At 33.9% G+C, this 72,089-nt stretch overlaps 1 protein-coding gene across 1 annotated transcript; it reads right to left on the minus strand.

The window, feature by feature from the left end:
- Positions 1–20,707: 20,707 nt before the first annotated feature.
- On the minus strand, positions 20,708–22,782 carry LOC108466670 (GDSL esterase/lipase At5g33370-like). Its single transcript, XM_017767047.2, has 5 exons — positions 22,434–22,782; positions 22,212–22,339; positions 21,863–22,105; positions 21,520–21,772; positions 20,708–21,097 (listed from the first exon to the last, which is right to left on the minus strand). The coding sequence occupies exons 1-5, from the start codon at positions 22,672–22,674 to the stop codon at positions 20,859–20,861; spliced, it is 1,104 nt and encodes a 367-aa protein (XP_017622536.1). The 5' UTR covers positions 22,675–22,782; the 3' UTR covers positions 20,708–20,858.
- Positions 22,783–72,089: the final 49,307 nt, after the last annotated feature.

Genomic DNA, 72,089 nt, shown 5'->3' on the forward strand with positions numbered 1-72,089 from the left:
GCTTTGAAAAGCTCAAGTCTGCTTTGACTCAGGCTTCTATTCTGATATAGCTTAAATCTGGTAAAGAGTTTGTGGTTTACAATGATGCATCGCACGTTGATTTGAGATGTGTATTAATGCAAGATGGTAGGGTTGTGGCTTATGCGTCCCGTCAGCTTAAGACACATGAAGGAAATTATCCGACGCATGTTCTTGACCTTGCTGCTGTGGTGTTTGTGTTAAAGATCTAGAGGGATTATCTGTATAGTGAGATGTGTATCATCTACACTGATCACAAAAGCCTTAAGTATCTCCTTACTCAAAAGAAGTTGAATCTTAGACAGCGTTTATGGATAGTGCTACTCAAATATTATGATTGTACGATAAAGTATCATCCTGGAAAGGCAAATGTGATGACTGATGCTCAGTCGAAGAGCGATGACTGATTTGAGAGCGATGTTCTCTCGTCTTAGTCTGTTCGATGATGGGAGTCTATTAGCCGAGTTGCAAGTTAAGCTGACTTTGATTGATCAGATTCGAGATAAGTAGTTAGGGGATGAGTCACTGGGTTTGCGGTTCTGCCAAATTGAGAGTGGCAGTACTTTGAATTTTGAGCTGAATAAAGATGAAGTTTTGTGTCTTCGAGGTCAGATCTGTGTGCCGAATGATTTTGATTTGAGGCAGTCGATTTTGAGGGAGGCATATATTAGCCTTACGCTATGTATCCCGGTGGTAATATGATGTAACAGGATCTCCGTGAAATATATTGGTGGCCAGGTTTGAAACATGAGGTTACGAATTTAGTTGCTCGATATCTGATGTACTAGCAAGTTAAGGCTGAACACTAGTTGCCTTCGGGTTTGTTACAACCCATTAAAATTCCTTTAAGAAGTGAAAGCGAGTAACGATGGGCTTCGTTAGTGGGTTGCCCTTGACCAAGTCTGCTCATTTTATTCCGGTTCGAACGAACTACTTTCTATAGAAGCTAGCGAAGCTTTATATATCCGAGATTGTAAGACTACATGGGGCTTCTGTTTTGATTATATCTAATAGAGATCCTTGTTTCACTTCTCGGTTCTAGAAGAAATTGTATGAAGCTCTGGTTTCGAGGTTGGACTTTAGTACTGCATTTCATCCTCAGACCGATGGTCAATCTGAGAGGGTGATTCAGATATTGAAGGATATGCTTCGGAGTTGTGTAATTGAATTTCGAGGTAGTTGGGAGGATTATTAACCGCTAGCTGAGTTTGCCTACAATAATAATTTCTAGTCTGGCATCCAAAAGACACCATACGAGGCTTTTTATGGTCATAAGTGTCGTACTCCACTATGTTGGGCTGAGTTAGGTAAGCATCAAGTTTTGTGTCTTGAGTTGGTTTCTGAGACCGAAGATAAGGTTAGACTAATTCGAGATCGTCTGAAGGTGGCTTCTGATAGAAAGAAGTCTTATGAAGATATGAAGAGGAGAGTTATTGAGTATTTTGTTTTTCTTAAGGCTTCTCCGTGCAAGAAAGTTTTGAGATTCGATCGTAAGGGCAAGTTGAGCCCTAGGTTTATTAGGCCGTATCAGATTCTAAAACATGTGGGACCGATCACTTATCAGTTAGAGTTACCTCTAGAGTTGGACCGTATCCACAATGTGTTTTATGTCTCGATGTTGAGGCGGTATCCATCTAATCCATCTCATGTTGTTTCTATTGAGAAGATTGAGATTAGACCGGATTTGACTTTTGAAGAGGAGTCGGTTCAGATTTTGGATCGTGATGTTAAAGTTTTGAGGAGGAAGTCCATTCCGTTAGTAAAGGTTTTGTAGCGGAATCATGACACCGCGGAAGGCACATGGGAACCTTTGGACTCAATGCATCAGTAGTATCCTCATCTGTTCTGATCAAGTAAATTTCAAGGTCGAAGTTTCTTTTAAGGGGGTAGAGTTTTAACGCCCTAAATAATTTATGTTTGCTTCTAAAAATATTTGACATAAATGTGTATCTGCTTTAGTGATTAAGTGTTCTGGGTATGTGTGTGAGATCTTGGGTTCAAGTCTCACCTTTGCCAAATTTTGTTATTTTTGGATCTAAGCCGCACCCTTGTTTGGTGGGCTTATATAAAACTGTTTGTTAACTCATATCAGAATGAGCCTGCTAGTTCGAGTGGTAAGGAGTTATGTGTTAGAGGTCTTGTGTTCGAGCCCCTGCGGGTGTGTAGTAGATATTTTTGCTTCGGTGGTGGTTAGAAGTTCCTTGGAAGTGGGATTTTGAGTTAGTGGGTGGTTATGGATGTGGATGTAGTGGGATTTGGGTAAAAAATTGTTTCCCCAAAAATCTCTCTCACTTCATGGAAAATTTGACGTTTCCTTTTCTTTATATTCTGGTTTTTTCCCCTTTTCTTTTCAATGAAAATTTTCTCTTTTTCTTCCTCGTTTTATCAAAAATTGTGCTTCATTATTGCGGTATTTCAAATCATTGTGTTTATTCACTTGGTAAGTAAAGGTAGTATGTTTTGCCTAAGTAGGGAGTTTTTTTTTAACCCATTTGGCGTTGTTGAATTTTTCGTTTTTGTTGCATTCGTGTTTTGGTAGCAGTAAATCGAGAAGATTGTAATTGTGACTCTCCTTTTGCGGAATCGTAGTCCAAAATCGTTCGGGGTGTTGTGTAAGTGATGAACGCTTGTTTTGAATTATTATCGGTGTTGTAGTTAGGTTTAATAGTGTATTAAGTCTGATTTGAGTGTTGGTATGTCGATTTTTAGGTTCTGGAGGGTTTGTGTTTGCAGTAGCATCAAAATTGTATCAGGTGTGTACCCGAAACACATAATATTGAACTTCGAGAAAAGCTGAAAAACTGTTTTGTTGACGCCACATGGGTGTGTGGTCACCCATGTGGTTGGCCGTGTGTTAGTCACGACTGTGTGATCGGCGAAGGCATGGCTGTGTGCAAGACATGACTGTGTGGTGGTGTAAGTGTAGCCGTGTGGGTCACACAGGCTATGCTAAGTTGGGCGTGTGGGCCACACAGATGTGTGGGCTCATACGGGCATAACACTGACGTGTGGATTTTGGGCCAAACTGTGTGGGTTACACAGGCAAGGCCAATCTGGGCGTATGGACCACATGGGTGTGTGGGCCCACACGGGCAATCTACACGGGCATGTGTACCCAAACTTCTGAAATTTTCCCTATGGTCGAACGAGTTATTCCAATCAACTATGGGCCTACTGTACAGTCAGTAAGCGCTAACAAAACCTTAGGTTATGTGATTTGATATTCTGATAGTATGTTCTGATTAGGATAGTTTTATGCATGTCTGACTATTCTGATATATGTATTTATGATATTTGTGCACAAGCATGATAAGCATGTTACATCTGTATCTGAATGTGTATTCTGTATCTATTTTTGGGGTGGGGTTGTATATATGGAGGAAGTGTTCTAAAAGGAGACCCTCGCTTATATTTTGGCAGCTTGACTGCATATTATCTGATACATGTCGTAATGACACAATATGGTGTGTAGGGATAGTTGAGTGTTTTTAACCTCATATGGGTGTGTTGGGATGGTCAGAGATGGTGTGTAAAGGATGGGGGTAGGATTCTACATATTTGAATATGTTATTTGTTTCTGTAAAGGACTTAGGTCCGATCTGAATTTGAATGTATATCTGATTTTTGTATAAATTGTACGTCTATTTCTGTTGGGTTACACACTGAGTTTACGAAAACTCACGTCTGTTTGTCTGTTCTATTCAGGTAATCCACAGACTCGGTGCGACGGAGCCTCTTGGTGACCACGTGTTATAATGGTTTATGATTATGATTTTATTTTGATTTTAAGGATTATTTCTGGAGTTTTGTAATAATTGAACTCTTCGGACTGAGAATGAGTTTGAGTTGCAATGGATATCTAAAACCATGGTTTTTACGAAATCAAGGGTTTTCCAAATCTACGAATGAGATTTTCAAAAATAATAACATTTTCTATAACTTTTGCTGTAAATCATGGTTTGACAAATTATATAATTAAATAACATTTTTGACAATTGATATAACCGAAAATGAGATATAAAGCTGAAATGATATATCGTATCAACTTTGTTTTCAAAACCCTTCTTTGTGATGTCTCCAAATTTAATCACAACATCTAGGCCGCATTTGTGGTGTTACATGTGGTCTCACACGACCTAAATGATTGGCCTATGTGGCTCCACACAGCCTGGCACATGTCCATGTGCCTGCCCGTGTGTCTCAACGACCTGACACATGCCCCATATCATCAGTTCGTGTAGTACTATATTGCAAATTGTAAGTCACACGACTTGGACACACGCTTGTGTCTCTGGCTCGTGTGGTCCTTTAGTAAACTGTGAGTCATACGACCTAGACACACGACCGTATCTCTGGCTCGTGTGATCCTTAAGAGCAAATTATAAGTCATATGGCCTGGATATATGTCCGTGTCTCTGGTTCTGTGATCTTTAGAGGAAAATAGTAAGTCACACAGCCTAACACACGATCGTGTGATACACACGGCCTACCACACAGCCTGGTACACGGTTGTGTGGTGCCAACAGTCATGTTTTCTAGAGTCTAAATTTCACAGAAAGTCGGGTTTTCGGTACACATCTGAAGTGGTTTTGAAATAGGATTGGTGTAGAGGACTCCTGAGATCCAAAATAGATATTTAGTAACCAATTAAGCAATAATTCGTAACAAACGCCAAGACTAAAGCGCAACCAATTTCATCAAAGCGTTTCGACACAAACCCAACTCAACACTACAATTACCTCTATACAAAACTGCGATTCACGGATCGAGAATGTCAGGGATATCGTTCTTCTCGAGACCTTTTCTTAAAAATAGTAATCATACATAAAAACAAAGAATTCGAACAATTTAGGCAAGAAACCAACTTTGGCGAAGGTGACGACATTAACGTTTTCAATTATGGAACCACTGAAGTCATGACATTAACAAAAATTAACTTACCCGATAGCAGTAGCAAATACGAAGTACGGATCTAAGCGATAACCAAGCAAAAAAGTAAAAGAAAAGAGAAGCAAATAAAAAGAGTAAAATGAAGAAAACGAAAACAAAAGTAAGAAGAAGAAATAAAAAAATATTGAAAAGGAAGGAAATTGACGTTAAATTCTGATCTACCTACTAATCATAATTCTAACATATAGCAAAAATATTCCTTAACACAAGCACTGAGACTTGAACACAGGACCATAAAGTATACAGAAGCTTAGCCATTGATCCTTCAGGCTCAGCTTAGCCATTGATCCATCAGGCTCATTCTTGGCATAGATTCGCATGGAATTAAACTTAAGTCATTGACTCAAGGGTAGAGGTTAATTGAAATAAAAGAGCAAAACTTCCTAAAAGCACTACTCGAACCCCTCAAACACATATCTAGAGCACATAACCACAGATACAAATACTTAATTACGACGAAACTCAACAGTTTAACATTCAAATTTTTGGGGCATTAGAAATATAGTAGCAATTTTTTTGCTTATACTAGTTCAATTTAGTAGCGAGAGACATGCTTCATCATGTGTTCGGTTTAACAGTAACATAAGGCATGATGACCCTACAATCCGTAATACATTCAGCATGTATATATTATTCTCATGACATGCATATATAATAATAATTAAGACATTCAAATTATAATACCAATACTCATATTATCATGGGTTCAATTGAGAGAAATAAAAATTTAAAAATACTTCAGGGACTATTCAGGGATTAAATTGAACAAAACATAAAATTCTAGGTGAATTTGTAAAGTAGGGTCATATGGTCGTGTGAGAGGCTATAGGCCGCGTGGAAGGGTTACACAACCGTATAGCCAGGCCGTTTAACAGACTATGGCCATGTAACAAATGCAAAAATTAACTTATAGGAGAGGCATGACCGTGTGGCAGGTCGTGTGAAGGGTTCCTAGCCGTGTGAGATTCAAACTAGCTTAGAGTTTTAGAGGTACATGGTTGTGTAAGTGTCACACCCCAAAATTAGGGTTAGAATTATCTAGGTTTAGTGGGTGAGTCAAGTGGATTCAGTTAGATTCTTATGTTTTCTTGTGTGTTTGAGAGACAACGATGAGCCTAGTGGTTCAGTAGTTATGTGTTCAGCTTATCCTTGGTTTTGTGTTCGAGTTCCAGTGTTAGTGAAGAGAAACTTTTGTTTTAATTTTTGATTCCAACTTTAAGGGAAAAAAATTGATTGGTTTAAATCTTCTTGAATTGTATTTTACTTTATTTGTTTTATTTTTTTTATTTTTAAATAAAAGAATCCCTAAAATTCCTCCTACAAATCTTTCATTTCTTTCTTACTCTTTTTGATGTGCAATTTTGTTCTGTTTTCTCTTTCGTTCCTCTTATACAAATTTTTTTTCTTTCCTTTGACAATTGATGCTCTTGAGATCCTACAAATTCTTGTGGCGTTTCATTCTCTTTCTATGTTTTAAGCTTTTATCTTTGCCTATTTTTTAGAGTTTGTCTTCCTTTTGGGTTTACACTCAACAAGGAATTGAATCCGGAGTATGTAAGTATTATGTTTCCTGAGGTTAAGATCAGTTTTAGTTGACTCTTCTGTACCAATTTGGTTAATTACTTATAGGTTGGTGTGTAATTGTAATTGAGTTTTCAGAATTGATGGAGTTGAGACATTTCGATCATTCGTTGGAGCTTGGAATCGCAATTTAAGGTGTGTTTCTTAAAGTTATGTAATTTAGGGATTATTCTGGTGTCAAAATTCATGAATCGTAGTAGATTTTGGGATGGTTTCTGAGCCAACGGGTGTGTGCCGCACACGGGCAGTTCACACGGACGTGTGCCACATAGTGATTAGGTAAATTTACAAGTCACACAGTTTGTGGTGTGTCAACGAGCTGACCACACAGCTGTTTGACCTATTTAGGGAAATATTGTCAATCGCGTATGAGTGTGTCTTTCAATCAGACAACCGTGTGCCACTGTCACATGGGCATATTATTCAGCCATACAACTGTGTCTTTCTTGCTCCTAAATTATGAAATTTTGACACACGGTTTAGAGAGTTAAACGGTTTCCCCACACGACCATGTCCCTCAGTCACTGCAGTGTGTACTCACATCACACGATCTGGACCTCCCACACGGCCCGACCAACAAATGTGTTGTCTTTGGTTTTGCAATTTTTCCATTGTTTTGCTAAGTGATTTGTTCTAGTCCCTCAGCAATCCCTTGTATGTTTAAGCTTTTGTAGGAGTATCTGCAACACTATTTTTCTTTGAATTTATTTATGTATATTAATTTTTTTTATTTAAGCTCTGACGTTCGTATAGATTAGTATGAAATGTGGTTTTATAAATTCGCACTATGAAATGGTTGAATGTGATAATCAAAAAATTCTACACTATTTGTTTTAATATTTTGTGATTGGATTGGAAAATGTCTGATTTGATATTTGATAAACATATATAAGTATCTGATTTGTGAGAATTTTGCATATGCATTGTGGTTGGGATTGAAATTGAAGAGAAGGAAGTTTGATTCGAATTTTTTACTACATTACTATATTTTAGCTGTATAACTGCTATAATAAAAGTGGCATATGACCAAATTAAGGTGTGTTCGATTGGATGGTCCATCATAACCAATTATTGGTGAGTAGAGGTTGGGAAGGGTTCAGTAAACCCTTATTGTTGTGTGTATGGGATTTGTGGGTTTGAGACATACATCGTTGGAATTTGACATTTGCATAACTGTTAGTGAATTACTCTGTTTTATTCTATGATGAATCTAAACATTGTTTGAATCTTGTCTCTATCAGTTTGGGTTAATGTATGTTATTGAACTTACTGTTTTCTACGGCTCTATTTAATTATGTATGATTTAGATTCACATTGAGCTTTTGTAGCTTATACCCTTAGTTTTCTCTTTTTCAGGTAACCTTCATGATTAGGAGTTAGATTTGGAAAATTGGAGGTCTCAGAATGTTTCATATTGGTTTGGTTTAATTAAGTTTTTCATAAGTTTAATAAGGCATTTTCAATCAATCTGTAAAAGTGTTTATATAAATTGTGGCTTGGGTTACGGCTTTTGGGATTTTTTTTGGATTTTAATTTTGATGTCATGCGTGGGTTCTATTTCATCGAAATGTTTTTTTATATTTATAAGCAAATGGTTTTTAGGGTAATAATCTATGGGTTTTCCAACTAAAAGAAAATATCAAATATTCTGCTGCAATTTCGATTTGAACTTTCAGTTTTTCTCACATTAATACTCTGTTTTGATTACAAAAGTAATACATAAAAAGTAACTTGATTTTAAACTGATTTGAAGTGATAAATAAAATTTAACGTTTGAAAAATGTAAACAAAGTTTTCTTTTGATTTCAGTAAAATGCTAAAGAAAATGATTTTTTGGAAAGGAATTTAGAAACTTGATCAGTAATTTGTTTTGGGCAACTTTGGTGGCCAATGTAACCTACGGATTCTGGTCGAAACTTCTAGGCTAGGTTTTAGGGTATTAAGTGAAGGGCCGTGTAGCAGACCATGTGGTCCTAATCCTAGGCACAGTTTGCCCCGATTCGTTTGTAAAAAAACACATACCTTTCACCCAGAGTCTGGTCGGCATTCCTCATGATCAAATATGATCTGATGCACCTAAAACAAGTCATTCAAACGACATTTGTGAACAAGTTAGCAATTGGTTTCAAGATTCATTAAGATTATCGAAAGATTTAGCAAGAACCGAAAAAGATTGAGTAATTGAATTGAAAGATTAACGTTGGATAGAAATTCTATGAAAATTCGGGATTTAAACTAAAAAATGAGATGTACTTACAGATTCTTGGCAAAAATAACGGATGTTTATTGATGACATATCTAAACTCCGTTAGAAAATGATTGAATGGGGGATGATTTGATTCGGGATAGCAAAGTAATCAACAATATTTAGGATGAAAATATGGTGTAAAAAAAAGGGAAGAAAATAAAAAGAGAATAAATAGAAAGATGGAAAGCAAATTTTATTAGGATTTGAAAAGAGGCAATACGAAAACCTAATTAGGGAAAGTAGAGAAAAAGATGGTGGAATTCTAATTCTATTGGAATTTTGGGAAGGAGCAAGTTATGAATTCTAATTAGGAAATAATTGGTTAAATTCCTAGGGTTTGTGTTACTTGCAATTTTCCCAAGATTTGCCGAAATTTTCCTATTGAGCATGTTGCTCAATCTTTGTTTATTTTTTACGCTTAATCATATAGATATGTTTTGGGGCATTTTTAGCAAAATTATGAAATAAAAAGAGAAATAAGGGGATCGAACATGGGTCTGGAGGGGCTCTAACATTTTAACCATGAGCTTACAACTAATTTTTTGCCATATTTGGATAGTTAATTGTAAATATTGCTTTCTTTTTGGAGACTTGCCGAATTTCCCAAATTAAAAGGGAAAGGAAATGTTCAAACATGGGTTCACAAGGAAGGGAAGCTAACTCTTAACCATTAGATCTGAAACCTATTTCTTGCTCAATTTTATTTCTTAAATGTATATATTTATTTCAGGCTCAACTTACATATTCTTTATTAGCTTACACATGTACTGAATTTTTTATTAATTTATTTATTCTTGTCACATTCCACTTTAGTTAATATATATTAATTAATACTCATAGTCAAGTCTCATTATTAAATATTTAGTAAAACCTTTTGTAAAATTGAGAGTAAAATTATGAAATTGTCCATATAAGACTTAATCATGCAAATTTTCAAGTCATTCATAGTATTTAAGGACTCCAATTGCATTGCATAAGAATTAGGACTCCATTGTAAAGATAACCAAACATACTCAACCTATATATGACACATTGACACCTATACATACTATTTCCTGTTTTCATGCCAATTTTCCTATTCTAACATATCGTATATCATACATAGATCATACAAATAATGCTTAGTTACACTAAAACATATTAACACACTTTAACACTCTAATCAGTTAGTTATACTAGCATGTAAATCTAAAGTCACAATTTCATATTACTCAACATGTCAAATTTGTATCTTGTACATTTCTAAGTGCATTATAGGTTCACACCTTACCATTTGGTCATTTTAAGCTTGACTCAATGTTCAGCAAGTCATTCAAGCATCTATAACAATAATTCACTAAGCACATGCATATCATCCATCATGCAACCAAAACTTTAACAATCATGCATATTCAAGCTTAAATTCAATCAATCAATCAACCACAAGCCCAAATCTTCTAACCCAATTTTTGGGATGCGACAAATTCAATAAATTTAACCATTCACATTTTCAAATTTTATCAATTTTTTCCTCATATTTCTTGACGAAAGTTTTTGACTTTTAAAATAGAAACATTCCGCATCTATAAATTTTTACCCTCTAAAAAACCTTCTCCAATAAAAAAAAATGGCTAGGATATAGTGCACCTTACTATTTAATTTAATAATAATTAAAATATTTTTATAACTAATTAATTTTTATTTTAATTGAATATTATTGAATATATAAAAATAAATAGATTAATTATTAAGTAATAAAGGGTAAAATTGTTCTTTTATTTCAAAAGCATTTAATAAATATATCTTAGGGGCTAGTGGAATTTTCATCAAACCTTAGTACAGTGATTGTGTATTTTCAAACTACAAGAGGTAATTGGATTTTTATCAAATGATTTAATAATTTTTCCTATATGTTTATTTGTATTCGATGGTACACTAACAATTTATAAATTTATTTCTATACATTACTATTGAATTAAATGGTGATACATCAACAAAAAATAAAATAAAGTATTGAATCAAATGATGATACATCACCAAAAATAAAACAAACTAATTGTAGATTAATTTATTTTAAAAATATTAAATGATGTATTATCGTATAATTTATTGATAATACATAAATTATACCACAATATAAATTATACCAACAACACATCAAATTTAACCCATATAAATCATGCTTATATTTCTTTAAAGATTAAAAGCGAAGACAAATATAAGTCCACTAAACTCAAAATCGAGAATTGTTGATCCAAAACGTAAGTGTCATATGTCCACACGATACTTGGTTCAATGTAAAACATAAACATATATCACAACTTGTTTTATTGGAGTTTTTTTTTTTGGGGTTTTACAAATTTCTAGACATGGAATGCCTATGTTTTAAAAGTTAAAAGCTTTGGTTAGGAAGTTTGAGATCAAATTGATAAAAATTGTAAATGCGAAAGGTTAAATTTATTGAATAATTTAGAATTGAAATAAAATTGATAGAATATGTTGGTATTGAGGACTGAATATGTTATTATACCAATTAAAAAAAACAGGTATAGTTGGGTGACCAAAACAAAAAAGGCATGTATAGTTGGGTGGCCATTTGTATGATTTACCTTTAAATAAACTTTTAACTTATTGGGATGAAACAAATGTGAGTATTTTGATAATTTTACATCCAAAAATCAAAAAGACAAAAGCTCTATTTTCAACTTTTGAGATTGGATTTAAAAATTAATTTGAAAAGCATTTTTTATTCTTGTTATACGTTAATAATCTAATATTCAAGTCCTAGAAAGGATCCAAGCCTCCAAACCATGACTCGACTATGAGAAGAAAATAATGTGAACTAGCTCGCAAGGCAAGGCTATAGATCCACTTAGCGGGAACCTTGCACGAGCTCACAGGGTAAGGTCGTAGGATTAGCCCATGGATCTAACTCGCAAGGAAAAGTTACAAACCCAACTCACAGGAACCTAGGGAAGATCGTAGTTTCACTTTGTATACACCTAAGAAACTCACTGAAAGGGCCATGTACCCCGTAGGCTATCCAGACATGTGTCTAATAAGTACAGAGCCTGCATAGAGCGTCAGTCCCAAGAGCAGAAAGGACCTGTGCTTCGTAGACACATGCCCAGCAGACCTAGAATTTGTATAGAATGTTAGTATTAGGGGCAGTGGAGTCAAGACAAAATAGTGGGGCCCAATCTTGGGTAGTAATGGTACCTGTAACATGTATAAATACCTATATATTCATATCAAAACGACACAATAGAAATATTGCTCAATAATTGGTGCGGTAAGCGTGAAAGTATTTTCAATCAGTAGATTTTTTTTCAAGTTTGATAAGTTTACTTTCTGAAGAAAATGGCTTACCGAAGTGACAATTTTCCCATTAACTCATCATCAAGACGGGCTGAAATGTCAGCCTCCGGTGCCCAACATGAAAAAGTAGACTTGTTTGCTGGATGGTTCACTGACAGACTGGAAAACTTCGACAATGCGGTTTGTTGGGGAGCCTCTATCCCTCTGGACTTGGACCTTTCCACTGGTTAGGGGTTGCCACTTCCATTCAACCAAGAGTCTCCCCCACAACAGCTCTTGCCCTCTAGGAGCAAATGAAATTCATGAGGGACCAAATGGCTACCTAGGAAGCATGTTTCATGGAACAACAGGCTTTCCAGTATGAGTTGTTAAAGTAGAACGAGGCATTACGAAGGAAGGTGCAGGCTGACAGTTTTAGTTCCCAAGGTAACTTGAACACGTAGGACGAAGCCCCAATAAGAGAATGGCAAAATGAGATGGACGAGCTACGAAGAGACGTGTGGGTATTGCACCTCGAAGACATAAACTGATTATTCTGTTCTAATAACCCACTGGCCCCCGAAATCAAAGAGTAAGCTTACCACGCGACTTCAGGGTGCCAAAAGATATGTTTGAAGGAAGAAGAGACCCTCGAGCTCACCTAATGCAATACAATGACTATATGCACGTGTTGGGGGTATCGTAAAGCTTTTTCCATAACACTTAAAGGGAGTGAAAATGATTGATATCTTTTCATCCCACAAGGGTCTATCCAAAACTTCTCATAGTTAGGATAGATGTTTTTTAGCAGATTCAGGGCTCATAGGGCAATCATGAACATGCCTATGGGCCCGATGTTGGTAAAGAAAAGGGAAGGCGAGTCCCTCTAAGACTACGTAAAAAGATTCCATGTAACGACCTTAATTACAAAAATTTTGGAGGACTAGTTGGCCATAGATGAATTCATCATGGAAGTGCAGAATAATCATGCATAATTTTGATTTATGTATAACAAACCACCACAGTTTAGCTGATTTGTCAGAGCGAGCTCATAAGTTCGCTGAAGTGGAAGAAATTAAAAGGGCATCACGTGCCACACTATAAAGAGAAGATAGACATTTACAGAATAGAGAGGGACCTTACAACCAATAATATTACATTGATCAGTCATTATGGGTAAGAAACGACAAGCCACAAAGAAGTCAAACCCAGGGTGATACCCATAGGGCCCCCTGGAGATCCCAATAAAAGAATACTATACGCCCCTTAGGGAAGGTTTAAGGCTTACACCCTCTTGAATTCTATGCGCACTTACATCCTTAGCTAGGTGAAGAGCCTCAGTAACTTACCCAAGCCACCCTCGATGAGGAACATGGGGAGAAAGGTGAACTCGAGAGATAGATGTGCTTTCTACAATGATATGGGGCATAAGATTGAGGACTGCTTCACATTAAAAGATGCCATAGAGGAAGCAGTCTAAAATAGAGCTCATAGAATATGTGAACCATAGTGGTTCGCAGCAGGGCTAGAGTTCGCACGATGACCCCAAAGGTAAGCAAAAAGATGTCATGTGATTGTAGGAACAAATGATGAATGGGCAGGTTCAAGCATAAAAAGAAGGGCATATAAGAGAATTGTGATGTCAGTTAGTACTTCCAAGAAGTCGTGTTGGTAGGAAAAATGGAGTGTTGAATTTGGTAGGGACAACAAAGAGCTAGTTCGCGACAAAAAGGGAAACGACCGAATTGTAGTCTCAGCAATAGTCTCTAGTTTTAAGGTCAAGAGGTTTCTGATTGACAGTGGAAGTAAAGTGGAGGTGTTATCTTGGGAAACATACCGGAAAATGAGACTAAAGGAAGAAGCATTATCCGAAGCTAGCCCATTGTACGATTTTATGAACTATCTAGTCGAGGTGAAAGACTTAATCACCCTACTAGTCACTTTAGGGGATGGAAGGCACACTGCCACAGAATACGCTCTGTTCTACATTATGGACCACCCAATGGCGTACAACGCCATCTTCAGAAAACCGATAATGAGGATGGCGAGGATAGTGGTTTAGACGTTTTGCATAAAAATCAAATTTCCAATAAATACTGTGGTTGGTTTCCTACGATCTGATCAGCACACTGCAAGGCACTGTCACATATTATTTGTGAAGTAAGTAAGAGAACCTATAGTTGAAGAGAAGAATTCACAAAAGGCTGAGTTAGCAAGTTAGACTCCGTGTTTAGATAGTCTGGATGTAAGGAATAAGCACAGGAGAAAAAACCCGAGACTGCAGAGCATATTGAGACCCTACAACTATTCCATGATAATAAAAAGAGAACTATAAAAATCTCTTCGACATAGGTAGAGGAAGAAAAAAATATGCTAGTCAGATGTTTGCAGAAAAATGCGGATGATTTAGCCTAGTCCACAGTAGACATGGTAGACCCCCCAAGTGATAGTGCACAAGTTGAATGTGCTTCCAAAGGCAAAGCCAATAAAGCAGAAGAGACAAAAGTTTGCACCACAAGTGGTCGAGGCAGTGAGACTGAAGGTCGCTAAGTTGCTCTCTACAAGTTCATAAGAAAGGGGGAATATCTAGATTAGGTTTCGAATGTTTTAATGATGAAGTAGGCAAACTGTAAATGGAGGATATGTATTGACTTCACCAACCTCAACAAAGCATGCCCAAAGGATAGTTTGCCCTTACCCTCAATCGATTGACTGGTGGATGCCTTTGCATGCACAAGTTCATGAGTTTCATGGAGATTTTCTTAGGATACAATCAGATTTTGTTGGACCAGAACGACCAAGCGAAAACAACCTTCATCACCGATGAAGGGCTCTTTTACTATCAGGTCATGCCTTTCGACCTCAAGAATGCAGGGGCAACCTATCAAAGGCTAATAAATAGGATTTTTAATAACCAGATAGGTTACGGTCTCGAGGTTTACGTTGATGATATGCTAGTAAAGAGTGAGTCCATGAAAGAACATGTGTGAAGCCTATTAGAGATGTTCGCGGTCCTAAGAGCCTACAACATGAAACTAAATCTAGAGAAGTGTGTTTTTGGGGTGTGAGTGGGCATGTTCTTAGGTTTTATGATTTTGGAGAGAGGAATAGAGGTAAACCCGAAAAAAAATCCAAGTAATCATGGAAATATATTTTTTGCGAACCATAAAAGACATACAACATCTCATGGAAAGAGTAATAACAGTGAACAAATTTATCTCGGGGATGGCATAAAGGTGCCTTCCATTCTTTAAAGCTTTAAGAACCTCTTTCTCAAGGACAAAAGAGTGTCAAGCAGTCTTCGAAGAACTAAAGTTATACCTCACTTCCCCTCCATTGTTGAAATCGCCTCAGGTAAGAGAAACACTTTATCTCTACTTAGCTACCTCGAAAGAGACAGTCGCAGTAGTGCTTGTTAAATCAGAGGGCATTCGCCAATTCTCGGTATATTATGTCAACAAGGTGCTCAAAATGGCGAACTAAGGTACTTTAAAATATAAAAATACATCTATGCTTTGATTGTTGCAGCTCGCAAGCTGTGACCTTACTTTCAAGCCCATCTAGTTGTTGTGGTCACCAATTAGCCTATGAAAGAAGTGTTATCCAAGGCGAACACTTTGAGAAGGGTAACAAAGTAGAGTATTGACCTCACTAAATACGTGATAGACTTCACCCCGCGAACCACGATAAAGAGACTAGTGCTGGCTGATTTCATAGTGGAATGTTCCTTTGAAAGAACTGTTGACGCCGCATATAATGTGGGCTATGATTCAAAATACTGGATATTGTATGTTTTGTAAAACTTGTACACCATATGAACTTTCATGAATGTTAACAACTTGGTCTATTACATTTTGTGACGAAGCATGACATGCTAACGATTCAATGAGTTATATTTTATGTTAAGACACCATGTGTCCCACATTTTATGCTAAAATTGCTCTTTCATTTGTTGAACACCGCTTAATAGCTAACCCCACCCTAGAAAGTGCACATGCAACTGACAATCAGAAAAGTTGGAGAGTTTACGTTGATGGCTCCGCAGCCAAAACAGGTCAAGGACAGATGCACTCATAATCGATCCTGGTGGCAACGAGTGGCAGTACAAATTGTCATTTGGGTTCCAAACATTGAATAACATCACTGAGTATGAAGCCTTAGAACCAGGACTGCAGTTAGTATGCCAACTAGAAGCAAAAGATCTAATTATCCATACAGATTTGTAGTTGGTGGTGAAACAGAAAAACGACAAGTATGACGTAAAGGAAACGGTGCTAAAAAATACCATACAATGGTGACTCATCTGCTTGTAGGATTTAATAAAGCTCAAATTAAATAGCTCTCGAGAAATGACAACACTCGCGCTGACGCTTTGTCGAAGCTAGCCTCCTCGGTAATCATCCAACAAAGGGGAAAAATCATACTCGAGCATAGGGAAACCTCGAGCTATGATACATCCCAAGTACTATATATGACTCAGGAGGAGACCTAGATGACGCCAATAATCCACACACTCCAAGGTGAACAAGACAGCCAAGACAGGAAAAAGCTTGCAAAGCTACAACGCAAGGCCGTGAGGTATGTCATTACCACAAATTACAAATATTTGCTAAACTCCACATCTATGAATTGAATAGTTGAATATTGTGAACTCATTAGATGATAAATTAAGGCAACGTATTTCATCCTACGTTTAATAGATACACCTTGTTGAAGGGTGTAATACATAGCAAGGGGTTTTCACATTCTCTGTTGCGGTGCCTATCGCCACTGGAAGCTGAATACGTTATGAGAGAGATCCACGAAAGAATTTGTGGCGATCACCTAGGCGGTAGACTGCTCGTGCAAAAAACCTTTAGACAAGGGTACTACTGGTCTACAATCCAAGAAGACACACACCAGCTGGTTCGCACATGTGATTCCTGCCAGAGAAATGCCAAAGTCCAACTATAGCTAGCAAAACCCCTTCAACTTATGTCAGGCCCTTGGTTGTTCGCCACGTGAGGAGTCGATATCCTTGGCCTATTTCCTATAGCCACATCCCGAAAGAAATTCATAGTAGTAGCTGTGGATTACTTCGCCAAGTGGATCGAAGCTGAACCATTATAGAAAAATAGATGGAGTCTTTCCTATGGAAATCAATTGTCTACATATTCGGGATACCTCGCACAATTATTATAGACAATGGCATGTAGTTTCAGGGAAAATTCAAGCGGTTACACAAATAGTCATCCAACTATAAAAGGTTTTTATTTTATGTATCAAAAATATAAAAAAATTGCAATTTAAACACCCATGTTATATAGTTCATCATTTTGGTCACCTCGTTAAAAAACACGACGACAGTTAAAAATTTGGTATAATAATAAATTTTGGCCACAACTTTTATATATTATATCATTTTAGTTATAATTTTAAAAATTAACTCTAAAAGCTTACAAATAATCTCAATTTGATCCTATTCTAAAAATTAAAAATATATATAAAAATACATAAATATTTATCAAAAAATATAATAATAAATTTAAATTTTATACTAATATTAAATAAAATAAAAATTTGCCACCATAGTTCAACAAGAAAATGAAAAACAAGAAGAACCAGATTAATTGTCATTTTCTTCTTCAATGCCACAATGGTTATCTCTACCCTGATACTGGTGGTCATGGTGTTTTTCGTGTTGGCTGCTATTATTTCAATGAATTATAAAAAAGAAGATATTTAATGAACCACCATAGTTCTAGTAGAGAACCATTAAGGCAAGGTAATATCATACTTGAGTCAACTCGGAAAAAACCAATTGAATCGAGTTGAAAGAGTAGTTCTGATGGGAAAATCAAATGTGGGTCAACACAAAAAGGGTTATTTACCACTATCGTGTTTTGAATCATGAGTGTCGTATGATATAAATGAAGGTTCGGTGGGGGAAGGGAGGAACGGGTAAGGGGGAATTTTTATTTTATTTAATATTAATATAAATTTTAAATTTATTATTATATTTTTTGATAATATTTATATGTTTTTATATATTTTTTGAATTTTTTTAGAGTTACGATAAAATTGAGATCATTTATAAATTTTGAGGGTTATTTTTTAAAATTTTGACTAAACTGATATAATATGTAAAAGTTGATAGCTAAATTTATTATCATACTGATTTTTTTAATTATCACGTCAACCTTCCATTTATAATTTTAACAAAAATGATCAAAATGATAAAATCATAAACCACGGGAGTTAGGTGAGATAGCAAGGGTCTCTCCTACCTTAAGTAGTGGTCAATGGTTCGATCCTTGTCCCTGAGTATGGAGCAACTTTAAAACTTGTGGCCAATATCAACTTCCTTAATGTACCTACAGAATGCGAACGGTTAACTACTGATTTTGCTACGATAGGTACTTTGAGAATGTAAAGACAAAAAGAAAAAGAAAAAGAAAACAATTATATAACATAAATGCTTAAATTATAAACCCTTCCTTTCTCCTCTTTTTCTCTTTCTTCTCCATTCTTCATTCCCTCTCTTCCTTCTCCCTTTTTCCCACCCAGCCTTAGACAAGTAAAAACAAAAAAGGCCTACATGTCACCCTCAAACCACAATACTTGCAATGTGCTTTATCAATAGTAATAATGTACCTTCCTTCCATTAATGTTATAGATATTATGTTGGAAAAGAAAGATAATATGTATATTACATGCATGTTTCATTCTAATAGTATTTTAAAAAAATTAAATGTAGATCATATTTTTTTAATATAGTGTTTAAAAATTATTAAATTACTTTATTTTGAGTGAGTTTTGAGATTTTTTTCAGTCCAAAAGAGAGATTCTATTGCACAGCCCATAGTCGTTGCAATAAATAAAACATATGGAAGCAATCAAAAGTTGATGTCTTAATATTTAGCAAACAGATTAATTAATATTTGCACATGTTGTAGGAGGAAGTGGTAGCTCATGTTCTGAAAATTAATTAAGCCATTGGGGAAATAGCATGCTAAACCCTAAATCTATATAACTACACCTTTTCAAATTGAGTTTCAAAATCAATGACTGCTTTGATTTAATTTTAAACATCCAGTAGCCTACGTCAACATTATATATGAAATGCCAACCCTTCACAACATAGGAACCAACCAAAGTAATGAGCCGCCGCTGTGGTGGATAAGGTTGTTTCGTTTTTTTCCTATTTCTTTTAAGAAATCCATCATCAGTTGATTTAATTTCATATGATTTTTGGTTTTAGGTTTTTAACCGTCGGCAACTATTTTCTCTATTTCCTATTATATGAATTGGTCAAATTTAATTCACCCTACACCCGGTTTTGATTCTCTTGCCTTTTTGGCTACACGAAGACCATTCCAACATTTAAGTCCAGTAAATTTGGTGTACCTACCCTTTCAAAATTCATATCCAATACCTTTTTCCTTTTTTAATTTCATTTGGGTTTCACTCACATCTTTTTACTTGTAAATGATTGGAAATGATGATTACCAAAAATTATGGAAATGTCTGATTTTAAAGTAATTATTCTATAATTGTATGTTGAAAATGTTTATCCGTACACATTATTAATTTGCTTAGGCTAAAATTAAGTGGGGGTGGGGTGATGATAGGGACATAAAGTGTAATCATCCAAATTAATATAATGTTGATATATCGGATTATTATGAAACAAAGTTTTCAATCCAAACAAAGATTTTGTGGCAAATCTAAAATTTAAAAAAGGAGTACCTAAAATAGTTTTGATACTGACTCCTTAAGCTATCTTATTATTATTGCCCAAAATTGAAGGAAAGCTTAGCTACCTTTATAATTATTATTACTTATTTTTTGGAAATTATCAAGGCAATGGACAAGTCTAATTTTTTTGTCCTAATAAATGCTAAATAACAATATATTTTGTTGGTTTTAATATATGCGAGGTTTTTGCATTGCATGTGAGCTTTATTAATTAGCAGTAATTTGTTTGGTAAAACATTACTTCTTCTTTGTAATATCAAGCACTCTTGTCTACTTGCGCACTGTCTGGTTTAATGCAATTTTCTGTTATTAGAATTACACATTATTTTAATTTCATTTTGATAAATTTAAGGCTTTTTTTCCAATTTATAATATAAATATTAAAAAATAAAGATATTATTTGTCAATTTAATTTTTATATTTTGCTAAATTTATCCCTCAAACTTTTCTCAAATTATTTTTTAAAAGAAATGTCAACTAAAAAATTAATTTTTAACGATATTGACATGGCAACCTTTAAGGAAATCCACATATACTTTATCTTGACATGTTTATCTTGACATGATACTATTTGTTTTATATATCAAGTCAATAAATGATTTAAAATTTATAAAATATTTAAAAATAAAATAAATTAAAAATTAAAAATATTTAAAATTCATTAAAAATTGTATGAAGTATACATGAATTATAATCTGAGTTGCCATGTTTAAAAATTTAAGTTTCAGCGGGCATTTCCGTTAAAAATAACAATTTAACTCTTTTTGAAAGATTAGTTGTCAAATTTAAAATTTTTTTAAAAGGTTGAGAGTCACATTTAACTTAAAAAATGAGGGTCAAATTGACAAAAATATAAACATTAAGAACTTAATTTGTCATTATGCCAAAAACAGACAATAATACAACGAATTATTTACTCATAAAAACATTCTGAAACATTACATAATTGCAATTTATTCAAACGCAATAGAAGATAATGATTAAATGCATCCATGGCAAGCAAGCAACGACATTGATATAACACAGTCCTTAATAAAATCCTAATTAATTAAGTCCTGGTGTTGTAGTCCAAAGCCAAGAGGGAGCTAAGGTTCATGGGGCTCATGTAGTTTGATGAACCACCCAAGATCATGTCAACAATTATCCCATTAGCCCTTTCTGATGGATGGAATGGATCCCAAAAAGCATATTCGTCTCGATTTGGACACAAATTCGATAACATAGTACATAGTCCTAAACCATTATAAGGTCCTTGACCACAACAAGCTACTTTTGATGTTGTAAATCCTGCAAACAAAACAAGCAAACATTAAGATATTAATTGTGTTAAACCATTCATCATGTTACAATTGATGATATGATGCCTTTTTTAGGGTTATAAAATTTGGGGCAAAATCCATAATATCTTTGGTAGCTTTCATTCTAATTAATAATGGTCTTACGTGGGAGTTAGGTGGTTGTAATAAATAAAATTTGGGTGCTACTTTAATGACGTCAACAAAATGGCACACATCTTTGTTGTTCATTCTTGTCCCCATCTTGGAGCATCTCTCTTCTTCTTATCTAATTAATTAATGCCTCATTCATTAGTCTTAATTGTTAATATTCTCTTTTGGATTCAAACTTAGGAATTAAGTCAATTATTTATGTCATCATCCTGTTTATAAAATAGAACAAGTGAATGAATATTGAATTATGGATTAACTTACCGTAGGCTGTAGGGTTATTAATGAAGTCATTGGTTTTCTGTTCTGTATTAGCAGCAATGAAAATGTTTGCACCATATTGGCTATTGAGTTCATTTATCATTTGAACCAATTGTGGATTATACAAGGCTGCAGCTCGTTGCAGCTCAGTGGCACATTGACCACTTGGGCTCCTCATGGCTAATTCTGCTGGAACACAACCCATTGGTCCGGTCCCAGTCACCAGAACCTTCCGAGCTCCTAGATCATATAGCCTCTGCAGTGTAATTTGTAAGCTACAAATCTCCAAGTAACAGTTTCAAAGTACAGTAATTTTAATGTGACACAACGTGAAGACAAAATTTACCATTAGAAGTTTCCTGTACTCAGAGATGAGATATCGAACATAATCTGGTAGACTAAACTGGCGAGATCTAGGAGAGAATGGAACCAAATAGTAGTTATTCACGAAATCGTTGCCGCCGACCGTGATGAGCACAAGTGCATCGTTTACAATCCGCTGTGCTTCCTCGAATCCGGCAAGATCAGCCAACCTGGTCTGGTATTGTTGAAAGTATTTTAATTGCTTGTACATTCTGATGATGTTTATCTGACAATGTACCATTTTGAAGAAGAAAAAAAAAACAAGAATTAGGCATTATGGGGTTGAAATATTAAAGAAAATATGGAATTTGAGAAGATGAAGAAAGAGATACAAATTGGACTCCGGTGTCATTGAGGATTCCAATGCCAGCTGACGCAAAGTTGGCCCCAACAAGTAGCCTATCTCCCTTGAGTTCTGGACTCAAGTAGGGCAATGTTGGCTCTGAACCAAGTGCATCACCTGATATGCACATACATATACATTATTGTCAATTGAATTATCATGATAAATAAAGAGAAAAAGTTAAGAGGGTAAAAAGAAGGGAAGCCCCAACTGATAAAATCAGGAATGTTTTTGCCATTTGAGAAGCGACCGGTGGCACGACGACTGGGAGTATCGATGCCGTAAGGAGGGGAATCAGCTCGAGCAGTGGTTGCTAGGAAGTTGTTGTTGCCATTGTCAACCAGGGAATCACCGAATACAAAAAATGCCCTGGCAGCTTCAACTTGAATAGTTGAAGTTGCCATTACAAGGCCTAAAACCATCCATGAAACAAGAACAATTGAGGGTGCCATGGAAGCAGGCTAGCTAGCTAGCAAAAGCAGGATGAGAAAAATAATACAGTAGTAAGCTACTTGTTTACTACTGGAGACTACGGTTTTGCATGTGAATCACTAGGCATTGGTTATATATAGACTAGGGATTCTTGTCAAAGATGAAAAACATGGCCTACAGAAACAAAACCAATAGAGTACTGGTAGGTGTGTATGGCATTGAATCATTTACTTCTAATGTTCTGAATTGATTAATATAATTCAATGTTTTGAAGCTTGCAAATGGTCATTCGGTTAGCTGTGCCATAAATTTCAAACTTCTATTTTACATGGTTACTTTATTTTCTACCCTTTAAATTACATTGATTAATACCATTAAAAAAATATTCCTATGACATCAATCCTTCTTGTTTAAACCACGCTCCCCGAAAGGAAATCCTTCTGGAAGAGAGAAAAAAAAATGCTAAATGAATTTCGATTCTGTTCTATTTCTAATTCTCAATAACTTTTTTTAAGGATAAAAAAGGTTGTTTAGAGATTCAATTCAAAACTTACGTTAATTAAAGATTTTACTTTTAAAGATCAGAATTACAAAATATAGTTGAATTAATAAATTTATATATAACCAAAATCAAATCAAAATAGCTATAGAAGAAACACATAATAATAATAATAATAATAATAATAATAATAAAAATCATATTTTAGGGTTTAATTCCTAAGGATTTTAATCTACCGTATGACCCTTACCCTACATGTAAGTGGCATAAGTTATAGTGACATTGACAGTTTAATTCTCTGGGATAGATCTTCATCGATATTCACCCAAGAAGTACATCTACTTACATGGATTTATTGGATCCAAAAGTAAAATCCAACAACAAGACTGCCATTGTCGGTTTTTATGTTTGGTGGACCCTTCTTTACCCTTTTTATGTTTTTAAATTTGTGAATAAAAAAAAATCAAAGTTAAAAATAGTAATTAGTAACCAATAAGTGTTGGGCGTAATTGTAAGATATATTATATTTTTAAGGGGAGATGTTGGTGCGAATCTTAGAACATTATTAAGAGAGGTAGTCACAAACCCCGAACATACACCGTAAAACGAACATAAAGAATACAAAAAAATAATTAACATGTTTGATTAATTCGCAAAAGTTCAATCAAATCTTATGGAAGCCTTTATGGGAGTTTTCTCTAATAGTTCCCAAGGTACCACATGTCGCTCATTCATCAGTTCCAAACCCCCTTTAAGGTGGTTGATCTACTCATGTCTTATTATCATAGGTTCTCTTAAATAGGTCTTAATGTTTGAGCTATCATGTCTGAGAAACGAATATATGTGACGTGTGTATGATAGATGTCCCAACGTGCGATTGATTTATTCTTAAATTACCCTTAGTCAAGTATTATTGTAAGCATAAACAACTTTAATATATTAAGATTGGCATACGGTTGATTGATGACAAGATGTTGTCATGTATATGAGATATCAAGTCAACATATATGTACATGTTAGAAGAACAATGTACAAGAATGTCTTGCCGTGAGAACGCTTCTTGGATTATTATATGATAGTCACAACAATTCTCATGATGATAATGGTGTATGTGATCCTTAGGCTTGAGGTCACCATAGTTCCCAACATCAATAGTCATATATTTTGATGTAGTCAAATGCCTTTCGTAATTAGATGTACTATAAAGGTTGTTGTTTGATATACCAAAAACTATATAGTGGGATACAGGTGACCAAGATAGGATTTCTCCCTCCTACATAAGGGGAGTAAAGTCTTGGACCTGCTGATAGAATAAGATTAGAAATGCATTGCTTTGCTCAATTGAGTTGATATGAGATATCAAATTCATATGTATATCTTAGTCTATTCGAGATTCAAGAAGTAAAATATTGGACTATACAAGTGATAAATCTAGCCAAATTAAATAAATGTGTTTCGTGGCTCGGGAAGATGTTGAAATTGCAATTGGCTCTAGAAAAGGTCCTAGAATTTGTCGATCAATCTAATTTGAACTTAAAATCCTTTAAGCTTTCAACTGAATGATCTTCTTTGCTATTCTCAAATTCTCAGATGTTTAAAGAGTCTCAAAGAATCGAACGCAAGATGAAAACTGAGACTTCCCAAAGGGGGATGTCGATTTACTCTATGTGAATATCTTAAAATCGAAAAACAACCTCTAGATTTGAATTATAATTTCTAGATGAGTGCAATTAGAATCTTACAAATCCATAATCAAACTTCAAAAAAGTAGAATTAATTTGAGTTCGAAGAAAATTAACTCAAATAAATTTTCAGAAAATTTTGAGAGAGTTTTCCCTTAGTATGTTATACTTAGTATTAAAAGTACATAAAGTAATTATTTTAGGAGAATTTAAGTCCAACTAGGACTTTTTCTCATACATGGCTAGCAACTCATAAGGAACTTTTACCTTAGGTGCCACGACACACTAACCTTGGTGGATTAGTTAGGATGATCCAATTTTAGTTTAATTATATGTGTTTACCTCTCTTGAATTAAATTAAAACCAAGTCCATATAAATATTGAACCCAATTATTAAATATTCTTCCAAAATTAATTATTTTAAAATTAATTTAATTAATTAATTCAATAAAATAATTCACATAACTCAATTTCGATTCTAATAAAATCATGTCGGTTTTATGTATTAAAATCTATGTGAAAATGAATTTAATTGTCCGAATAAAATATAATTACGATGGCAAATTTAATTTTTAATTCCCACTTTGGACTTGTTTATTTAATTTACTCAACCAACTAAATAATAATCTAAAGAAATTAAATTAATTCTAAGTCATCTTTTTCCTTCTCAAGAAAATAAATTTCCTACATATAGTAATGCATGAAATCTATTTCTCATACAACATTTTCATTTGTACAATCAATTAGTTCTTATCATGTAATACATTCAAAGTTATCATAAGCTCGTAGAGAGACCAATCGGACATATATAACTAGGGCTTAAATAATTGGTAATTAAATTTCAATTATTTGTCTAGTAATTACAAAATTATTTACTCATAGAGTCGATCCACTAAAAGTACTATGACTGATCTCCTATTACATATCATTATGAAAGATACATATATTAAGCTTTTGTTCAATGACTTTGTGTCATATGTGTATTACCCTCATAAAATATCTATAATCCCTTTATGCTAAATTTGTTCATCTAGTTCGATCCATTTTATATCATGGTTACCATTGCATCTTCTATGATGAAAATGATCATTCATACAAATGGTAATGATTAGTCAATTTCCTTAGATAAACAACCTATGACCATGTTCCATTTTCATAATCCATAAAATGCTAGTGAGAGGATACCATTTATTCTTTCAATCGGGCTATGATTCCACTATTGTAAGTGAAACCATGTCATGAAAAGTCATGTATCCAACATATCAACTTTTTACCCACTACTATGAGAGCACATGTTTTCAATATATCACATCACATGAGTTATATATACATGGTGATTCACTTACTCAAAATTAAGGTAAGTCACACCACGTCACAAGTGAATGGATCTAAGATAAATTCAACTTGGATCTCATTCAATTTATTGTTAGTCTAAACAATCACATCTATGTTTATTTTTTAAAGTCAATCCTACAATGATAAACAAGAAAAGGTATCTCTTTAATTGGATTTATAGGCAAAATAATAGTCCTTTTAATGAATCATTTGCTCAGTCTAGTTTTATAAACTACAAACAATTTAGATTTCCTACTAATATAAGTTATATTTTCATGTAATAATCCATCCATATAATGTAATTTTTATTAGTTAAACCATAAGTAATATTAAGGGTTAATATTTGATTATAAATTTTAATTCTCATGCAAAAACTATTAAGGAAAAACATACAAAAGATATTTAAATGAATGTGTAGAAATTTATTTACTTAATCAATTCAAAAAAGTTACGAGTAGTCATGACAAAATCACTACACCGAAGGTAAAAATCCTAACAATAAGAAGCTTTTCTCGTATAATACACCATAAATCAAAATGTACCTTTTTTTTTGTTTCTTGGCTTGATTTGTTCTTTTGCATCATCAAACAACTTGTCATCTGCCAAAAATTTGACTATTAGTGTCATCGATGTAAGGCATCACTTATGCATAAGATTGCTTGATCAACATAATTGGGCTATGTCTTATGCTCGAATAAGATTTTGCCTCATTGTTGAATTTCAATGGATAAGGCAAGCCTTATGATACGATCTGCCTCGGGTGAGTCGAGTCGTATTAGTGATTGCCTGATCATCAACAAGAAGTTACGTTAGGTTTAGTTGAGTTAGGTTGGAGTTGGAATTGGTTTAGTGAATTTAGAACGGAGAAGTAAGAAAGAAGTTGGTGTTGGTTTAGATAGAATAGGCAATAAGGAGTGAAAGTTTAGATTTAGGTTATGAAAAGGAGTAGTTGAATGAATTGGTTCAATTAGGTAAAATAAGTTAAAGGAATGGTCGAAATGGTAAGAGTGGTATGAATGAAATGGTATGAATGAATTGGACGGTTTAGGTACGAATTGGTAAAGAAGAAACGGGTTTGAACTAATAAAGGTGCTTACAAGAACCAATACCGATATGGTACCGACCCGTTGTTTTTAAGCCCTTTCAGTTTGGTTTAGGATTGGTTAAGGAAACCTCGATCCACTATCTAACAAGAGAGGAACCTCGGTATGTTTGAACGCCACACTACGAGTAGTGATAAGTTCGGGTTCGACAAAGGAAACGGTTGACACAACTAGAACACTAGGAAAGCCAATCGAATCTTTGAACGAAATGGAGAAAAAGTTGCCTTACAATTTTGGCAGCATAACATTCACAAAGAGTCAAAAAGTTCTTTTACATGGAAAATTAACAAGTATTTATAGGCCTATAGTCTAGGTAGCCGAATGGCCTTTCAAACTTACAATTTAAGTAAAAGAAATTCTAGAAGATTAAGTCTTAATGTGCATCACTAAATTCAGCTATGGAACATGAATTGTGAGTGCTTTATGCTTAAGAAATGACAAGTGAATGAATGAAGCTCCATGGGACACTTGTTAGGTTCGGCCTCCCTTGTTTAATGAAGTAATTAAGTGACAACCTTTAGCCAAAAATCATGAATTAAATGGTGATACTCCAAGGGCCAAAATAGGCGTGAATGCCGCAACCTGAAGAGTCCATAGGTGTGAACATGGTGAACCAAAAAGACTTGTTATGTGAACATAATGTGAACGGAAGGTAGAGGTTCATGGAAGAAGTCATTCGGCCAACCATCTCATGCATGTATTATGTCCCTTTGACCAAATTGTCACTTATTTAGATGAAGAGGTAGCACAACATACATGGCTCTTGGTCATTCATGAACCCTTGGAATCAATGCACCTTGCCATGCATGCATTTAACCGATTCATGCATCTTGAGTATCCATGCACCTTAGCCGTCCATGCACCCTCCAAAAGTGATGTATCTTCAAACCTCATGTGTCCATTGGTGTTCCTACACAAGACATGTGAACAAAAATTAATTCTATCCATGTGAAAATTTTGGCTAATGTGAACACAAGTAAAAGAATTAAATTCGGTTGTAACTAAATTTAATTAACATCAATTAAACATTTTAAGACATAATTAATACTACTAATATGAACCCAATTTATTATATAGCATATTAAATAAATTTTAATAGACTTATTAAATTTAAGTCAATAGTAAATAAATGAAGTCAAAGTTGGACTTCATGAGCTGAAGTTTAGCTCATGAGCTAAAACCAAGCTGAGCTTGGACTCGTGAGCTGGTAGTGAGCTAGACCCGAGCTGGGGAATTGGAAGTGAGCTGAATTCCAAGCTAGTGAGCTGGTTTTGAGCTGAATGTAAGCTGACTTGAGCTGGTGGTGAGCTCGTTGAGCTGAACTGGACTTGTAGGCAATTGTACGGTAAATTCAAAGAGCTGGGATAAGCTTTCTCGAAATGTCCTAATAGTGTTTCATCCTAAATTTGAGCCACAAAAGCTGCGATAGACTCTTTAAACACCTTGGCTCGAGCTTGAGTGACAGGACTTTGAGGTAGCACCATGGAGTCCTTGCTCGAGCTAGCTGTTTCGTGGGGCGTGCTAAAAGGGCATTTGCTTTGGTGTTGTTGTTTTTGGATATTTTCTTTCACTTTATTACTTTAAATTTTCTCAGCAAGTCTATAATAAGCTTGTAATACTTTGAAAAAAAATCTGATCTCTGACCTCATCTCACCCAAGAATTACCTAGCCACCAAATTGAGAATATGTGAATATCTATATTTTTTTTGCCTCAAGTTGATTTGCCTATTAAAGGCTTCTTTATGAGCTTCATACTTGCTGTATTATTGGAAGCTTTAAACTAAGAAGATAAACCATATTACTATTCATTGTTTTGAAGGTTAGATAGTAGGAATCTTACACTAGAGCCATCTTTGTCGGCAAAATAGTAAAAAGAAATTCTATTAGAGTTCAAGCGTAGGGCTTGTTAAATTTGTAGAATCTAATGTATCTTTCTCTTTGGGGTTGCTTATATTTAATCTAGCCTCAACCATTAGTTGTCCTTTTCTTTACATGAAGTAAAAATGAACATTCCACTACAAAATCTCTAACACCCAAGCTTTCATTGCTTTTCTTGGAAAGAATTTGTAAAAAATAGAATGTCGATAATGGTAAGAAAAGAGAGAAAAAATAGAACACACAGATTTTAGGTAGAAACCTTTTTGGGAAAAAAAACCATGGGCAGAGTAGAAGAAAATTTACTATGTCGAATTCTAATGATACAAGAGGAGAGACGACTACGTCTACTTATAGGTTTGTAAAGCCATATTCTAATCAAAGTTAAATAGAATTAATGCGGTAAGGTTAAAATACCTTATTCTAATCAACATCAAATAGAGGAAGCATACTTCACCTTCATAGATCCCCCTATCTTGCCACTTGTATTTTTATTTAACAAGAATTTGGGTCACATGTCTTTAACAATCTCCACCTTGACATGAATTCTCAATGATCAAGTTCTTCATCACGAACTCTCAACGAACAAGTTCTTCACCTCTTTCATGAAACCCCTTAATGATTTATCTTCAACAATGAACACCAACCAAGTCCAAGTAATACTCAAACTTGGTAATCAAAAGTGACTTAGTCATCATATCTATAGGATTATCGTTAGTACTGTCACAAAATACTGTACTGATTTGAAGGCCTTCGTTGATCCCCTTATCTTGCCAATTGTATTTTTATTTAACAAGAATTTGGGTCACATATTTTTTAACAGAATTCTATGTCGAGCTCACTGAGTTTGGCACTCTATTTTATCATACATCTTGAGGATCAAACTTTTGTAACACTTCCTTGAAAGGTTGGTTAGATAGTATTAAAACATGAACTTGAAAATACTACCCTCAATTTTCTTGCAACTATCTCTAAGGCAAACACTATTTTCTCTATATTGATGTAGTTCACCTTGCCATTCTACATGACTCTACTAACGTAATATAAAAGATTTTGGAAATATGCTTCTTCTTTCATAAGGACAACCACAATTGTCTTATTTAAAGCTACGAGGTAAACTAGTACTTAATCCCTTGGTGCATACAAAGCCAATAACAGTGGGGATCTAAGTATGCTTTTAGTTGCTTAAAAAATGCCTAGAAGTTATCATTGAAAATGTGTTCAAAAATCCTTGAAGAATGATATACATTTATCTTTTCATCTTAGATACAAACTTGTTAAGTTTTACCACTTTACCTATTAGCCTCTGAATTTCCTTTACGGTCTTGAAAGGGTTTGTGTTTAATATTCCTTTTATTTTCTTAGATTCACAATTCCCCTATTAGATACTATGAAACCTAAGAATTTCTCGGCTACAACACCAAAAGCACACTTCTTCGAGTTCAGTTTCATGTTGTAAGCTCATAGGATCTGAAAAACCTCCTATATATCCTTTAAGTGTTGTTCCATAGAGGTGTTATTTATTATCATGTTGTCCATATAGACCTCCATATTGCAACCTGTATGGTATTTTAAAACCTTGTTAACCAACCTTTAGCAAGTTTCATTGGCATTTTTAGGCCGAATAGCATGACTTAATGGTAGAAAGTCCAATCTTGATGATGAATGATGCTTTTTCTTAGTATTTTGGACTATTTGAATATGGTTATAGCTTGAAAAGACATCCATGAAGCCTATATATTTGTGACTCACAAAGGAGTCAACCAACCTATTAATAGAAGGTAGATGGAAGCTATATTTAGGGCTGTACTTGTTAAAGTTGGTGAAAATTACACAAATTCTTCATTTGTAATTTGTTTTCTTCGTCGAAACTATATTAGAGAGCCAATCTAGATAAACTAATTATGAGATAATGTTTGCTGTCAATAAATTATACACTCCCCCTTTGATTTTTTAAACCTTTTTAGTGGAAAATTTTCTTTACTTTTGTGTCACAAGTAATGGACGGAAGAATACCTAGCATGTTAGTAGTAGTTTGAACGAAGATATCAACATTGTTTCTCAATAGATGAATTAATGCTCTACATTCTACTTTAGGTAGAGCTGCAAATATTTTAGTAACCTTTTTTGGTTCGTTATCATTGATCTGCTGTAATTTGATACGCTAAATTGAGCTCTTTCATGTACTTAATGAACTTGTTCTCAAGTAGTTTAAAAGTCTTTTTAATGCTTGTTATTGAAACTTAGGTTATAGTTTCAATGCTAGTTTTTATTACATTTTATCACTTTTGTGAACCAAATTGGAAAAACTATACCATTAAAGGTCTAATGGTTGATTTGAGCTTGTGTAAGGAGGTGATTGAGGCAAAACATCAAGGAGGACCTTTACTATGGCTGAGCTCACGGCACTAACCCTTTCATCACCATGAAGGAGTTGGACTTATCCAAATCCCAACTTGAAGTAGATTGCTGTAGATGTAACAAAATTGAGCCTTAAAGCTGTGACTTTAAGCTCTCGTGGTTGTAACTTCAAGCCAAACATTGAAAAGAAGGGAACCAAGTAGACTATGATGTAGGCTGTAACACTAGCAAGCCAATGTCACAACACTAAGTGCTCCTCAAGCCAATGCAAGGGCAATTTTGTGTCCAAACAAGATCAATTCATCCATATTTTAAAAGGCATTTTTGTTAATATTAGGGTTGTAGTGTCAGACTATTTAAAACCTCTTTATGGCACAATAAATATTCCTATCATTGTAATTTTATTCCCTCAATTATTTTAGATTCCTAGGTTTTTCCTTTTCCAGGTTAGACTTTATTTTGCCATTTTCTTTTATTTTTTGCACTTTTCTTCTTTAACTCAAAAAGATACAAGAAGCTCTTATGTTATTTTGGGTTTTTCTTCATAGTATTGAATAAATTTAAATGTTTTGGTTATTTAAAGTTGCAAAGTATTATTTTGGGCTGTGGATTTGTAGATTATGCTTACTTTTCATCAATTCTATTAAGGACCTATTTAAGATTTACTAAGCATCTCTTAACCCTTACTACTTTTGTGATTATTTGATGATATATTTGAATATGAAATTGGTTGAGCTTTATGTTTTAATGATGAGGAGGAACTATACTTTATTGTGATCGATTGATTGGAATGTTGAATGATTAATTTTAGGGTTAGAGACTAGATTGTAACAATTGAATTAAATCGAATAAACTTCAAAACATAGAATTGACGAATCTTAGGGAACATTTAAATAGATGAGGCTGAAAGGAGATCCTATTGTGAACAAAATCGATTTTTCTGATTTAGTCTAGTGAGTCGAGAAATAAATTGGACTGAATTGTCTAATTGGGTAAAATGGTGTCCGAGAGGTAAAATTTGACCAACTAGGAGTTTAAGCAATTTAGATCCCTAATCCGAGAGTTAATTATCAACATGGATATTAATCAACTACTTTATTTTATCTGATTAAAATAGTTGGTGATTTTGGTGTTTATTCAATTATGTCCTTTTAGATATAATTTAGCTTAATTCACCTCATTTTATGGATTGTCTTAATCTACCACTTACCCATTAGCTAGCTAGACTTCCTAATTGTGTGCTTAATTATTGTCCATTCACCATATCACTCGATCACCTTTGGGTTCGATCCTTGGAATGCTCTAAGTTTTCCATTGTACACTTACGAATATTACAACTAACCTGTCACACTTGAGATCAAAGTCGCTTTTATATCTCTATATTCTTTGCTAATTCTTTGCTTTGTGTACATTGGCGCGCGGTCAATCATATAGTTATAAATCTTTATTTTGCTCAGTTGATTTTGGTTTATACAAGTTCATTTCTCTTCATACATTTAGGCTTTCTAAATTCACTATATTTGGTCTAGCAAGATTACCAAATGATCTGCCATTATGCGATCTTGATCTCTAATACCATCCTTCCAAGTTGACCTAACATACGAGGCTTGTGAATGCTAAATGAGCTCAATAAACATTAGGTTATATTGTTGGGTCATCTGTTGATTTGCCTTCATGTAGCATATACCAAAAGGGCCAAAAACTAACTATCAAGCTGAAAGTTTCTAGAATCATCTTATCCTTGCTTATTAAAGTGTTAGAGCATCGGTGCACCTCGTGGCACAATGAAAAGTTTCTAGTGATCACAACCCATGGATCCATGTATGAGGATATACCTTAAAAAAATCTAATAAAAGCTAATCCAATTCTATTATGAGGCTCTATCTAAATCAAAAACCACAGTCGCAACAAATAGTCCTAGTCTTTACTTATCTACTCGAAAGAAAAATGAATAGAATGACTCTTTGAACTTTTCAAAGAGGAAAAGAAAACCCCTTTCTGTTAGTCAAATAATGATCTTTAGGTAACCACTGAAAAAAGGATAATATCTTAAATTTTCTTTTATTCAAAATTCTTTTGAATGATAATTAAACAGTAAAAGGAAAGTTTGGATTTTTTTGTGAAAATGTGATATGCTCCTTTCCATAAGGAGATATTAGCTTATTTCAAATCCTAACCTTATCCCTTTAATTGAATTTTATTAAATACTATATCTAATAAATTCGATAAGGCAAATTTATCACATTAAAATATGTGAAACATATTTTCACATTATTTTAATCAAACCCTCTATGTATTTGCATCAAGTATGTACATACATCATGCTTAATTTTAACATTGTTAAATTAAATTAATTATTATAATATCTCTATAATCAATTTAACATTCGTGACATGTTAAATATAATCCTAACTTTTACTGGATTTTGATCGTCCTAACCAAATGGTGTGACCACATAGGATCTTGTAACATTGACAGTAACATTAAAACAATTCTAATGTTACAAATAATGAGTGACATCTAGCAATGCATCGCTGCTACCCAAGTTGTAGGAAGTCATGATTCGACATAGCCTTCTATGATAATATTTTTATATAGTATATCCCTTTATCCTTATTATCTAGATTGAACATAAGTCATGGAATAGTCCCACTTGTATAGTCCAATATTTTTTTATTCCTAAGTAGACTAAGATAAAAAAAAAAAAAAGAGTGTGATATTGCTTCCATTATGTAGGAGGGAACAAATCCTATCTTGATCACTCACATCCCACTACATAGATTGTGGCATACCCAACATCAATCTTTATAGTACAATAATTTACAAAAGACATTTGATCGTGTCAAAGCATACAAATTACGATGTTAGAAAAATGATGATATCAAGTCTGAGGATTATACATACAATTATCACTATGAGAAATTTCATGACTATTAAATAGTAATCCAAGAAGCATTCTCATGGTGGGTTAGTCTAAAATATTTTTCTCTAATATATACTTATGTGTTGACTTGATATCACATATCCATAACAACATTTGCCATCAATCAAGCAGCTATTAGTCTAAATGCATTATTTTTGTCCAAGCCCACAATAATACTTGACTAAGGACATTTAAGAGTTATATTTAGGACTTTATCATTGTACAATTTATTTAACACAAAATAATGACTAAGAACAATAATGACAATGACTTTATCAATAAACTAGGAAAACAAGTATGTTATTACAATAATAATATGATTGGTCTTTGAGAATACTCTAACATAAAGACCTTCCAAATATTGCATTGTAAGATAACGATTGCTTAACTACTAGAAATTTAGCCTCCTCTATCACTATGTGCTTACCGTCACCCATGGTTACCAGTAGTTTAATCAATTTGAGCACCATAAATGGTTGATTTGAAAAGCTAAAGATGGTACTACCTTTTAAGCTTATCCTTGGGAATTGCCATATATTTGAAAACTAGAGAATGTAACACTTCCACCGTACTACCACTGTCGATTGGAATTCTATCTATATCAAAATCATATATTCTGGTCATAACTGCCAAAGAATCATTTCCAATTTCATCCATAATAGTGTTCAAATCAAAATCATCATAATTGACCTTCCAAGTTTTTATTTGGTAAGCCATTCATATGAATGGGTGTTCCTCTTAGAGCTAGAGGCTTATCACTCATTTGTAGTGTCAACAATCATTTGAATGACTCACCTACCAAGTTCATTTCCTTATGCCTTATCCTCTTCTCATGCTAGGTGTCCCCTACATAATTTGTTTTCTATTTATGAAGCAGTCAAGCTAGCCTAGTTGAACAGCCTCTCCAATCACTTCCACTAGATATATGTAATCTTCTATTTTGTGACCAGATTGATCACGCCTTTTGTGCAAGCTTGGTCTCATAAGCCTTTTCAACTTGATGTAAGATATGCGACCTGGAAGCATTTAAGATGGCGTAAGTCCTAAATTTATTGCAGGGGCTTTTGGTCATTGTTATTGATCATCTTTGAAGTGAAGTTTTCTCCTAAGCCAATTTGGGCAAGGTTTTACCATTCACCACTATTGAGGAGAGCAAGGATAAAATTGCCCCCAAGTTTACTTCCAAACCCAAACTCCTTTATGTTTTTTTATCTCTACTAGCTTGTTTTCCTTTTTGGGACAAATAAAATCTTTGATGTAATGAAAGGCTATTTTGGTTAGAATTGAGGTGTGCAACTCACATTATTTATTGTCTCTATGTATATATGTTTTTTTATCATAAACTTGACTAAGTTGCTTTGACTTGTCATTAATCAAGCTGTATTTGAGATGTTCATACCTTAAACTTGTTATGTAAGATTGGACGTCGTAATCATCAGTTAAGTCTCGACATTTCACTACTGTTACATTGAAATGAAAAGTGAATGCTTTGATGGATTCACCTTGTTGTAACCTAATTTCTAACAAAACTATCTTAGTCTAGCTCAACTAACTATTAGCTATAAAATGTCCTATAAATTTTTTTATCTCACCAAAGTTACGAATAGACCATTCTAGAAGTGAAGAATGATAACTCTTAGCATAACCCTTGAAAGTCATTGGGAGCACCCTGCATTTTAGCATGCCTAAGGCTTACAAGATCTCTATATAATTGTCATATTGCTCAATATGCTCTTTAAGATCTTTAATTCCATCATACTTTTCTTTTGGCAACATAAAATTATGAGGGAAGAATGTACTAACTATCGTAGGAGGCTAAGGATGATTAGTGCTTGAAATCCAACTCCCTCCACCTGGTTGAGTCGTTTTCATATCATGGAGTGGCTTTCTCAATTATTCCACTTTCCTTTCCAAGCAAGTTATTGACTTGGGCACATACTCTTACTTTTTATTCTGGCGAGCTTGCCTATAAACTAGTTTCTCTTGTTATTGGTTAGACATTAAAGAAGCACTATCATCCCCCTACTTATCCCTACCAATGAGTAGTTCACTAAGCTTCCATCCTCTCTTTTATGCATTATTGAAGAAGTGCATGTTGTTGGCAGTTGCGTTTGTATTGTTGCTCATAGAACTATTTTCACTGTAAGAATTGTTCTTAAAAGTTCTGAAGTTGTTCCTGAATTTCTAACAACTATTGCAAATTAAAGTTACAGGGATCGTAATACCCTATGGAATGATTTTATTCGCCCTAATACTTTTGTTGATTGAATGAGCTATAAGGATCATGGTATTTTTGGCCAAAGTTTTTGTTTCCCAAAGGGATTGACTGTTCTAGTTGGCTTAGTTCTGGAAGTTAGGGAAGTTTTGGTTGTTGGGGAAGTTTGGAAAGTATTGGTTGTTAGGGAAGTTCGAGTCCTTGGAGAAATTATTGTTCAAATAAGCCATTTTCCAACAAATTTTTAAGGTCGGAAGGGTGTTTGCGCTCTCCACACCAATTGTTGATACAAAGAGAAGGTTGCGGTGGCTTGTGATGGTTCACCTAGAGGGCGGAAAGCCATAGGTGGGCTAAGATAACGAGAATATGGGTGGCGAGAGAAGATCAAAGAGAACGTGAGAGCAAGTGACAAGTGGGTTAAGGTTCTTGGTCTTTTTTCTTTGTGCTTGAAAGCCTTTATCAAGGTTCTCTCTAATAGTTCCTAAGGTACCACATATCAGTTACACATTGGTTCCAAACTTCCTACAAGCTAGTCAATATACTAATGACTTGATATCATAGGTTGGTCTGAATGTCTATGCCATCAAGTTTGGGAATGAATATATGTGACGCATGAATGTCAGACATCTTATCCATGTTAAGTATGTGATCCCAAGAATTCGAGCATGTCAAATCTTGGACTTAAAAAGTGTTTCAACTTGTAAAATGATCCTCCTTGATAAAAAAAATATTGACTTGCTTGGCCACAAATACATGAAGTGAACTATAGGTATGTTTTTTTTTTTATTTAGTTAATTTTTTTTAACATACCTAAAAAATATATGTCATCCTATGAACCTCTCTACTCTGAAACTTAGAATTTTCACTAATATTAATCTCTAGCTAGTTTAGTTTAGCAAATCAAAACCCGGTTTTTTCTATTATAGGTAATTTTTTTAAAAGACGAAGTTTGGTTAAAGATTGTTTTTCAGTTTAGAAAAATTACAATGGATATATAAAGCTACCTTGATGTAGTCATGTGATCAATGTAAACGAAAATTAAAACGATATTACATCAAAGGTCTTTTTAAACGTTTGTGGCTTAAGCACAACTTTATGTTATGTCTAAATTGAGAAAGAAGAAAAGCAACAAATTTGAGGGATCAGTTGTCTTAATCAAAGCAAATCATGATAAAGGATGTGTGGATAAAGACAATGGTTCATTAAAAAAGTTAATTATATCATTAATTTTAGGTTGTGACTTGTGACTTGTGACTTGTGACATATTATAATGAAATTAATATAATTTTAAGAGTCAATTCTTTGATAAACAAAGCGGAGGCAAGGAATAGACTTGGGATACTAAACATAAGCATCATCAAACTTAGCACTCAAAAGCTTTGATCAATTAAAGTTGCTTTTTGATAGATCCTCAATTACCAAATATCTGTCAATAAATTGGCTTACAAAAGCTAGATTTGGACCCACTCGGTTGAAATAAACTTAACAATTTAATATAAAACTTATAAATAAATATAAAATAATAATTAATGTGATTGCTATTGTTCAAAATGGAGCATGGAATCTTGTAGTTCTATGAAAGAACTTCGGACCACTAAAATGAAAAGATGAGTAAGGTTAGTGTAAGCGTTGAATCAAATTGAATAAAAATTTTTGAGTTAATTAAATTGATAAATTTTATTTTAATATTTTAATTTAATTTAAAATTTTTTCGAATCGAGTCAAGTGAAATAAAATTTAAATTAAATATATTTATTCGAGTTATATTAAAAAAAACTTTAAATCCTTGTAACCACTATCACCCACCGTAATCAAATTTGCCCATCATTATCAAATTTGTTATTAACTTTCATCTATTCATAATTTATTTATTAATTTTTATATACTGAGTTAGCTTGTTTACTTGCTCGATTGCTTCAATTATCTTCGATTTTCGTCTATGTATTTTGAAATATAAAAATGTGATTTTTTAATAAAAGTTATCTTAAAGATAAAATGTAAAATTGATACCAACGTAAAAATTTTACAAAAATATTTTATGACATTATCAATAATTCAATTTTAACAAAAATTTATAAATATTTGATATGATTAAACAATTCAATAGTATAAATAGTACAAAATGTGAAATTTAATTGAATGATATAAATAATAGATATAAATAAAATTATTACTATTTAGGTTTAGAGATTTTTTTGAATGATTTTTTATTTGGGGGTAAAGGATAAAAAGTAAAAGTTTAGGAGGAAAATAAAAAGTTTTGAGGGTTGAGGGAGTAAAATTTTGGGAGGAAACTAAATGGGGGGAAAATATTCAAAAAAAAAATTGGGGGAAAATTGGTTCGTAGTAGATGAGTAGGGATGGGAGGGAAATAAAAGTATTGGGGGGAAAGTAAAAAAGTTCGAGGATTTGCGGTAAAAATATAAAATATTATAGTTTGGTATTCAGTTTATTCAAAAATTAAACTCGATTCGAATTCAAAATTTGAGAAAAAAATCAAGTTGACTCGAATAACTTGATTCATTTAACTCGAAATTTAAAATTTTTTCTTGTCAAATCGAAGGTTATTCACCCTATATAAAGCTTTAAGAGATACCAACTACTCAAAGGAGAATTTTATATGTATGTGGAAGGGCCTTATTGAGCTGGAAAAAATAGCTCTACCAAAAAATGCATACTAATTTAAACAACTATTATTACTCCTCAACCTGATTTTCAGGCTCTTAAATTCCTAGAAAAGCTTGGATATGGAAATGTTGTCCCTACTATTCGATTGAGTCATCTACAACCGCAATTATTCTTTCTTTTCATTCTTCTTATCAAAAGCTTTAATTTTGTTTTTGGTGTGTACGAAAAACTACAATTTCAAGTCTTTTTTTTTTTTTTGAAAATTTGCCTAATAATTTTTGTTCTTAATCCAACCCATAAGTCTGCTGGTGACTAAATATTAAAGAATATTTTTTATATTAATATGTTTATTTTTTAAAAAAATTTAAACAAGACACATGTCCTGTAGAAAAACCTTACTTTTTATATATAGCTTAAAGATTTGTATGGTTTTCCACTAAATTAGGTGTCTGATGCATTTGTGGCTCATTTCTCTTCTTTGTTAAAGGGTTTGTATTAAATATATTAATATGTGATCAATAAATAAATAATTTTAAAATAATTAATATTTAATACAATGATAAAATATAATTTTATGTATTATAAGATCATAACAGTTTGTATTAAAAATATTAATATGTGATCAGTAAATAAATAATTTTAAAATAATTAATATTTAATACAATGATAAAATATAATTTTATGTATTATAAGATCATAACACTTCATTAAAAATTTTAATGCGCCATGATTTGATTTAGTGACAATATATAAAATTGTATGCAATCACTGTATCAAATGTTAACTTCTTTTAAAAAGGCTTAATGATATAAAAATCTTTAAACTATTCTGAAAAATCAATTAATCCACTTCAAACCTTCCAATTGAGAAAACTGATCAAACAAACTCTTAGACTAATATTATTATTAAATCTGTTGAAGTGACTATTATCGGACAATGACTCAAGAACATTTGTACACTTGATAACTTACATGGTTAATTTTGTTAATGTGGTATTATTTTGTCTTATATGTTACATAAATAAATAATTTAAACATTATAGAATAAATTTTAAAAATAATTTAAATTTTAAAATTTTTAAAAATATATAATTGATTTTAATAATTATTATATATTTATTATAATTTTTTAAAAAGTTAAAACAAAAATTAAAACTTTAAAACAAAATTTTTAAAAAATTGCAAAAATAAAATATTTGTTATAATTCTTTTTGAAAAATTTCTAAAAATATTCCTTAAATTTTTAAAATTTGAAAAAAGATAATAAAATTATATAAATTTAAAAATTATTAAAAACCTAAAAATCATTCGGTAAGTGACTCTAGGAACCAAGACTAAGCTGAAGGCTAAAGTCAACCTTCTATAATTTTGGGGGATTGAATTTTCTACTAGCTAAGTCTGTTAAATTCACTTTGAAAGAACCAAGCACAATTGTTGACTTGGATTTGACACTACCAAAAGGCTATACCGGTTATCCAAGTTAGGAGCAATTGCTAAAGTTTTAGTAGTTTCTTTTAAATTTTAATTTTATTAATGTTTTAAAAGTATTTAAATTCAAATTTCTTTAAAGTATTTATTAAAATTTTATAAATTTTAAATTATTTGTGGATAAAAACTATCACATATTTTTTTAAATCCACAGTTAACTATCACGTTGACAAATTGAACTGTCCACTTTAATTAAAAGATTTATGTGTTCAATTTTTTTAATCAAATAACTCAATAGGATGTAAAAAGTTGGTGAGTTTAATTGATTTTTCAAAATACATTAAAAATATTTTAAAAACTATTCTATTAAAGTATAGTTTTGTTGATAGATAATTTATCCTATAAAATTCATCAATTATGAATCGACTTTTATATATATATATATATATATATATATATATATGAGTTTGAAAAAATTAGTGAAATAATCGAGTTACTAATTTATTTAGCAACATAGTCGAAGTAGGCAACTTGGGAGTCTGACTTTAAAGTCGGGCATGAAGATTGGGTTCAAAGGCATGCTCAATATATGTTAACGTGGGATGCAAGAGAATACAGATTCAGTTTGTAACACCTCAAAATATATAAGGTTAGATGAAATTAATAATAAAAAAATTGAACAGGCTTGATGGTTAAGTTGTTATTGTAGGGGTTCCCAAACCCTAAATTTTTTGTCTAACTTATCCTAATTGAATTAGGATTATGTTTTCCCTTCAAAACCAAATAGAATTTCTTTCACCTCCCTATTTATTCTCATATTTTCTCTCTTTTACATCAAAATCAAAAAGGAAATGAGATAAAAATAAAAGAAAAATAACAAATGGGAAACGTGGGAAAAGGCGGATTTTGGAAAAGAAAATAAATCAAAATAAAAATAAATTTAAATAAAAATAAAAAAAGGATAAAAATAATATATATTTTTTAACAAAAACCAATTTCATACTAACACAATATTCTGATAACTTATTAGATTTTCCCAGAGACAGAGTTCGATTAAACCACAACCTTTACATTGTCAGCTCAAACAGAAAGAGAAAAAAATATTGTCAACTCACTCACACAAAGATTCGAACACAAGACCAAAAGACAAGCCAACAACTTACCATTGAACTAATAGACTCATTTTGACATTGGATGACTGAAAATAAAATTTAAATCAAAAGACTAAAGTTAGGGATAGGGACAAAAATAGCAAAATCCTCAAAGAATGAGGTTTGAACACATGACATCAAACACACATCCTAAGCCCTTAACCACAAAAGCAAATATTGATCAATGACATAATTTAACAATCATAAATTCATATTTTTGGGGCGTTACACTACCATCCCAATTAGTCACATCTACGTCTCTATCTTCTGGGAGTCATCTGCTCCGATGCTCAAGAAAAAGCGCCTCCCTAATTGGACTTGATAGACAACATATTAGTCTTTCAATCCGTTTGCTCGTTTTCAATTAAACTAAAGACATGTTTAGGTTCATCTACTAATACAAGTTGTCTTTCTGTATTACAATCCGACCAAGTAATACTGCTCAGTATTAGTTAAACATTAGTTAACCATTGATTCAATATTTACTTTCATTTTTCTTTGCGTTCAGAAACCATTAAGGACGTCAGAAATCACCTTGCTATGATATTGTTTTTTTTTTTATTTCACTAAGGATTTCTATGGAAATTTGATGGTTTTTAGCTTTGACTTGATAGTTATGGTCGGAAAGGACCAACTTGAAAGAAAATGAAAGCGTTTCCTTTCATGAATGGTGGTGGTGTTGGAAGGTGATAAAAATTACTAATAAATCTCTACATTATTCTAATAAAATATCTAATAATTTAATTACTAAAATAATTCAACCAATCTTTTTTCAACACCATTGATCCTTAATTATTACACTCAATATTTATCCAATTTGAGGAATGGCCATTTTTCCCTTGAACTAATTCAATGTTCACTTTTAGGCAATTTCTCACTTTTGTAAAAATTGCAATTTAGTCCCTATAATTTCTCAAATTATTCAATTTAATCCTTATTCATGAACTTGTCTGACTCTTTGGTCCTTTCCACCTTTGCAAAATTTGCACTTTTGGTCTTTAACGGCCCGTTTTTAGTGAAATTGAAATAGTGGTTTCGGGACCACAAATATGAGGTCGTAAAATTTATTTTAATATTATTTTAATATCTATATCATGTTATAATTATGGTATAAAAATTTTGTTAAGAAATTTTACCATTTGTATGACCAATTAGTGAAAAAGGACTAAATCGCGTAAAGTGCGAAAGTTGTGTTTTATTAGTTAAAAGTGTTAAATAGCTATAGAACCTTAATGTAAAGATCCTTATGTGGTGATTAGACCATTATTTGAGTTAGTGGAAGTGCATGGCATGGTATTTATGAAAATTTTATAGTTAGGTAAGGGTAAAAGGGTAAAAAGACAATTAATGATAAAAATAAAATAAAACAAAATAGTTATCGTCTTCACACATGCATGAGCTAAAAATTTCAGCAAAGAAATCACCATTAGAGGAGCTTTTAGGTTGGACCAAGCACTTCCTTGCATGGTAAGTGATTTTTGTTTCGTTTTTAATGATTTTTATGTTTTCAGATTGTTGTAGCATAACCTAGTTAGCCCAGGGCTAATTTGAAAAATGGTTGTAGGTTTAGGGTTTTACCATTGATGCATATGTTAGGATTTTGAAGTTTAATGAAAGAAAATAAGTTTTTTTTTTTTGTTAATTAAACAACTTTTGTTACGAGATTTTTAATGAAATTACCATTTTGGGGGTTAAATTGTGAAATGTGAAAATTATGTTAAATGTGTGAAATTGTGGATTGTATGGACTGTTGTGAGCATTTAGTAAATTTGGCTACGCTTAAATGTGGATGAAATTGCATGAATTTCATTTTACGAGTCTAGGGACTAAATTGTAAAGAAGTTAAATGTTTAGGGGCAAAATGATAATTTGGTCATAATATGAAATTGGACTGAATTGAATAGAATAAATATTAAATTAGTTAAATTTGATTATATAGATCAAGAAAAGTCATGTTCGGAATTAGATTAGGAGAAATATAAAGTAGTCGATTGATCGGTTGATTTTTTCCGTATTAATTCGAGGTAAGTTCGTATGTTTAATAAGTATTAAATTATACGTGTTTAAATGCTTAATTGATATAATTGTGATAATATGACACCACAGGAATTCTCAACAAAGTATTGGCAATGTATGGATCCCGGTTGAACCTTAAGAATAGATAGGATACAAGTGACATGTCATTAGGGGTTACCATGTTTTGGGTGCTGGTCTCATATGTCCTACTGGTGGTTGAGTTTCTGGCATGTGTTGCTGTAACACCCCTAACCCTTATCTGTCACCGGAGTAGGGTTACGAGGCATTACCTAACATAGTACAACTCAAACAGACATTCATTACATTCTATACTTTGTAATTCATCCACACTAAAAACATTTATTTCAACCAAGAATTTTGAAACTTTAATACAATTTCAAAGTTTATCATTTAATACTTACTTATAATCAATCATGTCTATTGAATTAACCTGTATAGAGCATGTGTCAATTTGATTAATACATTAGCTTAATGAACCACATTACTCAACTTAAATACCACTCACATATGCGGCATGGATAATAGTTAATATAATCAATATGCTTTGCACATTAATGCAAGTTAAAACAACCACACGATAATAGTCATATATTTTCATATACTTCATTTAAACACTCATCATTAAAACTAAACATACCTCTTATTAGTTACAAAACCATGCGCATATGAATATATTAATTTATACTATTTTGAGCACCAATACCAACTAAAGAAAGATACACTCAATCTATATGTCAATTTACTATACTTAAAACATAAACACATGGCCAAATTATTAATCAAATTTAAGCATAAATTATGACCGTTTTTAACCATCAACTATGTACCAACGTAAACAACAACTTAATCATTTATTCATATCCATTTTAATAATATACCAATTACCATTTTCAGTCACAATAGATATGATCATAGAATACCTAGTTTACTAGTATGCTAATAGTCTAAATTATAAATCAACTTATATCTACTTGACCAATTCACTACATTAGCAAACATTACATATGCACATATATATATGTATATGAATTCAATTAACAAATCATGACCGAACATATAGGCACATCATCTTCCATTATCAACTCAATTCTTATTACAAAATATACATCCCAATATGTCAAACTTACCATGATGAATAAATCGTGATATACACATATCATTAATTTAAACGAAAATAAATACTGAATACATCCAAGCATATATCTTGAATATTACCTAACTAACACATGATATATCCTAACTCATCTAGCATCCATTATTTACCTTATTACCGAAATGCATAATCAAGCTTCACAATGTAATATACCATGGATATACTTTCAATATGAGTATATGCCATAATCAAATGCACAATTTACATTAAAACAATTTCCAAATTAATTCATGTTTTGAATATGTATCTCAATAATAGATCATTAACAATCCATATCTCAAACACATGCATCAACCACTTATATCAAGCTTTCCCAAAAGAACTAAACATAAGCCCTAAATGGTTACTTCACTCCAAAACATATATATACCCAACATGAACTTATATAACAACCAAAATTGCATAAACATAAGCTTCATTACAAGCCATTTTCGAATGGCTCATATATATACAAATCCAAAATCAACTAACACAAAGGCTAGCCTATACATGCCATAAGTTCATAGTTTTAAACTTTAGTAATACCGAAATAACGATCGATAGTGTGACGGATTTCCTTGATGACCCCCGAGCTCGTAACTAACTTCCAAAATCTGTAAAATAACAAACGAACATACACAGTAAGCTTAAATAGTTTAGTAAGACATAATCAAATAATTTATTGTGATAACATCCTAAATTTAATTAAATTATACCAAACCAAAAAAACCTTAACCAAATGTACATGTATCATTTTTGAAAGTTTAAACATATTTCATAAACATTAACATTTTAATGTCAATGGCTGAATATACATATACTCATAAACATATATAATTCTAACTTTTATAATGCATATTTTTCATATATATCACAAGTACACACTTACCTTATTTTCCCAATCATTTAACTTAGCACATACCTGACCTCTTGGCTCGATTTTACATTTGATCTGTAATATTCTGATTTTGGGCCTAGTCGGAATAGTGGTTTTGTGACCACAAAATCCGAGATAGAAATAATTATTTTATGATTATTTCAAGGTCTATGATATGATTGCATGATTGTGTGAAAATTTCGTGAAGAAATTTTATGCATAAAGTGCTTAAATTGAAATTAGGGACTAAATCGAATAATTTGCAAAACTTGCATTCTAGAAGTTTCTATTATGAAATTGTTTTGAAATATTAATTAGGAGGTCTTAAATAGAAATTTTTCCAATTTCTAAGTCTATGGACAAAAATTGGACATGGATGGAATTTTTGGAAAGTTTAGTAGTAAGGGCATTTTGGTCATTTAGGGGTAAAATGAATTAAAATACAAAATTAAAAGCCAATTTTGCTCATTTTCAACCCCATGGCCGAATATAGCAAGGAGAAACCATGGCTAGGGTTTTTCAAGCTTCCAAGCTCGATTGTAAGTCCGTTCTAGCCTCGTTTTTAATGATTTTTACGTTTTTGGAGTCCTAGTAGCTCGATTTAGCTTATGCTAGCAATAATTTAACCTAGGGTTTATATTTGGAAAAATACCCATAGGTAAAATTTGTGTATTTTGGTGTTTTATGATAGAATATGAGGTTTTAAATTATGTTAGACAACTTGTGCTACTCGGTTTTAAGTGAAAACGAGCAAAAGGGCTTAATCGGTAAAAATACCTAATAGTCATAAGTACATGTTAGAGTGAGAATTTGATGTTGCCATAGAAGGGAAAAATGATCAGCATGTCATAAAACATAAGAAAATAGGCTGAATTTTAATTTACGAGCTTTGGGGCAAAAGTGTAAATATGCAAAAGTTTAGGGGCAAAATTTTAATTTTTCCAAAACATGATTTTGGGTCAATTTGAATAATGTGAGTCCTAATTAGACTATATTTTAAATGATAGAGCAAGGAAAACTGAAATTCGGGCTAAAATGGGGAAAATACCAAGTTGTGGACGAAATGGTAAAAGTAGCCATTTTCGCATACGAGGTAAGTTCATGTGTAAATAATGTAGCATAAATGTTATTTTTAAGTTATTAATGTTAATTATATGATATGCTGATTTTTTTATCGTGAAATATTATGCTTTGTGGTTAATGTTGAGTAATATGCAAATTATGTTTACTACTTGATAAATATGAATTGCTACCGAGTATCGGTTCCGATATTCCATGGAAGACGACAAATGTGAGATCGAGGGAAAAAGCCCGTTTGAACCTTAGGAATAGATTAGGATACAAGTGACATGTCACTAGGATGGTTGAGCATCCGAACTCGTTGAGTTGAGTCCGAGTTCACTTATGGATGCGAATGTCCGAACTCGTTGAGTTGAGTCCGAGTTCGTGAGATGTAACTAGGCATCCGAACTCGTTGAGTTGAGTCCGAGTTCACCTATGGATGCAAACGCTCGAGCTCGTTGAGTTGAGTCTGAGTTCGCTTATGGGCGGGTTACATGGTAGCTTGGCTACATATGTGGCACTTATGTGCAAACTTTCCATGTATCCGAATTATATTCCGATGTGTTCAACGGGTAAAGTTCTACTGAAATGGAGGAATACTCAAGATGAAAGGGACGTATTGGTAAGTGTTGTGAAATGGGTACTTTGAACAGGTATGTACTTAACCCTCGAGTTGAAAAATCGATATAACAACAATATGGTAAGATGATAAATGAAAATGTGATATGAATGTCTTGGTGATGATTATGCAAATGATGTTTTATGTTTACTTATATGGTTATGTTACTTGCTATTTGCATGTGAACTTACTAAGCATTTATGCTTACTCCCTCCTTTTCATTCCTTGTAGTGTTGACAAGCCAGCTCGGAAATCGGAAACGGTCGGAGGCACACTCACACTATCCGTATACCATCTTGGCATAATGGCTTGTATATTTTGAGTATGGCATGTATAGCATTATAATCATTTTGTATATATGGTCTTATGATATGGTTATTGAGTGGTATGGAAATGCTTGGTAATTATTAGCCATTGGAATGGCTAATCATGATCATATTTGGTGTTATGTATGTCAAATTACTAGCTAATCCATGGAAACCATGAAATAGGTAAAATTTACCATAAAATAGATTCAGACAGCAGTAGTAATGTGAATTTGAAAAATCACTAAAAATAGTATAAATGGAATTAAATAATGAATAAGTTATGGGATCGAAGCTTGATGAGTCTATTTTCATATGGAAGAAGCGAAACAGGTATATGAGCTATATTTTATGAGATGTTTAATTTTTTGTGAAATAGGGCCAGAGCGATTTCTGGATCCCCTGTTCTGAATTTATAAATTCACCATAAATTTTACAAAGATAATTAGAAATCAAGCTTTATATGTAAAGATTCATTATTGAGTCTAGTTTTATTAGAGACAAACTTCATAGTAATTAAAGCTCTGTACAAGGAGATATCTGATTTGTAACACACAGAGGTCAGAGTAGTTGAACCCTAAAACAGGGGAGACTTTAACTAATAAACTGTACTAATTGGCGTGACCAAAAATTCTAGAAAAAAATTAGTAGATAGATATATGAGCCTAGTTTCAGGAAAAATTTACGGAATTGGATTTTGAGTTTCGGAACTTGAGATATGATTTTTAAAGCGACTGTGATGTAGTTAGCCAGCTTGTCTGGAAATTTTAAAATGAATTGTATGAGCTGTTTAAGTAATGAATTAAGTCCGTTAACACCTCGTGTTCGACTCCGGAAACGGTCTCGGGTACGGGGCGTTACATTTTGTGGTATCAGAGCAGGTTTAGTCGGTTCTCAGACTACGTGTTGTATGTATGGATTTTGCTATACATGCCATATGTATAAATTGTGATAGTGTGACGACTTCTGACCTTTTTAAATGATTTTTTTTATAGTAAATGGATCCCGATCCAGCTGTGGCAGATGAAGTAGAGAGTAATTCGCCAGCTCCGGCTGAAGGAGCAGCGCCGACTGAAAATCCACCTCCTACTATTGGTCAGGGAGGAGGAGAAAGGGGTCGAGAAGCCTTTCTCCAAATGATGAGTGCATGGTACACTGAGTTCGTTCGTACGAACCCAAATGTACAACCTCCCCCACCTCCCTCAATTCCTCAACCTGTACCCCCGATGCCTCAAGGTATGGATCTGATGAAATTTCACAGAACTCCAGTTGATAGAATTCACAAGCAAGGGGCCGAAGAATTTAAAGCAAAATTGGCTTTTAATTTTGTATTTTAATTCATTTTACCCCTAAATGACCAAAATGCCCTTACTACTAAACTTTCCAAAAATTCCATCCATGTCCAATTTTTGTCCATAGACTTAGAAATTGGTAAAATTTCTATTTAAGACCTCCTAATTAATATTTCAAAACAATTTCATACTAGAAACTTCTAGAATGCAAGTTTTGCAAATTATTCGATTTAGTCCCTAATTTCAATTTAAGCACTTTATGCATAAAATTTCTTCACGAAATTTTCACACAATCATGCAATCATATCATAGACCTTAAAATAATCATGAAATAATTATTTCTATCTCGGATTTTGTGGTCACAAAACCACTATTTCGACTAGGCCCAAAATCAGGATATTACATGATCAATATTAGATACTGCCCGTAGAACCATTTGGAATTAACAAGGATACTCGGGCAGTCAAAAAGCTCGTACAACACCAACGTTCCAGATGTGGTCTTACATGTAATCACATATCGATGCCACTGTCCCAGACAAGGTCTTACACGAACTCATATACGATGCCAATGTCCCAAACATGGTCTTACACGTAAATCACAAATTGATGCCAACGTCTCAGACATGGTCTTACATGAAATCACATATCGGAATCCTATGTCATGACATATGTATCCTAACTATTCCTAAGGTTCGTACGGGGCTTTCGGATGTCGTAACTCGATCGATTCAAGCTCGTAAATATTGCTCCCATGCTTAATTCAATTCAGCATATAAATATACACAAGTAATAATTCAATTTGGCACTATTAAAATATACACAATTGAATTTAACAACATTTATTTACTTATGAACTTACCTCGGACAAAGATGAACGAACCGAGACGACTATTCGATAACTTTAGATTTCCCTCGATCCAAATCAGCTTTCCTCTTTTCTTGATCTAAATTAATACAAATTTAGCTTGCTTATTAACATATTCATTCAATTTAATCAAAACACATATAAATGGGAAAATTACACTTTTCCCCCTGACATTTCACATTTTTTACAATTTAGTCCCTATTTCACAAAACACAAAATATTCAAATTTTCACCACACCCGTGTTTGGACGAATTTCACTAAGGTCCCTAGCAGCCCATTTCTTTCATTAATTTCACATTTTGACCGCTCAATTTACAAAATTCACAATTTAATCCTAAATAGGCATTTTTAGTAAAAATCACTTAATTAAACTTGACAATCTAACAACGTATATTTATTTTTCATCATCAAACACAAAAATCATCAAGCTTTCAACAGTTTGAATTCATGAATACATCATCAAATTCAAAAATTCAAGCATGGGCTAGCTAGTATTCGAAGCAACGATCTCAAAAACATAAAAATTATCAAAAACCGAGCAAAAACTAACCTTGAATCAAGCTCCCAAAGTGCCGAATGTTTAAAGATTTCAAAAGCTTTATTTTCTTCTTAGGTTCAGCCAAAAAGATGAACAACATGCATAGTTTTTGTGTTTTATTTTATTTAATACATATTAATATTTTAATTACTATTTTAACCTTATAAATTTAATTAGTAAACCATATAATACAAGCCTAAAACCGTCCATGCTACCCTTTAATGGCCTAATTTTCTTTTAAGGACTCCACATTATAAAAATAGTAGCAATTCATCACTTACACATTTAATAGCTAACTTTTCATTTTACGCGATTAAGTCTTTTTTCTTAAATCGAACACACAAACATTAAAATTTTCACACGAAATTTTCACACATATCAATTCACATACTGTATATATAAAAAATAATATTAAAATATTTTTGACTCGGATATGTGGTCCCAAAACCACTATTTCGAATAGGGTCTAAACTGGGTTGTTACAGTTGCGGTTGAGTAGCACCGTGTAGCTACGTCTTGACTAGCAGCTTGTGTGAGCAGACCCAGTGATGGCTTGAGAGTGAACATCTATATGAAATATAAGATAGAGGTGGTTTTGACCTCGTATTGACAATTAGTGTGTGAGATACCCGAGTATTTGATAGTATTCCAAATGGTTCAATAGGCACAAATGATGATACGAGGTTTTATGAGTTGATACAAACCAGTACAAGTATTCATGTGAAATATGGGAAGTAATTCATAGTTGATGTATTTATACATGGCTAACATAGTTGTAATTATCTGTTAGGCTTTGGGCCGAATTGGAATTTATCTATGTTGTAGTTATGCTTATCTAAATTGTGGATGATTTTGTAAGTTGTATATATTTTTTTAGTTATACGAACTTACTAAGCTTAATTGCTTACTCCATTTTAATTTCTGTATTTTATATCACTCGGTTTAGAAGTTGTCAGAGATTGCGTCGTACTATCAAGCTCTTATTTTGAATGCTTTGGACTTTATATTTTGCTTTAAATGTCATGTATAGGTATTTTTGCTCATGTGACCTATATGTTTTGTTGTGTATTTAGCCAGTTGATTTGGCTTGAAAATGATATATGTTTTGATATGTAAATAGGCGTAAATAGCCTTATGTTATGTGATGTACAATTGCTAGGTGAATTGGTATTTAATGTACCAAATGGTTGAAATTGAGAATGTGTATGCATGCTAAGTTAAGCACAATGTCTCATATATGTAATTGACCATTTAGGTAGACTTTGGAAGTATATTTGGTATGTTTAAAAGTGTTCAAATGAATGTGCTTATGGATATCATGTTGTTTGTGTAGATAGTACATGATATAAACTTGATATTGGTTAGTTTTGAGTGCCTATTTATGTCATGGTTATGTACAAATTTATTTGTATTGGTCAGTACCAATGTGGGTGAGAAATATGGCTTGGAAAATGACCTATTTTTGTCCACATGGGCAGAGACACAAGTGTGTGTCTTAGTCGTGTGTGACACACAACCAGGTAACACGGCCGTATGTCCTCTGATACTTCTATAGAAACCAAGTCAGTAGATTCACACGGGTAACAAACAGGTGTATGGCTTGGCCGTGTGGCACAAGTCAGTATACCTTCTAGTTTTCACATAGCTTAGTACACGGCTGGCACACGAGCGTGTGAGACCATTTCGAAGGGTACACGGCTTGACACACGGGCGTGTGGTTGGATGTGTGACCCAATTCAGTGAGTTACACGGGGTCAGACACGGGCTAGGACACGGCCGTGTGTCTCCATTTCGAATGTCCGCACGGACATGTGTCCCCTGCACTTTGAAAAATTTTAATGTTTTTCTAAAATTTCTTAAATACTCGGTTTAGTCTCGAACCACTTTTAATGTCTATTTTGGGCCTCAAAAGCTCGTATTAGGGACTGTATGGATGTATTTGAATGGTTTCAGAATTGAATGATAAGTGGTTATGGAATGTATAATTGTCTAAGTTATAAGTTCGATAATGCTTCGTAACCTTATTCTGGCGTAAGATACAGGTTAGGGGTGTAACTTTTATTGATATCAGAGCTATGGTTTAGTCAGTTCTAAGACTAACATAGTATATGTGAGTCTAGCTATACATGTCATTTGATAACCTGTGATAGTGTGAAATCTCCGGACAGTTGAAAATCATGTTTTTCATATAGAAATGGTTCCAAATTGAGCAAACTCTGATGATGTTGAAAGTAACGCATTGGCCTCAGTTTGTGAGGCAACATCTCTAGATCTAGATCCGTTTTTGAGGGTAGTGAAAGAGAGGCTAATGAAGCCTTTTTCCAAATTTTGAATAAGTGATTCACTGAGTATGTCCGAATGAATCGATTGTTCAACAACCTCCACCCTCATCTTTTCCCCAACCAATCCCTGTAGCTCCTCAAGCTTTAGAACCAGTAATTATGAAAAAATCGCATGTTGATAAAATTTAGAAATATGGGGTTGAAGAGTTTAGGGACAGTTGCTGATGACCCTAAGATAGCTGAGTTCTGGCTAGAGAATACGATCCAAGTTTTCGATGAGTTATCGTGTACGTCATCAGAATGTGTTAAATATGTTGTGTCTCTTCTAAAAGATGTTGCATATCAATGGTGGAACACTTTAATATCTATAGTACCAAGTGGGTCACATAGGAATTCTTTTAAACAGAGTTTAGGAAAAAGTACATAAGTCAACGATTTCTAGATCAAAAGCGCAAAGAATTTTAGAGTTGAAACAGGGTCGTATTACCATATCTAAATATGAAAGAGAATTTGTAAGACTAAGTAAGTCTGCTCGTGAGTGCATTCCAACCAAAGTGGTTAGGTGTAAAAGATTTGAAGACGGGTTGAATGAAGATATTAAGCTTTTGGTCGGGATACTTGAACTGAAAGAATTTGTAGTTTTAGTTGATAGAACTTACAAAGCCGAGGAGCCAAGCAAAGAAAAGAAAAAAGCTGATTCTGAGGCTAGAGACTCGAGAAAGAGGTCAACGAGAAAATCTAATTACTCGTCATCAAAGAAGTCAAAGTATTTTCATAACCATTCGACTGCTTCAGTGGGGTATTCTAACAGAGACCGTGGTAAACAACACATAAGTTCAAAAGCTCAAGCCACTTCAGTAGCGAGCGTTGGTAGTGTTAAGGCCAACAAACCTGAGTGTCAACGATGTGGTAGACGACATTTTGGAGAATGTTGGATGAATGACAAAGCTTGTTTCAGATGTGGCTCACAGGAGCATTTTATCCGTGATTGTCCTGAGTTACCTAAAAAAGACAAACTTCTGACTGCCTGACCAAGCAATACAGCTGCAAGAGGGAGACCACCCCAAAATATAAAAAATGTGAGTGGTGGTAGAGGTGCAACAAAGGATTCTACTATGAGAACTGAGGCACGTGTGTCAACCAGAGCTTACGCTATTCACGCTCGAGAAGATGTATCGGCACAAGATATTATCATCGGTACTTTTTCTTTTTATAACACTAATGTAATTCCATTGATTGATCCTGGATCAACCCATTCTTATGTATGTATAAATTTCGTGTCTAGTAAGAGTTTACCTATAGAGTCCACTGAATTTGTGGTTAAGGTATTGAACCCTTTAGGTCAGTATGTTCTAATTGATAAAGTATGCAAAAATTGTCCTTTGATGACTCAAGGTTACAGTTTTTTGGCTTATTTGATACTTTTACCATTGGATGAGTTTGATGTGATTTTAGGTATGGATTGGCTAACTTTGCATAATACAGTCGTGAATTGTAGATGAAAGCTTCTTGTGTTAAAATGTCAGAACGGTGATACTCTTCGTATTGAATCCAATGATTAAAATGGTTTGCCTATTATGATATTGGCCATGCTAGCACAAAAATATATGAAAAAATGTTGCGATGCTTGCCTTGCATATGTACTGGATATAAAGATGTCTGAACTGAAGATTGAATCAGTGCGAGTGATTTGTGAATATCTAGATGTATTTCCAGAAGAGTAACCCGAATTGCCACCAATCAGAGAGGTTGAGTTTGCTATTGAGTTAGTACCGAGAACATCATCGATTTCAATAGCTCAGTATAGAATGGCTCTAATAGAGCTGAAAAAGTTGAAAGCTTAGTTGCAAAGTTAACGAATAGAAGCTTTGCACGACCGAGTTTCTCGCCCTGATGTGTACCAGTTTTATTTGTAAAGAAGAAAAAATAGATCAATGAGATTGTGTGTCCACTATCGACAGCTCAACAAGGTTAGAATTAAGAATAAGTATTCGTCACTGAGAATTGAAGCTTTGTTCGATCAGTTGAAATGAGCAACAATATTTTCAAAGATTGACTTGCGATCTGGTTATTATCAGTTGAGGGTAAAAGATTCAGATATGCCAAAAACTACATGTAGAACCAAGGTACGGACATTATGAATTTCTTGTTATGCCATTTGGGTTAACTAACGCTTTTGCAGTTTTTATGGATTTGATGAATAGAATTTTCAGACCATATTTAGATAGATTCGTTGTTGTATTCATTGACAATATTCTGATCTATTCTCGAGATGAGTTTGAACATGCCGAGCATCTGAGAATTGTGTTACAAACTTTGAGAGATAAATAAATATTTGCTAAATTCAGCAAATGCTAGTTTTGGCTCGAAAAAGTTAGATTTTTGGGACACATTGCTTCGGTAGAAGGCATCCGAGTTGATTCGAGCAAGATTTCGACGGTTTTTTACTGGAAACCACCAAGAAACATTTTTGAGGTCAGAAGTTTCTTCGATTTAGTGGGTTATTATCGGAGATTTGTTAAAGGTTTCTCAATGATAGCTACACCGATGACTCGACTATTGTAAAAAGATGTAAAGTTTGAGTGGTTTGAGAAATGTCAATAGAGTTTTAATCAATTGAAAGCACTATTAACCAAAGCACCAGTTTTAGTTCAGCCTGAGTCGGGTAAAGAGTTTGTGATTATCAGTGATGCGTTATTGAATGGTTTAGGATGTGTTTTAATGCAAGAAGGTAAAGTAATAGCGTATGCTTCCAGATAGTTAAAGGCGCAAGAGAAGAATTATTAAGCACACGATTTGGAGTTGGCTGCAATTGTGTTTGCATTGAAAATTTGGCGACATCACTTGTTCAGTGAGAAGTGCCACATATTTATCGATCACAAAAGCTTGAAGTATTTGATGTCATAGAAAGACTTAAACTTCAGACAGCAAAGATAGCTCGAATTGTTGAAAGACTATGAGCTAGTGATTGATTATCACCCGGGGAAAGCGAATGTAGTCTCGGATATCTGAGTAGAAAATCCTTGTTTGCTCTGAGAGTGATGAATATGCTATTGGCTTTGTTTGATGATGGTTTGATCTTAGCTGAGTTAAAAGTTAAACCGGTGTTTTTACAACAAATTTGTGAGGCTCAAAATTGTGATAATAAATTGCAAGCTAAAAAAGTACAGTGCGAGTCGACTACTGATTCAAAGTTTCAGTTCAGATCCTATGATTGTTTGCTGTTCTGAGGTAGGGTTTGTGTGCCGAGGAATTCCATGTTTATACAGAAAATTTTACACGAAGCACATAGTGGTTGCTTGTTTGTTGATCCAAGGAGTACTAATATGTACAGCGATCTAAAACATACGTATTGGTGGTCGGGCATGAAACCTGACATTTCAAAATTTGTTTCGAGATGCTTGATTTGTCAAAAGGTTAAAGCTAAACATCAAGTACTTTCAAGACTATTGCATCCAGTAATGATACTGGAGTAGAAATTGGATAGAGTTACAATGGATTTCATATCAGGATTACCCTTATATCCGAAAAAGAAAGATACTATCTGGGTTGTTGTTGATCGGTTGACGAAGTCTGCACATTTTATTCCGGTACGTATAGACTTCTCACTTAACTGATTAGCCAAATTATATATTTCAGAGATTGTGAGATTGCACGGAGTGCTAGTCTTCATCATTTTGGATAGAGATCCGCGGTTTACATCACGATTTTGGAAGAAGTTGCAAAAAGCTTTGGGTATGCGATTGCATTTTAACACTGCATTTCATCCTCAAACCGATAGTCACTCTGAGAAAGTGATTCAGATTCTTGAGAATATGCTTCGTTGCTATGTCTCAGAGTTCGAAGGTAATTGGGAAAAATATTTACCGTTGGTTGAATTCGCGTATAATAATAGCTTCCAATCAAGCATTAAGATGGCACCGTATTAAGCTTTATATGGTTGTAAATGTCGAACTCCATTGTACTAGACCGAACTTAGTGAGAAAAAGATACACGGGGTTGATTTGATGTGTGAAACCGAAGAAAAGGTGAAAGTAATTCGTGATAGTCTGAAAGCCACTTCAAATCGACAGAAATCGTATGCGGATTTGAAACGTAAGGATATTAAATTTTAGGCCGGTGATACGGTGTTTCTAAAAGTATCATGTTTCTAAAAGTATCACATTGGAAGAGGATTCTCCTATTTGGTCGCAAAGGAAAATTTAGTCTGCGATTTATTGGGCCGTACGAGATTATTAAGAGAATAAGGCCAGTGGTAAGTTCGGATGCTTAATTTGTGTTAAATTATAAGTGTTTAAATGCATAATTGATATAATTGTGATGATACAACACCACGAAAATTCTCGACAAAGTATTGGTGATGTATGGATCCCAGTTGAACCTTAGGAATAGATAAGATACAAATGAAATGTCATTAGGGGTTACTGTGTTTTGGGTGCTAGGCTCGTACATCCTATTGGTGGCTGAGTTTCTGGCATGTGTTGTAGTTACTTTACAGCTTGTATGAGCAGCACCATGTAGCTATGTACCCAGTGATGGCTCAAGAGTAAGCATCTACATGAAATATGAGATAGAAGTGATTTCGACCATGTATTGGCACTTAGTGTGCGAGATACCCGAGTATCTGATAGTATTCCAAGTGGTTCAACGAGCACAAATGATTATACGAGGTTATATGAGTTGATACAAACCAGTACAAGTATTCATGTGAAATATGGGAAGTAATTCATAGTTGATGTATTTATACATGGCTAACATAGTTGTAATTATGTGTTAGGCTTTGGGCCGACTAGGAATTTATCTATGTTGTAATTATGCTTATCTAAATTGTGGATGATTTGGTAAGTCATATTTTTTTTAGTTATACGAACTTACTAAGATTAATTGCTTACTTTGTTTTAATTTCTATATTTTATACTGATTCGGAAGCTCGCTCGGTTTGGAAGTTGTTGGAGATCGCGTCGCACTATCAAACTCTTATTTTGGGTACTTTGGACTTTATATTTTGGGTTAAATGGCATGTATAGGTATTTTTCCTTATGTGACCTATATGTTTTGTTGTGTATTTAGCCAATTGATTTGGCTTGAAAATGATATATGTTTTGATATGTAAATAGGTGTAAATGGACTTATGATATTTGATGTACAATTGCTATGTGAATTGGTATTTAAGGTACCAAATGGTTGAAATTGAGAATGTGTGTGCATGCTAAGTTAGGCACAATGTCTCATATATGTAATTGACCATTTAGGTAGACTTTGGAAATATATTTGTTATGTTTAAAAGTTGGTCAACTGAATGTGCTTATGGATATCATGTTGTTTGTGTGGATAGTGCATGATATAAAGTTGAAATTGGTTGGTTTTGAGTGCCAATTAATGTCATGGTTATATACAAATTGATATGTATTGGTTGGTACCAATGTGGGTGAGGAATATGGCTTGAAAAATAGCCTATTTTTGTCCACAATGGTAGAGACACGAGCTTGTGTCTCAGCCGTGTGTGACACACTGCCAGGTGACATACCCGTGTGTCCCCTGATACTTCTATAGAAACCAAGTCAGTAGCTTCACGCGGCCTAGCACACGGATGTGTGGGTTGACTGTGTGGCACAAGGCAGTATACCCTCCAGTTTTCACAAGGCCTAGCACATGGGCGTGTGAGCCGATTTCGAAGGGTACACGGCCTGGCACACAGGTGTGTGGTTGGCCGTATGACCTAAGTTAGTGAGTTACACGAGGTCGGACATGGGTTGGGACACAGTCGTGTGTCCCCATTTCGAATGTCCACATGGCCTGAGACATTGATGTGTCTCTTGGCTGTGTGAAACACACGGTCTGGCCACACAGGTGTGTGTCCTCTACACTTTGAAAATTTTCAATGTTTTTCTAAAAAATTCTTGAGTACTCGGTTTAGTCCCGAACCACTTTTAATGTCTATTTGTGGCCTCAAAGGCTCGTATTAGGGACTATATGGATGTATTTGAATGGTTTTTGAATTGAATGATAATTGATTATGAAATGTATAATTGTCTAAATTATAAGTTCGGTAATACCTCGTAACCCTATTCCGGCGTAAGATACGGGATAGGGGTGTTACACGGTCATTCAAATTCTCCATATTTATACTTTGCCCTCACAAAATTTAAATATTTGCACTAAGACCATAACACCTTTCTCTTTTTTAAGATTTAGTCCTTGCCTTAATTTAATACATCATGGACATACTTCTTGATTCTACTTCTTTTCTCATTTCCCAGCCCTCTCTTTTATCAATTATATTCTTCATTTTATTTACTTCAATATTTTTAATACAGTATTATCATATTAGCACTATTCCAACCTTAGGGGGTTTTAGAGACGTTACAAATTCACCACCCTCTTGGTGATTATTGATCCCAACAATTATCATAGATCTAACAAAGATATATTTAACCATGAGGTGTGGTGAGGTGGTTGCTCACCTCATCTTTTAACCATGATGTTGAGGGTTCAACCTTTACCTATAAGAATGGAGCATCTTTCATGATACGCAGGTTTTGACAAAAAACAAAGATGTATTCTTTCATATGACCCCCAAAAAAGACATAACATTTCTACCTTTAAACTTGTACTAAAATGAAACAATCTAAAAAGATATTAAGCAATCTAATGACTATATTAAATTACTTCTTTTTCTATTGATATGATTATTATATTTTTTCCATAAAATTTAAATTAAATTCTAACATATTTATCTTTAATCTCAATTATTAAAAATAAAAATAAGGATCTGTTACCTAATTAATTTATTGAACCAAAATATTTAATTACATTAAGAATTTTCTTTTGAGTCCCACAGATTAAATGGAGGGTCAAATGGGCTGGTAAATTCAGCCCAAAAATGGAAATAAGAAAATGGGCCTAATATAACGTTAACTATTCAATTCAAGTTAAATATTTCATTATTTAATTCCGTGCGATGTTTTTCTTCTTTTGATAATATCATAAAATTATTAATGGTTTTGATAAGGATTTTGTATATTTTGAATATTGGTTAATAATTTAAAAGTTTTATATCATTTATTGTCATAAATAATAGTTTTTATTTTAATTATGGAATATATATTAATATAAACCAATTGAGTTATAGTTTGATTGGCATAAATATTATTGTTAGTATAGGATGACGTGAGTTCGAACCCGCTGAGGCGCATTATCCTCCTATTTATGAGTTAGAGAAGAGCTATATATAATTTTAAACATTATGTAAAAAAGAACAAATATAATCAAAACTTATAATAAGACCATTAAAAAAATACATAAAATTCTAATGTCTCAAGCAAAAACACCATCTACTTGTCATCGATTATTTCTAAATTCATATGTTGTGACACTTTTCTATTGTTTTTATCTCCCTCTTTTTTATGGACATAAAAAAATTTTAGTTCTAATCTCGCTTCAGTTTTTACCTTTATATTTCGCTCAAATTTAAAATTTAATTTCTATATTTTAATTTTGACATAATTTGGTATCTCAATTTTTAAAATGTTATTAATTGTCTAAATATTTTATTTTAATTAAAATGTTAATGTGAATTTTTAATGATTGTTAATATTTTTAAAATTCTCTCATTAAATTCAAGCCTATTATAATGTCATTTTTATTTCATGGATAATGAGTGTTTTTTAGTTTAAAATGTTACAAGAACAAATTTTAAAGAAAAATTTTAATTGTATTAATAATTGGACCTAAATTTTTAAATTCTAAAATAGAAGTATTAAATTCCTAAAAGAATAGGAGATTAAAATATAAATCTACAAGCACAAAAATTTGGAACATATTGTAACCTTTAAATTTTGGATTAGCATTTGATCTATTGTCGGTGTACTTTTTTTTATTCTACAATCATCCTTAAAAATTGTCATGTACCCTTTATATATATATATATATATATATATATATATATATTTTACCCTACTTCTTTAGGTTATTTATTATCACATTAATCTTATTTGTAGAGTTTAAAAACTTTACTCGTATCAAATATTTTCTTTTAAATTTTACTTTATAATTTAATCAAAATAAATAATTAACCCAATATAAAACATATTTGAAACCATACAAGTACTTTAATTATATTTTTTTTTGATAAAAAGACCCAAAAGGTCAAACTTCAATTTATTAAATCTTTCATGACCAAATCATGGATATCCAACGGGTAATTAAAAGGTCAAATTACAATTGTTTACAATGGCTTGCTTACAAAGATAATCTGCTATCTTATTACAACATCTATTGGCCAAATAACATTGGAAGAATTAGAATTCTCCAACTACTTGCAAATCACATTGGTGCAATAGCCCAACAGTGTAATGTCTTATCCTCTTTTGTTTATGCAGTTAACCAGACTGGCGCAATGAGTTTCAAATTGTACTTTATGGAAATTGAACGCTCCAGCAAAATTTAAACTCTCCACAAGCGTTTAAGCTCAGCCCACTCTGCATGCATATCCATATCGATGACACCCCCCTCCAAGAGCAAAACCATCCGAATCCCGAGAGATCATCCCATAGCCCATCTTCTTCGACGAAAAAGCGGCATCAAAGTTAGTTTCCATGGTGTTATGAGGAGGTTTCATCCAGTTCTTTTCAATCGGAGACATAGGTAGTAGGGGTTTTTAACTAGGTTATGAATCCGTAAAACATGACACAAGGTTACAGCTCTCTCCCAACCACCCTAGCTTCGTCCTATTTACCTCTGAAAATAAAATTGTTTCTATTATTCCAGCTATTCCTAAGAGTAGTTATGAAGTCAGAAATAGCTTTAAGGTCAAACACCCTCATCACGTCCTCTATCTAGTCAATGCATTGTGAGTAATCACCAACGAGAAGATTATTATTGAGGCCGCCTAATACTAGGATTTCACGAGCAGGAAATAGTTTTAAGGTCAAACACCCTCATCACGTCCTCTATCTAGTCAATGCATTGTGAGTAATCACCAACGAGAAGATTATTATTGAGGCCGCCTAATACCAGGATTTCATGAGCAGTGAGACAATCCTTCAATGCATGGATAAGGGTCTCATCACAGGCCCCGCATCTAGGGCAGTCTTTCTTGAACTCCTGGTGGATGGAAGAGATTTTTTGATAGGTGGGAAGCATGTCATGCCCCACTCTCCAGCAAAATATGCGAATTTTAGGCAGTGTCTTCAGCTTCTAAATCGTTTTCCAAAAGAAACGGTGTGGACTATGGCCAACCTGTTTAAGGAGGAGCCAAGAGTATTCGGACTTGGAATTATAATAATTGTGGGGGTTATGAAACCACCCTCTTCTATCACTTGGGCTATTAGAAATAATGGGAATTTTACAAATCTTCTCCCCCATGTTTTGACCATAAATTGCATGCACTCTAATCACGTTCCAGCCTATGTCATTATTGCACCAAAGCTCAAGAGCTTTCTATTCATGGATAGTTAGCTCGTTAGAACAAATCGAATCTCTGTTCAAACCCTCAAAGCCCCAATTATCATGCCAGATGTCAATGCTTATCCATTACCCACCATCCAACCAAAGCCCTTTTTTAAAGATATTGCAGCCGTAGCAATACTCTTCCAAATAAAAGAGGGTTTATCGATGTTCTTGGGTTGAAAAATGTCACCATTAGGAAAATATTTTGAACTTGAAATGTTGTAGCACAAGGTGTCTTTTCAAGTAATAAGCTTCCACACTTGTCTCTCTAACAGGCCAGATTGAACAACTGAAGATCCTTAAATTCGAGACGCCCTATGCATTTAGGGAAACAAATCCTCTCCCATACAAGCATTGACCAACTCTGGTTTTTGTCATTTCCCCCACCACATGTGACTGATTTTAGATTGTAAGTCATCTAGAATATCTCTAGGGGCAAGGAACACCGAGAAAGTGTAAGGCGGGATGGACTGGAGAACGAATTTGATGAAGATTTCTTTTCCCCCATAAGGCAAGATGCTCTTCGACCAACTATTCATTCTACCTGAAATACGGTCCAAAATGCTTTTAAAGGCAATAGATTTTTTCTTCCCTACAGTAAGCGAGAGGCCAAGGTAATTATCAAGCTTGTCCACCACTCTCATCTTGGGTAAGCCATGAAAAAAGTGATGTTAGGCCATAGGGTGTTAGGACTGAAGTACACCATGGACTTGTCAAGATTAATGCTCTGCCTTGAGATTTTTTCAAACGTACCAATAATATTCATGAAAGCTTCCACTCTACTTTTCTTGTTCTTGACAAAAAGAAAGGCATCATCAGCAAAGAAAAGACGGTCGATACTAGGGCCATATTGGCTAGCTCGAATGCCATTAATAGTTTTAGCATTTTTAGCATGAAGTAACATATTGGAGAAAGCTTCCATGCAAAACAAGAAAAGATAAGGGGAAAATAGGTCCTTTTGTCGAAGACCCCTTTCCAGAATAACAATATCAGACAGGACTATACTAAACCATATAACGAACCGCACAGACCGCATAATTTTCTTGACCCAACTAGTGTTAAAACCTAATTGTTTTCATAACTTTCTCGAGGAAATTCCACTCGACTCGATCATAGGCTTTACTCATGTCTAATTTAACAACAAAACCTTTATTAGGACCATTTTTCGAGCTTTGAAGATAATGCATTAGTTCATGCACAATGATAATATTGTCGTGGATCATATGACTTGGGACAAAAGCACTTTGATTCTAGCTAATGCAAAAGGGAGGACTTCTTTAAGCCGATTAGCCAAAACTTTGGAGATAATTTTATACACCGCCCTGTATAAACTAATAGGACGAAAATTAGTAATATCGGTAGGATCATTGATCTTCGGAATAAGGACTATCATAGCATCATTAAGGCGCTCAACATATTTTTTGCCCTTAAGCACATCATGACAAAATTGCAACACACATCTGGATATAGCTCAAATCAGGATCGTCAAAAAAAGTAATAGTTCTTCATTCTTCTATAGTGATTATACTGCCACGGACTAAGATTATCGCGCACCCACTCTATTTTATCCACAATATACAGATTATGCTCAGTTCAAATTCTTTTAATGATTTCTCTAGCCTCCTTCTCCTTAGCCCAGCACACATCAGATTTGAAAAATAGTCTAGGGTCCCGAACATTAGAACAGGGTTTATTTCTCTTAGTATCCTTTAAAATGGCATCATGATTAGACTTAGATTGCCTTACAACCTTTGTAATCAGATACGACATATTCTCAATAGCATCCATTGAGACTAAGAACCTGTCCAATCTTTCTTTGACCAAGCTCGTCCCTTTTCTATTATTCACCCAACTGAACCACCCATTATTAGTTTTGACCCCACAGAACTCATCCATAATGACCTTAAGCTTCCTTTGACTGACCTCCTTCTCTGTATCATTGATAATAGCATTAGAGTCACACCACAACCCATCCCTCCCTAATCGAATCACCCACCCTTCTAAGGATATCCCACGACCACTTTTTTTAAATTTGGATCCAAATGGCCATAAAAGCTAGTGAATTGAAGCCTTTTATTGTCTTCTATACGAACAATAGAATCAATGTGATGTTTCAAGTAGTTCTGCACATCCACCTCCAGTCATTCTCTCCAAAGCATTGTAAGCCCCCATTACACCCCTCCGAGCTAATAACAAGACAACGTATCCTACAAAGATTACGCAACGCGATAGACTATTAGTATGCATTTTTATTTCAAAAAGAAAAATAATATTTGGGTTAGTAGCAATAAGGAGTTGCTTGAGCTCATGAACTATCGCAAGGTTCCCAAGCTCTTGACAGTTCCAACAAAAAAACCTCATTGCTCTAGGCGGTAGCTGGCAGGTTAGTAGCAATAAGGGGTTGCTTGAGCTCATGAACTATCACAGGGTTTCCCAAGCCCTTGACAGTTCCAACAAAAGAACCTCATTGCTCTAGGCGGGGCTGGTTGCCAGCCACTGCCTTATATGGTGATAAACAATCTGCTAACTTTCTACGAACAAGTTTAACAGGGCTATCATCATTGTTTTCCCCATTGCTCCCTTTCAATCTCTTTCTTTTGCATCTCATTTTTTTCCCACTCCTTCACGGGTTGTTCTCCACTGACATTTTTCTAGGGGTAAGCATGAAATCAATTCTTCCTCAGCATTTTTGGCTTTCTCTTTTTCTTTCAAGATTGTGGATCCATTTTCTTCCCCTTGTTTATCACTGTTGGACTCTTTTTCTGTAGCTTTCTTCTTCTTGATCACTTCAATACCATTTCACCAATTGCTCCTGGCTTGTATTGATCCTCCTACTGAAGCTCGAAGCCAGCTTCTATATTGGAGATTTTGCTCATTTTATTCTTCCTTCTTGTCGTGTTTTTGAGTTGTATGATTGATGAGCCCACATATATTGCAAAACACTGGAAGGCGTTCATATTTGATCGCACATACTATTTCGATGCCATCATTTCTCTCTAAATGGACCACTCTGTACAATGGTTTCAAAACATCAATCTTAACCCTGACCCTGATGTATTCGGTCCACTTTCCATCGTTCTCTTGCCAATCTATAGCAACAACTTCCCCTATACCTTTGCCCACATCGATAGCTATTTACTTATCCATATACTCAAGAGGAATGTTAAAGATCCTCAACCAGAAAGGAAAAATGTTGAGAGCATAAGTATCCAAATCTTGATCTTTGACATATGGGAGCATGGAAAAGAGGTACTGGCTGAACAGCCATGGGGATAGGTTTAAGATCCACATTCTATCTTTAGGATCCACATTCTATCTTCTATAACGCCAAACTTGACTAGAATCACACCCTCTTTGAGTCCTACAAAATTGACATCTTCCTTAGTAAACCAAAGAGATTCTAAAACAAGATACACGAAATTTTTGTTAGCCTTCTCCCTTAACATTATCTTTCCAATTGCCCATGCCTTGTAGCCCTAGATCTTTGATGATTTCACGTTCGAGCTTATTACTCTTATCCATTCTTCCTCCAAGAAATTAAGTATTTCCAAAGGAACATTGATGTCTTTTGCCATCGTTAGGAAAACGACTCTACTCCACTTAGTGCAAGAAACCAAACACCACCAAATAAGAAACTTGAAACCCTATGACCAAGACCAAAGAAACTACAAAGAAACATACAGATGAAAGCAAAGGTAGGAAGGCTCCTGGTTAAACACTATGCGATCTTTTAAAAGAAACAAAAGGCAAAGGGAAATAAACAACGAACAAAATTTCCTAGAAAAATTAGTCAAGAAAATGGGCACTAAAAATAATACACACCCTATTAAACACACCTGAAGCTTCATCCAGAAAACAGCTACCCTAGAGGATGATATAAAAAAACCAAGCAAAAAAAATAACAATAATCAGTTATAAGATAAAAAGGAAGATAAGGAAAGAGAAAAACCCTATTAAACCTATAAACTGAGGGAAAATAAATAACTAAAAAAGAAAACCTACGAAGTTAAAGTAAATTTTTTTGTGAAACCGATACAGTACGAGGCATAAAATTAAATCAACGAAGAAAAGAAAAACGTACCATTTGGCCTTTGCCAATCAGAATCCACAAAAAGCATGCACGATAAATGTAGGAACAAAAAAAAAGCGTACGTAACAGAGAAAACTCAAGTAAACTATCTTTCATGAAAAATAACATAGAAAAGTGAAATAAGCCCCCCAACAATAAATGCTCATGAGAAAACTGAGATCGAGAATACAATGGCTGCAAGCAAGAAACTTAATTTTCATGCACGAGGTGAAAAAACAAACATGAAACACATACAATCAAGAAGCTTAAAAAGAAAATAAAAGTACTCAGGGGGAAAAGACAAATTTCACCTATTCACGATGACTATCAATTTTCAAAGAAGTGCCCCAAGCACTGATTGGATGTCGCCGCATCAACCGCAAAAGTAGAACCACCATACAACCCTTGAGAATGACACCCACCCCGTCAATGGAGAACCACACAATAGTGTTACAGTATGTAAATAATAGACGTGTGAATGATTAGTCAGGTGGTTAGGCAGTTGAAAAAGTTGGTATTTTGTTAAAAGGTTGTTAACAACAGTTAGGCCTATCTCTATTATATATATATAAACCATGTATATGTACTGAATAGAAAGCTAAGCAAAACAGAATAATATCTTCAGATATCTCTTTTTAATTTCTTTAGAATTTATTGGTTTATTGAGTTTATATCATGTTATCAATTACTCAGTGATCCTTGGGCATGGCTATCACGCAATTCGCTGACTCCGACTCTGTTGAGCCAAGTGGCTCTATGTTTACTAGTGACTGAATCATCACCTCCTTTCCTCGACATGAGGTGATGAAACTTGACGAGGGCACTTTCATTCAATGGAAACAATAGGTGAGATTCATTCATGCTGGTTATGATTTGATCGGGTTCTTTGATAGAACCTTATCTATAATAGCCCAGTTCAGACCCTGGTTGAAACAGTGGTTTCAGGACCACAAATTTGAATCAAAAAAATAATTTAATATTATTTTCCATGTTTACAGTATGTGGTTAAGCATGTGTGAAAGTTTCGTATAAAAATTAAATCATTTGTGTGCTTAATTTGCAAAAAGGACCAAATCGCAAAAAATACAAAAGCTGTATTCCATTTGAGTAAGTGTCGAATTGATGTTTCTTTTTAAATGTGAGGTCCTTATGTTGTAAATGACCGTTAAATTCATGAAATGACATGGTTGGACATTAGTTAGTGGAATACTAATGATAATAATAAGGTTAAAAATGGAAACTGATTAATTAGGCTATAATTAATGAAACAAATGCATGAAATTAGTCATTTGTGTTCATCCTTACCGAAAATACAAAGTAAAGAGAAAAGAAAAAGGGTCTTTAGGGTTTGACACTAATCCTGGAAGATTGAGGTCTGATTTTTTATTCGTTTTTGATAATTTTTACGTTTTTGAGATTGTTGCTTTGTGTATTATCATGCCCATGCTTAAATTTCTGAATTTGATGATGAATTTGAGTTATGCCATTGATGAAATTTAAAGCTTTGTGATGTTAGTTGATGGAAAATGAAAGATATGTGTTGGGTTAATATGTTTTGTATTTGAATTTTTGATGAATTTGAGTATTTTAGACTAATTTGTGAAAATGAGAAATTGAGGGCAAAATGTGAAATAAATAAAATATATGGGCTTATATGGGCTAGAGGAAAATTTGGCCTAGCATGTGTAATATGAAATTATGTGTATTTTGTGATTTTATGAATTAGGGACTAAAGTGTTAAAAGTGAAAATGTGAGAGTTAATTTGTAAAATGCCCTAGATATGTGTATATAGATTGAATTCAATGATTTGGTGAATAAAGAAGGTAAATTTGAATGTGTATAGATCTAGAACCAAAGAAAACAGAATTAGATCGGGGAAAGTCGAAAGTAGTTGAATAGCCGTTCGTTTTCGTTCATTTCTGTACGAGGTAAGTCTATATATAAATAAATGTCTTTGAATTGATTTATTCATATTTATATGATATTGAATTGTGATGAATGGTTATAGAAGCTGAATATGTGAAATTGAGAAAGTTTCGATAATGTGACGACGTCCAAAAGCCCCGTACGAACCACAGGAATAATTAGGATACATATGTCATGACATGGGATTCTGATATGTGATTTTGTGTAAGACCACATCTGGGACGTTGGCATCGATTTGAGATTTACGTGTAAGACCATGTCTGGGGTATTGGCATCATAATTGATTTCGTGTATGACCTTGTCTGGGATAGTGGCATCGATATTTGATTACATGTAAGGCCACGTCTGGGACGTTGGCATTGTACGAGCTTTCCGAGCTATCCACGTATCCTATTTGATTCCGCACGGCTTAACGGGCATCCTGAGAAATGAATAACTATGTGAATGAATAACTAAAATAGGTACGTGGAGATGTGTTCAACAATAGTTAATGAGAAGTAAGTATATGTTCAAGTGATGAGATGTGATATAAGTATGAGAAAATATGCTATATGTGCAAATAAATTGGGAGTTTGTGAAATGTATATGAACTATGTGGTTTGTGATAGTATTTGGCTATGGAGTATATGTATTTTATGATGCTTATATGCTTAAAATTATAAGTTTATTTCTATGTGGCTTACTAAGATTTTGAAAGCTTACTTTGTGTGTTTTCCAATTATTTTATAGATTATTGAAGCTACTGAAAGCTCGGGGACCATCGAGGATCATTACCACATTATCAAATATTACTTTGGTACCTGTTGAAAATGTATATATCAAAGTATGGCATGTATAGGCTAGGATTAATGTCGTATTTTTTGAGATGGGTATATCATGCCATGAGATATGGCTTGATTATAGTTGAACTTATGGTTTGATTTTGTTATATGATTTGTGATGCAAAAATGGTAAATTTGGTGTATATATATGGCCTAGTGAAATGGTCTTTTTGGTAAATTAGTTTTGTGGTTGAAATGATTATAAATGAGATATGAAACATGTGTTTATGGTATGAATTAGTTATATGGAATTGGTATGTTTGAGTTGGATTTATATATGGGAATGAATAATAATATCTTGGGTTAATTTTTGCTTGATTTAGTATGTTTTTGGTTGCAATTGGGACATAAAATGTGCTTGGTTTTATGCTTGTAGGGATGACCCAAAACGGGTGGCAATTTGGCTTTACAAATAGCCTATTTTTTGTCCACACGGGCAGAGACACGGGCGTGTGTCTCAGCCTTGTACGACACACGGTCATGTTATACGGTCGTGTGTCCCCTAGGGTAGTCCTAAAATTTAAAGTCAGTCTTGAGCACGCCCTAGACACACGGACGTGCCTGTTGGCTGTGTGAGGCATATAGCCTTGGCATATGGGCGTGTGTGGCCATTTTGAAAGGTACACGGGCTAGATACATGGGCGTGTGGTCGGCCGTGTAACCCAACTCAGTTTCAACCACGACCAAGGTACACGGGTATGTCTTCGGTCGTATGGTACAAGTTAGTTTGTATGCCCTGTTTTGTCACAGCTTAGACACACGGGCGTGTCTACTACAGTGTGAGACACACGGCCTATTCACAAGGGCGTGTGACCTTTGTAACTTAGAAAAATTGTTTGTTTCGAAAAAAATTTTATGAGATCAATTTAGTCTTGACCCCTTCCTAAAGCATGTTTAAGGTATCGTTGACCTAAGAAAGGGACTCTATGTTAATGTTTGGCTATGATGCTATAATGTATGGATGATGTTTGTGAATTGATTATTGAACGTTCCGATATGTCTGGTAATGCCTCATAACCCTAGTCCGATGATGGATACGGGTTAGGGGTGTTACATTTAATTGGAATTAGAGCTACAGTTTAGTCAATTCTAGGACTAACGTAGCGTGTGAGTGTCTAGCTATACATGCCATATATACGAATTGTGATAATGTGATGAATCTTGACAATGAAAATGTGTTTTTATATAGTAAATGGATCCCGAATGAGCCGTAGCTGACGATGTTGAAAGTAACGCACCCGCTCCCACTCCGGCTCCCACTCTCGCTCCCTCTCAAGGGGTAGTGCAATCCGATTTTAGACTTATTTCGAGTAGCCAGGAGAGAGAGGCTAAGGAAGCCTTTTACCAAATGATAAATGATTGGTTTGCTCAGTATATTAGAACCAATCATGCTGTGCCATAACCTTCATCCCCGCCTAATCCTCCACAAGTCTCTGTCATGCCACAAGCTAATCCAATTCAGTTGAATAAGCCTCTGGTTGATAAAATTAGAAAATATGGGGCCGAAAAGTTTCGTACTACTACAGAAGATCATGCCGAAAGATCTGATTTCTGGCTCGAGAATACAATACGAGTGTTTGATGAAATGTCATGTACTCCTGATGAATGCCTTAAATGTGTTGTTTTGCTTCTGAGAGATACAGCATACCATGGGTGGAAAATGTTGATATCAGTAGTTTCGAAAGAACTAGTCACTTAGGGATTCTTTCATACTGAGTTTAGAAAGAAGTACATTAGTCAGAGATTTGTCGATCAGAATCGCAATGAGTTTCTTGAGTTGAAACAGGGCCGTATGTCTGTTACGGAATATGAGTGAGAATTCATGAGATTGAACCAGTATACACGAAAATGTATCTCAAATGAAGCAATTATGTGCAAGAGATTCAAGGATGGCTTGAATGAAGACATCAAATTGTTAGTTAGGATTTTGGAAATAAAAGAGTTTGTTGTGCTTGTTGAACGAGCATGTAAAGTTAAAAAACTCAGGAAAGAGAACAGAAAAGCCGATTCAGAAGCTAAAGAGGTGCAAAAAAGATCATTGAATAAGTCATTTCAGTAAGCATCAAAGAAATTCTAAGATGATTATAGTCGTTCAAAGGCTAATATGGGACATTCGAGGAGAGATCATAATAGATCATATTCGAGCTTCAGAGTTCCAGCTACTTCTGTTGCAAGTGTTGGAAATGTTTGATCCGATCGACCCAAGTGTAGACACTATGGTAAAAGACATCCGAGAAATTGTAGATTGAATGACCGAGCTTGCTTTAGATGTGGATCATTAGATAACTTTATCCGTAAATGTCGTGTGTTTGTAGAGTAAGAGATTGTGCAAAATCTAGGGTCGAGTCGCAATACAGCTCGAGGTAGGCCACCCATAAACATGGGTAATGTGAGTGGCACTCAGAGAATGACTAAAGACACAGTTGTCCAATTTGAAGCTAGAGCACCTGCCAGAGCCTACGCCATCCGAGCTCGTGAGAAAGCTTCATCTCCAGACATGATTACTGGTACATTTACTCTTTATGATACTTCTGTGATTGCACTGATAAATACGAGATCAACACATTCGTATGTATGTATGGATTTAAATCAAATAAGACTTTTCCTATAGAGTCTACTGAATCTGTAATTAGAGTATCGAACGAATTTGTGATTAGAGTATCGAACCCTTTAGGTAGATGTGTTCTAGTTGATAAAGTTTTGAAGAACTGTCTGTTGATGATTCAAGGTAATTGTTTTCCAGCTGATCTGATGCTTTTACCTTTTGATGAATCTGATATAATTCTGGGTATGGATTGGCTAACTTTGCATGATGCTATTGTAAACTGCAAATGGAAAACTATTGATTTGAGATGAAAGAATGATGAGGTAATCCGAATTGAGTCAAGTGATTTGAATGGGTTGCCAGCTGTGATAACTACAATGAAAGCTCTGAAATATGTGAAAAAGGGTTGTGA

Source organism: Gossypium arboreum, chromosome 11 (assembly GCF_025698485.1).
Source record: "Gossypium arboreum isolate Shixiya-1 chromosome 11, ASM2569848v2, whole genome shotgun sequence".
NCBI classification, from domain to species: Eukaryota; Viridiplantae; Streptophyta; class Magnoliopsida; order Malvales; family Malvaceae; genus Gossypium; species Gossypium arboreum.

Coding starts and splice junctions, on each gene's coding strand:
- LOC108466670 (XM_017767047.2), bottom strand. CDS start 22,674: ATGGCACCCTCAATTGTTCTTGTTTCATGGATGGTTTTAGGCCTTGTA. Junction 22,340..22,433: donor AAACATTCCTGATTTTATCA/GTTGGGGCTTCC, acceptor TGTGCATATCAG/GTGATGCACTTGGTTCAGAG. Junction 22,106..22,211: donor ATGACACCGGAGTCCAATTT/GTATCTCTTTCT, acceptor GTACATTGTCAG/ATAAACATCATCAGAATGTA.